Below are 72089 nucleotides of genomic sequence, written 5' to 3' on the forward strand. Positions count from 1 at the left end.
GTGCTGGGGACTTGGCGTGGGTCCGGCGCAGGGAGATGATGGGCACAGGCCTGTCCTTGCCGCCCGCAGGCAGATGACGTGACGTAAGTGCAGGGTGCACAGGGCTGCGGTAGAGACAAGAACAGGGTACGCAGGAGCGCAGGGAGTCCACCTTACCGGGATGGTCTGGAAGAAGTGATGAGATTGTGAATTGGGAACGAAGGCACACACTGAACACTCAACGGCAGGGCGGCATTTGCAAAGGGCAGGTCCCCGTGGGAAATTGTCCCTGGTCTCGTACGTCTGGGGTGTGGAGTTGAGAACAGGGAGGAAGAGGGCTTGAAAGAAGGTGGATGGCTCTGGGCGCTTTCTCAGTGGTTAGAGTATTGGCTGGAGGACCAAAGAGTTGCCGGTTTGATTCCCAGTCAAGGGACATACTTCGGTTGTGGGTTTGATCCTTGGCTCTATTAAGGTCATGAGGGAGGCAAACAATTGAGGTGTCTCTCTCACATTCACATTCCTCTTTTGCTGTTCCCCCCTCCCCCCAACGCTACTTAAAAAAATAATAATCAGGAAACCGAACCTAGGACTCTCTGGTCTGCAGGCTGATGCTCTAACTGCTGAGATAAACTGGCCAGGGTGAAATTTTCATTTTTTTTTTTTTTTTTTAGTTTTTTTTTATTTTTTTTTTTTTTTTTTGGTAAAGATATTTTACCTTTTTACCCCATTGGCACCCCCCACCCCACCCCCCCTCCACCCTGTCCCCGGCTTAGTTGTCCATGTCCATTGGTCATGCATACATGCATATAAGTTCTGTGGTTTATCTCTTCCCACCCCCCCCACCCCCCATCCCCTCTTCTGAGGGATGTCAGTCTGTGCCCTACTTCCATGTTTCTGGGTCTACTGTATTCCTCAGACTGTTATGTTCATTATATTCTGTATATAAGTGAGATCATGTGGTATTTGTCTTTTTCTGCTTGGCTTCTTTCACTTAGGATAATACTTTCCAGGTCCCTCCATGTCGTCTCAAAGGATAAGAGATCTTTCTTTCTTACCGCTGCATAGTACTCCATTGTGTATATGTACCAGAGCTTTTTTATCCATTCGTCTACTGGTGGACACTTGGGCTGTTTCCAGATCTTAGCTATTGTAAATAGTGCTGCTATGCACATGGGGGTACATATATTCTTCCTGATTGGTGTTTCAGGCTTCTTAGGGTATATTCCTAGCAGTGGGGTCACTGGGTCAAATGGCAGTTTCATTTTTAACTTTTTGAGGTAACACCATAGTGTTTCCACAGTGGCTGCACCAGTCTGCATTTCCACCAGCAGTGTATTAGAGTCCCCTTTTCTCCACACCCTCGCCAACACTTGTTGTTTGATGATTTGTTGATGGCGGCCATACTGACAGGTGTGAGGTGATACCTCATTGTTGTTTTAATTTGCATCTCTCTGATGATTAGTGATGTTGAGCATTTCTTCATATGTCTCTTGGCCATTTGTATGTCCTGTTTGGAGAGGTGTCTATTCAGCTCCTCTGCCCATTTTTTAATTGGGTTCTTTGTCTTCCTTTTGTGGAGTTGTATGAGCACTCTATATTTATTGGAAATTAACCCCTTATCTGATACATCATTGGCAATGATGTTCTCCCATACAGTGGGTTGCCTTTCCATTTTGATGATTGTTTCTTTTGCTGTGCAGAAGCTTTTTAGTTTGATGTAGTCCCATGTGTTCATTTTCTCCTTTATTTCTGTTGCCTTAGGTGATGTATCAGTGAAAATTCTGCTCCGTATGATGTCCGAAATTTTGTTGCCTACATTTTCTTCTAGAATTTTTATGGATTCACGGGTCACATTTAAGTCTTTTATCCATTTTGAGTTTATTTTTGTGTATGGTGTAAGTTGATGGTCTAGTTTTATTTTTTTGTATGTAGCTGTCTAATTTTCCCAACACCATTTATTAAAGAGGCTGTCTTTACTCCACTGTATGCTCTTGCCACCTTTGTCAAATATTAATTGAGCGTATTGCCTTGGGTCCATTTCTGGGTTTTCAGTTCTGTTCCACTGGTCTATATGCCTGTTCTTGTGCCAGTACCAGGCTGTTTTGGTTACAGACGCTTTGTAGTATAACCTGATATCTGGTATTGTGATCCCACCTACTTTGTTCTTCTTTTTCAAGATTGCTGTGGCTATTCGGGGTCTTTTTTGGTTCCATATGAACTTTTGAAGTATTTGTTCTAGTTCTATGAAATATGTCGTTGGTATTTTGATGGGGATTGCATTGAATCTATAGGTTGCTTTGGGTAGTATGGACATTTTAATGATGTTAATTCTTCCAATCCATGAACAGGGTATGTGCTTCCACTTTTTTATATCTTCCTCTATTTCTTTTTTCAATGACCTGTAGTTTTCTGCAAATAGGTCCTTTACTTCTTTGGTTAAGTTTATTCCTAGGTATCGTAATTTTTTTGGAGCGATGGTAAATGGGATTGTTTTTGCAGTTTCTCTTTCTGTGAGTTCATCATTGATGTACAAGAATGCCGTCGATTTCTTGACATTAATTTTGTATCCTGCTACTTTGCCAAATTCATTTATTAAGTCTAATAGATTTTTGATGGAGTCTTTAGGGTTTTCTATGTACAATATTATGTCATCTGCAAATAATGACAGTTTCACTTCCTCCTTTTTAATTTGGATCCCTTTTATTTTTTCTTCATGTCTGATTGCTGTGGCTAAGACTTCCAGTACAATGTTAAATAAGAGTGGCGAAAGTGAACATCCCTGTCTTGTTCCTGTTCTTAATGGAAATGTTTTTAGTTTCTGACCATTGAGTATGATGTTGGCTGTAGGTCTTTCATATATGGCCTTTATTATGTCGAGATATGATCCCTCTATTCCTACATTGCTGAGCATTTTTATCAGAAATGGATGCTGGATTTTGTCAAATGCTTTTTCAGCATCTATTGATATGATCATGTGGTTTTTATTCTTCATTTTGTTGATGTGGTGTATCACGTTTATTGATTTGCGAATATTGTACCAGTCTTGCATCCCTGGAATGAATCCCACTTGGTCATGGTGAATAATTTTTTTGATGTATTTCTGGATCCGATTTGCTAATATTTTGTTCAGGATTTTGGCGTCTATGTTCATCAGGGATATTGGCCTGTAGTTTTCTTTCTTCGTAGTGTCTTTTTCTGGTTTTGGAATTAGAATTATGTTGGCCTCATAGAATGTGTTTGGAAGTCTTCCTTCTTCTTGAATTTTTTGAAATAGTTTGAGGAGAATGGGTATTAGTTCTTTTTTGAATGTTCGGTAAAACTCCCCCGTGAAACCATCTGGGCCTGGGCTTTTGTTTGCTGGGAGAGTCTTGATTACCTCTTCAATTTCCTTAGTTGTTATTGGTCTGTTCAAGTTTTCTATCTCTTCCGAGGATAGTTTTGGGAGACTGTGTGTTTCTAGAAATTTGTCCATTTCGCTTAGATTGTCGAATTTGTTGCCATATAGTTGTTCATAGTAGTTGTTAATGATCTTTTGTATTTCCGTGGTGTTGGTTGTTGCTTCTCCTCTTTCATTTCTGATTTTGTGTATTTGGGTTCTCTCTCTTTGTTTCTTGGTGAGTCTAGCTAAGGGTCCATCAATCTTGTTTATCTTTTCGAAAAACCAGCTCTTTGTTTCATTGATCCTTTGAATTGTTTTTTTTGGTCTCTATGTCATTTATTTCTGCTCTGATCTTTACTATTTCCTTCCTTCTACTTGCTCTGGGGTTTTCTTCTTGTTTGCTTTCTAATTCTTTAAGTTGTGAGGTTAGACAGTCAATTAGAAATTTTTCTTGTTTTTTGAGGTGGGCCTGTAGTGCTATGAACTTCCCTCTCAGAACTTCTTTTGTTGCATCCCATAGATTTTGTGTTGTTGTGTGTTCATTTTCATTGGTTTCCAGGAAGTTTTTAATTTCTTCCTTGATCTCCTCGGTGACCCATTCATTGTTTAATAACATGCTATTTAGCCTCCATGTGTTGAAATGTCTTTGCATGTTCTTGTTGCAATTGATTTCTAGTTTCATGCCATTGTGATCTGAGAAGATGCTTGATATGATTTCAATCTTCTTGAACTTGTAGAGATTTAGTTTGTGTCCTATCATGTGGTCTATCTTTGAGAATGTCCCATGTGCACTTGAGAAGAATGTGTATTCTGTAGTTTTGGAGTGTAATTCTCTGTAGATATCTATTAAATCCATTTGGTCTAGTGTTTCATTTAGAGTCTCTGTTTCCTTGCTAATTTTTTGCCTAGAGGATCTATCCAGTGCTGTCAACAGGGTGTTAATGTCCCCTGCTATGATTGTATTGTTGTCGATTTCTCCTTGGAAGTCCTCCAGAAGATTTTTAATATATTTTGGTGCTCCTATATTGGGTGCATATATGTTTATCAAGGTTATATCTTCCTTTTGGATAGATCCTTTCAATATTATGTAGTGGCCGTCTTTGTCTCTAGTTATGGTCTTCATTTTGAAATCTATTTTATCAGATATGAGAATTGCTACCCCAGCCTTTTTTTGCTTTCCATTTGCTTGGAAAATTTTTTTCCATCCCTTCACTTTCAACCTATGTGAGTCTTTTGTTGAGAGGTGGGTCTCTTGTAAACAACATATAGATGAGTCATGCTTTCTTATCCAATCAGCTACTCTGTGTCTCTTTATGGGAGCATTCAATCCATTTACGTTTAAGGTGATTATTGATATGTACTTATTTATTGCCATTTTTGTTTAGTGTGGTTCTATTTTTCTTCCCATTTCTATTGCTAATTACAACAGTCCTTTTAACATTTCTTGCAGTGCTGGTTTGGTGCTAATGTATTCCCTTAGCCTTTTTTTGTCTGGGAAGCTCTTTATTTGATCTTCTATTTTGAATGATAGCCTTGTTGGGTAGAGTAGTCTTGGATTCAGATTCTTGTTTTTCATGACTTTGATTACTTCATGCCATTCCCTTCTGGCCTGTAGTGTTTCTTGTGAGAAGTCAGCTGAGAGCCTTATGGGGTTCCCTTTGTAGGTAACCTGTTGCTTATCTCTTGCTGCTTTTAGGATTCTCTCTTTGTCTTTAATTTGTGGCATTTTAATTACTATGTGTCTTGGTGTGGGCCTGAAATTTGTTTTTTAATGAAGTTACAATTACATGTTCGAAGGAGGGAGAGACTGAGGATCTCAGAAAAACCATTCTTGATATTTCACTGAGGACTGATAATGTGTGGTAGATAAGCTACATTTGTGGTTCTAGACGAGGTCAGCTGGGACCTAGATGAAATCACAGACTCCTTGAGCCCATGGTTTCTTATCTGAACAATGGATGTAATGCGTCATAAAATGCAGCACATCAGACAATGTAGGCCTGATCTATTATTATTATTTTTTAAATGAGGCGAGAGACCAGCTCTTTATTTAAAAAAAATTTTTTTATCCTCACCTGAGGACATTTTTTTTTTTTTTGCATTTATCTTTAGATAGAGTGGGAGGGAGAGAGGGAAGAAGAGAGAGAGAGGAACATTGATGTGAGAGAGATACATCAACTGGTTTCCACCCACACAACCCCAAACAGGGCCAGGGACAAACTGCAACCAAGGTACATGCTGTTAGCAGGAACTGAACCCAGGACTCCCTGGTCCGCGGGCCGATGCTCTAACTGCTGAGCCAAACTTGCCAGGGCTATGCCTAATTTATAAATGACCCAATTGGTCAGATTTTTATGGAATATAAACATTCATTTTTCATCAAGTTAAGAAAATGTCAGAGGTTTAAGTTATACATCCGTGAGAGAAGCAAAGAGTAGTTTATGAATGTCAGTGTTCCCTGTGGGCTCCGGGTCCCTGCCGCCCTGCAGGTGGTCTGGCTGGATTCTAGCCGGTGAGTGTGAGAGGCAGCACTGCCGCCACCCCGGTTCTGATCCTGAGGCCTGTGCTTGGTCTTCCTCATTTCCTTCCCCTTCAGTCTGGTCGGGGATGGAGGCAGCAGGGCACCTCGGACCCGAGTCCCTGAATTATTCCACCGATGAGACTTGCTCCCCCTCCACATTCGCCGTCCAGTAATGTGCGTGAAGAACAGTCAGCTACGTGGTTGGGACTATTTGGGGATACATTCGTCACAACAGCTACTGTTTCCCTAATTTGTACAGTTCAGCAGGGTGAACGTTCTCTCTTAATGGTACTATATAATGTTCTTATTAGGAATAATGAACATTCAAATTCGAGCAATTCCAAGATGAACAGAAGTATTCTGTGTCAGAGGGGACACGATGTGTGATCCAAATCCAATGAGTCAAAGCTAAGAAAGAAACAACCCAAAAGAGTCTGTCGGTCAGGGGAAAGGTTTCGGGGAAGGATATTTGTGTTTGTTTAAGGACAAACACAGTGATCAAGTACCAGTCCTGAGTAGAGCATTCCATGGATGATGGTTTGTGTCGCTGGGGACCTCACTCCTGTCCTCAACTGTGTGGGACGCAGAGGTAAGCAAGGTTGACTTAGGACTTGCTAAATAACTATCAGGGAAACCGAGGATTTATACGTACTTGAGGCAGTAGGAGCCACGGGCTATTTCCATGGCTCACCAACAATGTCCGAAATTCTACTTTAATGCTGAGAGACACATACATACCTTTACAATGGTCCACAGTCCATTAGAAATAATCAGTCCACAGTTAACCCACGGAGAGGCAAGAGGTTCGCGTGCCGGCCATAGGACGGGGACTGTTTGGGTTTCCAGTTCGATTCTGGCCTGCCGACGGCGCATTGACCATCGTCCCTCACTGCTATGCTCGACAAGGATTTTCTTTCACCTTGAAAAGCTGTCCATGGTGGGGGGCTTCTTTGCTGCAGTCCTGCAGCCTGAACACTCCCTGCCGCGGAAGGCACATTGCTTTCGATTCTGCATTCTGGCATGTCTTTCAAAAATGGTCTTCAAGCCACAGATTTGATTCCCCTCTTGGTACCAAAAGACCATAAGCACATATATTTTCACGTTGTTTTCCTTTGGTAAGCGCTATGATGTGATCCCCAGCACTGGACTAATTCAGTGAGCAGCAGCCCATACGGCAGGAAATGGATGTGCTATTAATTTTTATTGGTAAAGTTCCTTTTATGTACTGTTTGAGATACAGATGTTACTCACATTTTTAGGGTGAGCCTGGCAGACCTGGCAAGCCTGGCTCCAGAAAGCATGTTGGTGCGGCCAGGACAGCCTTCGCCAGCAGCAGCCCCGGGACGGGCCCCGACCTGGAGCTCAGCCACAGGCCAGTAAGCGGAGTGGTGAGTCAGAAGGGTTGGCCAAGCAGGTGGGTGGTGGCTGAGTTGTGATCAACAGGACACAGTCGGGAAGGTTTCAGGCCAGGACTCATATCCATCCTATGAGAACCTGCTGGATGGTCCATCCTGCCCTTCACCCACCTTCAGAACGAGCAGGATAGGCCTGGATGGCTCCAGGAGAGCTTAAAATCCTTTGGTTCTGTGGCTGCGCAGCATGGGAACCGAAGCGGGATGGTCAACAGGTTGCTCCTCGCCCCGGTGAACGGGCACGCCACGGACCTCACTCCGAGCCTGGCTGCCGTGCCGCTGTGCCCCTCCTAGTCCCACAGTGGCTAACCCAGTCCTGCATTGCTGTCCCCTCGCCTTTGAGATATGCGTCCTCTGCGGGACCTGGAAGAACGCTGGCTGCCACATAAAACACGCATGGCCGCCAGAGGACGAGCCTTTCCAGGACCCCGAGATATCTGTTTGACCAACATTTGGTGAGGGCTTATGTGAAAACGTCATGGAAACACAGATCAGGGCAGGCCAGGCCCACGGGAGCTTAATCAGAGGCACAGGATCCTGTCATTAAAGAAACACAAGCTGTAATGGATCATCATGCCAACGCCGTTTGAAATCCGATCAGGGCCACATGCTGGTGTGGGCAGTTGGAGGCGGGGGAGCCGTCTGTGCTGGGGCGGTCTGGGAGGCCCATGAGCATGTGTTTTCCTGTGCAGGCCGTTTGGTATAAAGCAATAAGAGCACATGGGATGATCGTATTTGCATCCATGAGCAGACAGTGAACACCAAGGGCATTCAGAGGGAGACACTACTCAATGCTAGTCCTCTGAAAACTCTTTATGGAAGATAGGAGTTGGGCATCTCCCCAAATTTATGGCAAACATAATACATGATAAAGGGTGAGAGACTTGCCCTTGCAATGAGGCATGAGACAACTGTGACCACCAGGGTGGTTTCTCTTCACCACTGGGCTAGTGATCCCCCAAAACATATTGAGATAACGAAAGGCCGTAGAGGAATGGGAATGATGTACACAATGGCTGGCCAGGTTGCTGCACGCAGGTCCACAGCACACACTGTTCGGAACAAGTGCAGTGAGGTGGAACTCACAAGTGTGGTGATGGTGTCTGGAGGCTCCTGTGGACACGCTGCGCCGGCTTGAGAGAGTTTCCCTCGCTTCCTAGTTTGTGGAATTTTTTTTTTTTTTTTTTTTTTTTATCATGGAAGAGTGTGAGATTTTGTGAGATTCTTTGTCTGTGTCTGTTGAGACTATCGTTCGTTTCTGTCCTTTTTTCTATTTATATGGTGAGTTCTACTGAGAGGTTTTCAGAGGCTGAATCGAGCTTGGGTTCCTGGGACACATCGCACTTGGTCACGATGTGTAACCCTTTTCACATGGTCTTCATGAACGGGGTTGGGGTTCGGTGGGCTAGGGACTTGTTTGGGGTGTTTGCGTGTGTGCACAAGAAGTGCCCCTGTGCGCTCTGCTGCGGTCTCCTTCTGGGATCAGCATAAAACTGGCCTCAGACAATGAACTACCAGCACTTCCCTCTTGTTCTATCATTTTTTGGTAGAATTTATGACGAATTGCAATGAATTCTTATCTCAGTATTCGGTACAATGTACTGACAACGCTTTCGATTATTTGTTCCATCTCTAGATTTTATTGGATATTCTGATTTTCTGTGTTTGCTTGGGTCAGGTTGGGTAGTAGTTTTCACGTCGTCGGTCCTTCCCATGAGATCCTCTGGTCTGCTGGCAGACAGGTGCATTGAGCCACTCACAGTCTGTTTTACTCGCGTGCGGGTTGTGAGCTCAGCCTTGTATTTTTCCTTCTCGGTAGGTTCACGGCTTCCAACGTCCTGATATTCCCCATTTCTTCAATCCCTGTTCCTTCAGCTATTGTAGCGAAGTGCTAGTGTACGCCACTCGTCCTTCGCACTTCTATGTCAGTGACCCCTCTTCACCCCTCTGGTGGGGGCTGTAATGGCCCCGTGTCACGTGGGAGGAAATCGAGGACAGACGCGGAGTAACACGCGCAAGGTCACAGGGGGTGCTTGGCCCCGCCGGTCGGATCGCGGGCCTGGCCGGAGTCCCTGCCCCGACCAGCCCACACCGTGTAGAAGGGCCGGGATCGCCCCGTCCTGCTCCCGACCAGCCCACACCGTGTAGAAGGGCCGGGATCACCCGTCCTGCTCCCGACCAGCCCACACCGTGTAGAAGGGCCGGGATCGCCCCGTCCTGCTCCTGACCAGCCCACACCGTGTAGAAGGGCCGGGATCGCCCCGTCCTCTCCCGACCAGCCCACACCGTGTAGAAGGGCCGGGATCGCCCCGTCCTCTCCCGACCAGCCCACACCGTGTAGAAGGGCCGGGATCACCCCGTCCTCTCCCGACCAGCCCACACCGTGTAGAAGGGCCGGGATCGCCCCGTCCTCTCCCGACCAGCCCACACCGTGTAGAAGGGCCGGGATCGCCCGTCCTGCTCCCGACCAGCCCACACCGTGTAGAAGGGCCGGGATCGCCCCGTCCTCTCCCGACCAGCCCACACCGTGTAGAAGGGCCGGGATCGCCCCGTCCTCTCCCGACCAGCCCACACCGTGTAGAAGGGCCGGGATCGCCCCGTCCTGCTCCCGACCAGCCCACACCGTGTAGAAGGGCCGGGATCGCCCGTCCTGCTCCCGAGCAGCCCACACCGTGTAGAAGGGCCGGGATCGCCCGTCCTGCTCCCGACCAGCCCACACCGTGTAGAAGGGCCGGGATCGCCCCGTCCTGCTCCCGACCAGCCCACACCGTGTAGAAGGGCCGGGATCACCCCGTCCTCTCCCGACCAGCCCACACCGTGTAGAAGGGCCGGGTCGGCCCCGTTTCTGACACTGACCACAGCGTTAAATGGAGCCTTGCAGAATCACATGTATTTGACATGGAAAGAGCTATGCCTGAACGAATGCACCTGCAAAAATGCACGTTGTGTATGTAATAAAGGAGCTTGGTGAGATGATCTTTAACGTAGTCTTATTCTGTGTCAAACAAAATAAATCCGTTTATTTCTAATTGCATAGACAAAGTTCTGAAAGAATACTTCACGGACATTTTAACCAAGGTGTTTTTTTCTTCCTCTTTAAGGTGGTGATTATAGGAAATCTTTACTATTTACGTTTATATTTTATAATTTTTACAGAGAGTTGTTATTCTCTTTATAATGAAAAATATAAACACATGTGTCTTAGACTGATTCCTTCAGCACGGGGTTGGAATGAGGGAATGGCACCGGATGTGGAGAGGCAGGTACTGGTTGCCCACGAAGGTGTTTCTGCGCGTCCTGCGCGTCCTCCCCACGGGCGACGATCCTGGGCGAGCACGCTCCCACCGCGGAGCACACACGGGGCGGAGAATCACTTGAATAATTAAATCAGTACTCACACTTATTTATTTTCGATAAGCGTAATAATGTTTAGGATTATCAGCAGGAATCAGTGTGGGTTCCTGTGACGGAGGGTGTGGGCGGTGCTCGCGGCATCAGCCTCAGATACGAGGCTGTGGGGCCCGCCGGAGCCGATGTGCAGCAGGAACGCAGGACCGGGCTGTTGCAGAGGGAGCCCTGAGACTAAGGGAGGACGCCCCCAAATTGCGATGATGGGACAGGTGCTGACATCCAGGCCGTCTCCCCTGAATAATGAGCACTGCACTGAAGTGGGGACAGTGTGGTTGGCGGTTTAAGTCAGCTGCGTTTGACATAACTGAACACGTGTGTGTCACGTGCTGGGGACCCCCGCAAGCACTGGGGCACTGCAAGGTTACCCGCTCACGCCCTGGCTGGTTTGACCCAGCAGTTAGAGCATCGGACCGTGGACCAGAGAGTCCTGGGTTCGGTTCCCACTAAGGGCATGTACCTCGGTTGCAGTTTGTCCCTGGCCCTGGTTGGGGTCATGTGGGTGGCAACTAGTCGATGTGTCTCTCTCACATCGATGTTTCTCTCTCTCTCTTCCTCCCTCTCTCTCCCCCGCTATATCTGAAGATAAATGCAAAAATGTCCTCGGGTGAGGATTAAAAAAAGAAAAAAAAGGTTACCAGGTCCAGAGACAGCCCCTCTGTGGTTGATGGCGCTCAGTCCTCTGTCTTCCCACAGTCACACAGTCTATTTCATTTTCACTAATCAATGAATCAGTGAAGAGCCCTTCAGTAAGCATCCACTCTGGCAAAACAAACAGAAAACCTAGCATGAACTTGAGAAGCAGAATCTTGATTGAGCACATCAGATCTGATGCTCAGGGCTGGCAGCGCTGTTCTGCCGATCATGGTCATGTTCCGTGAGCACAGGCGTGTGCACGGTGCCCAGACGCCATCTGTGTGAGGACATCGGTGCGTTGTGGATGACAGCCAGCCTCGGCCTGACACCTGCTCGTGGGGTGACGGAACTGCAGGGTCGAAGGGAGGCACCCCGGGGACCCCAGGATTCAAATAGGCTCGGCTCACTTTATTGGGGCCAAATTTCCCAAATTTGTCTTTTCAGTGACTGGTTCAGTCCCCAGTGTGTGCCTCCCTCTGCCCGATCGTGGTCAAGTGGTGGCCACACGGATGGCAGGGACTCGGACATGCGGGGTGCGGTGTTTACATGTGTGTGGAGCCTGCAGAGGGCATGACAGGCTGGGTGGGGAGGGACGCTGGCGAGGAGCCCGCAGGGGGTCTGCCCTGAACTCTGCAGAGATCGGGAGGGAGGCTGTCGTCACTCCTGAGACAGGCCCTGTACTCTCAAACCTCACGGCCTGCTCACACGCCGCTCTCCCGGCCTCCATCCTTCTTCCTCCCCTCGGTGTCTCCGTTCCCCGTCACCAGCCTTTCCGTGAACTTCTACTCGTCCTCTGCTTCCCACTGATGCCGTCAGGGGTGTCTCCGGGCGCGTCTGTGCCCGTCCTTCTGGAACAAGCCGCAGCCCCCGCTCTTCCTCCAGAGCACGTGTGCAAGTGTGGCTGCAGCTGCTGCCCACCCTGTGCCGGCCTCTGCACCCGAGTCCTGTGCTGGTGGGCGTGAGGCCTGCCTCATCGAGCGCCGTTTCCTCGCCCCCTGGTAGAGGGCTGCCTGTCCACAGTGAACATTTGAGGGGTGATGGGTTAGTGAGCACACGGACAGACAGGTGAGTGAGACCCGCGTCTTTCCCACCCAGCTCTCCGCAGTCTGCAGGTCCCGGGTGGGAGGCCCTTCGCTCTGCGTGCAGCGAAGGTGCTCTTTCTCAGTTGGGATTTGGGGAGTGGGCCAGCCACTGATAATTCTGAATATGCAGTTCTTTGGTGGGTGGAGCAATGAATGGCTCCCCAGAGATGTCCACGCCAAAACCTCACTACCTGGGCATATGTTACCTTACCTGGCAGCTGTGATTAAGGCCATGGGCCTGGACGTGGGGAGGGTCTCCTAGATCTTCCACGTTATCAGGAGTTCTCTGTCGAACACCTGCCAGAGAACCTTCCCTGGCGAGAGGAGGGCTTACCGCCTCAGTGCTGGTGCGGACGGCGTGGGCTCGCTGCCAGGCCTGGGAGAGGCCTCCAGGGGCTCGGGGTCGCCCAGGATGCCGAGCACCATCAGGGCGCAAAGCACATGGACTGCGTTCTGCCAGCAGTAGAGGGAGCAGGAAACAGAATCGCCCACGGGCCTGCAGAAAGGAAGGCAGCCTTGCGGACCCCTTGATTTCAGCCCCGGGATCCGGGTCAGTCTTCCGGCCGACAGGACTGTAAGATCAAAATTTGTGTGCATGTGTTTTCTTTATTGATTTTAGAGAGAGGGGAAGGGAGAAGCAGAGAGAGATAGAAACATTGATGAGAAAGAACATGGATCGGCCTCCTGCACGCCCCCCACTGGGAATCGGGCCCACAACCTGGGGAGGTGCCCTGACCGGGAATCGAAATAGCGACCTCTTGGTGCAGGGTCAACGCTCAACCACTGAGCCACACCGGCCGGGCAAAATTTATGGTGTTTTAAGCCATTAAATCTGAGGTTACTGCAACAGAAAACTAGTATAGACTCTTATCCAGTTCTGAGCTGTCATGCGATCTTTAAAATTGTCCTTAGGTTCAGGGACACGCACTCGGTGTTTTGCTTCATGTGATGGATTTAGTGTTCCTCATTTCTGTATGTTTCTCAGGCTCATACTACATGCAAGAGTTTGCAGAAATGTATACCCCATGCTTCAAGATCCTCCTTGTGCCATCGGGAAATGATTAAAAAGATTTTATACCTGATGGTTATCATTTTCGCTGTTAATTGAATACATATCGTGTACATTTGAACAATTTAAATTTGTGTTTTTTGATAGAAGAAAAATGAAGGTTTTGTGGTGAAGCCCTGGGAGGAAGACGAGGTCTCAGATGATGGTCAGAGCCGGTGCCGCAGCTGCAGCGCGTGCTCTGGACCCACGGGCCCCAGAGCAGGAACTGACTTTAGTCTCTAGCCTGGACAGTAGGAAGGTGATGGCAGAAAACATAAAATGTGAGTGACTATGGTGGGCCAGAACCAGGACTCTGTGTGATGTGGTCCAGTTGAGATGGGCTCCCACTAAGTATTTCATTCTTTAAGAAAGAGGGTAGAGCCCAGCAGGTGTGGCTCAGTGGTGAGAGTCGACCCTGCACCAAGAGGTCACCAGTTCGATTCCCGGTCAGGGCACATGCCCAGGTTGTCGGCCGATCCCCAGTGGGGGCGTGCAGGAGGCGGCCAGTCGATGTTTTCTCATCGATGTTTCTATCTCTCTCTCCCTCTCCCTTCTTCTCTCTAAAATCAATAAAGAAAAAAAAGACTATGAAAGAAAGAGGGTAGAGGTTATATGTTTATACATAGAGTAATATATAAATATATATGTAATATATATATAATGTGTGTGTAGAACATTAACACTTATACATACAACTTTTGTATATGTAAAATTTATTTGTAAACTGGATTCCATAAACCAAGCATTTAATGAAAGGGAACTATATTAAGCCTTTGGATTGGTAGGATCCAGTTTAAATCCTATATTATAATGTATAGTAGAAAATATGGTACCAAGTTAATTACTTCACACTTTGGAGTTTATTTATTTATTTATTTATTTATCCTCACCCAAGGACATTTTTTTATTTTTTGTTCAGATAGAGTGGGGAGGGAGAGAGAGAGAGAGAGAAACATTGACATAAAAGGGACACATCGAGTGGCTGCCACCCGCACGACCCAACCAGGGCCGGGGACAAACTGTAACTGAAGTAGGTGCCCTTAGTGGGAACCGAACCCGGGTCTCTCTGGACCACAGGCTGACGCTCCAGCCACTGAGCCAAACCGGCCAGGGCTGGAGTTTATTTATTTTTTATAAGAAAATATAGCTTCACAAGACATTCTGAGGTTGGTGAATGCCAGTCACTTTATGTAGTAGATAAACTGTGTGTTCATTTTCTCACGCTTGTGTGTGTTTGAAAGTCCCTCCCTGAAGGGAAGGATGTGCTATGGTTCCCAAGGTCAATCTGCCAGAGGCACGGAACATTTCCCGAGGCTGGAATTCTGAAATTACCAAGAGGCTGTGGAACTTTGCTTTTACTATGTCATCTACCCTGACTCCTTTTCCTCTGGTGGGCGTGTTCTCTGCATGTCCTTCAGTCCAAGTAACCATGTCAAGAGGTTTCCTACAGAAACGCTGAAAGTGGGCGTTGGGACTGCCCGGCAGGGAAGATGGAATGCATCGAATGCGGCCAGACGAGAGCGGTTCACCACGGACAGTACATGCAGGTCTAGCTATTTCCAGGCCTGGCTACTTCTTTTCTAAATTAAATACTTTTCTCCTTTGTGTTTCATTAGAGAAAAAACAAGGATGGCCACTTTGGCAAACTGACACCTTTTTATTTTTGCATTTTAAAAAGTCTTCAATATTGATTCGGATTATAAATGGAAGAATAACTAAGTTACGCTCCTGCAAATTTAAGGGAAACGATCAGAATAATGGATGTTTATATTGCAATTGAATGGTGTTTCCATCAGCAACCTCCTTGTCTCCAAGCAGATGCCCCTGGGGGAGCAGAGCAGGTAGAAGGCTCACGTGTGTGGACAAGCTCTGGTCCTGTTTCGGGAGCTTCATTAACACTCTGAGGCGGCTCCCTGAACGATCGGAATCAGGAGGTTCCTCCTCTCACCCTCTGATCCGCCTCTGTGAGGAAATCCCAACAGCAGTCCCATTTTAACTAGAATAAGAGATGTGTCATTTAGAGTTACACTTTTATTTTCCCCAAAGTGGAGGAATAATGACACATGAAAGTGCCTGTGTTACCCCATAAAACCTTTTGATGATATGCAGGAGCCAAGTCCAGCCTCATGCCTGACATGGCCAGGAACCATGGGTCCTAGAGTTCAACCCAGCTCTGTGCATGTCTGCTGGAGACGTTCTAGCCTCTGCCCAGCCAGTGTGCTCAGTGGTGAGCGTCGACCCTGCACCAAGAGGCGCCAGTTTGATTCCCGGTCAGGGCACAGGCCCAGGGTGTGGGCCGATCCCCAGTGGGGGGCGTGCAGGAGGCGGCCAGTCAATGTTCTCTCATCGATGTTTCCATCTCTCTCCCTCTCACTTCCTCTCTTTCTAAAATCAATAAAGAAAAAAGAAAACAGGTCTTGGCCTCTACTTTTATTTCATGGGACACCTCTTTAAAATACAGAGACAATAATTAGAATTAAAATCATATGTAGTCTTAAAGCTTCTTCTACAAGTGGATCTCGGGGTAGTTTCCTTGATTTCCGGAACAGGAGCCGCCCGCGGGAGCCCGGGAATGGCAGCTGTGAGGGTTACTTCTGCGTGTGAGACACGGCTGGCTTTTCACAGGGACACTTTCATTTCAGGCTCTCCAATAACTCATCTTTTTTGTTTTTAATTATTTTTTCTTTATTGCATTTTAGAGAGAGAGGAAGGGAGAGGGAGAGAGAGATAGAAACATTGATGAGAGAGAACATCGACTGGCCGCCTCCTGCACGCCCCCCACTGGGGATCGGACCCACAACCTGACCAGGAATCAAACCGGCGACCTCTCGCAGGGTCAACATTCCACAACTGAGCCACACTGGTCGGGCCAATAATTTATCTTTTAAATGCAATTAAGAATAACCGTGTTTGGATATGAAATTTCAAATTACCATCAGATTATTAAAAAATATGGAAATTTTGTTGAAAGACCCAGTATTTCAAAATATTACCTCACAAAGACTCTAGCTAGCAATGTGGTTTTGAGGTACTTTTCTTCTGTAGACTCTTGTTTGTCAAAAATGATGACCTTCCATATCTCAAGTCATAGGAGTCCCTGTCCTCTTCTGTACCAAAAAGCATACCCCCAAATTCCTCATGGGCTCTTTATTTAAAACATTTTTATTTTATTTTTATTATTATTTTTTTACTGTTGACAGCACTGTAAACGTCCCCCATTCCCCGCCCCTTACCCACCGCGGAGCCCGCCCCGCCCCCTGGCCCCGCACGCTGCTGTCTGTGGCAGGCGGTGCATGCATGTTCCCGCTAATCTCAGCTCGTCCTTCATTCGGGTAAACACCGGCTGCTGCACTGGCCCTGCCCTGTGTGTTCCTTTGTTCAGTGAGCCGTCAGCTCAGCATGATGGTTGCACTTTTCCCCATTCCAATGCTTTTTTTGTCTCTTAGGTTTTCAAGCAGCACGATATTGAACATAGGTCCAGGGTCTCCCCCTCCCCATGACTACAGAACACAGGAGACAGCGACAGGTTCAACAGAAGCATGAAGGTTTGGTGGCCAAACAGATCCCAGTTTCATCTGATATAGTCCTTGAGAAGATACCTGTAGCAATTAATACACGTAATACTGCGAAGACCAACCAACAACGGACGTTACCTCCTCGCTCCTGATCTCTGGCCTCCATTTCTTCCGTAACCTTTTATTTTGTACATTTCTGGTTTTAATTAGCAAGTAAAGTATCTGGCAGAGTGTCAGTCATGTAGCATCACTCAACCATATTAATCATTGTTAAAAGTATTTCCCTTATATTTCCACCTCAACTTTTCCTGACCCTGCTTCCCATGGAGTTGTTTGTGCTCTCAATGGAAAATATGTTCATTGCTGTTCCTTTTACCCCCGTTTACCCCCTGCTCCCCGCTCCACCCTTCTCCTACATTCTCACACCATTGTCTATGTCCATTTGTTGTGGATATATACATATAAGTTCTAGGTTTATACCTTCCCTCATCCACCCCCCATCCCTCTGAGGTTTGTCTGTCTGTGCCCTACTTCCTTGTCTCTGGATCTATTTCAATCATCATCTTATTATCTTCATTATATTCCATAAATAAGTGAGGTCATGTGGTGCTTGTCTTTCTCTGACTGGCTTAGTTCGCTCAGCACGATACTCTCCAGGTCCCTCCATGTCGTCTCAAAGGGTAAGAGATCTTTCTTACAGCTGCATACTACTCCACTGTGTAAATGTGCCACAGCTTTTTAATCCATTCGTCTACTGATGGACACTTGGGCTGTTTCCAGATCTTAGCTATTGTAAATAGTGCTGCTATGAACATAGGGGTACATATATTCTTTCTGATTGGTGTTTCAGGCTTCTTAGGATATATTCCTAGAAGTGGGACCACAGTTTCAGGGCAGTTACATTTGAAATTGTTTTGGGAAACACCATATTGTTTTCCATAGTGGCTGCACCACTCTGCATTCCCACCAGCAGTGCACTAGAGTCCCCTTTTCTCCACACCCTCGCCAACACTCGTTTGATGACTTGTTGGTGGCGGCCATTCTGACAGGTGTGAGATGATACCTCATAGTTGTTTTAATTTGCATATCTCTGATGATTAGTGATGTTGAGCATTTTTTCACATGTCTCTTGGCCATTTGTATGTCCTGTCTGGACAGGTGTCTATTTAGTTCCTCTGCCCATTTTTTAATTGGGTTCTTTTTCTTTTGTTGAGTTGTATGAGTCCTCCATATATTTTGTATATTAACCCCTTTTCTGAGTATTGTTGGTAATTATGTTCTTCCATATAGTAGGTTCCCTTTTCATTTTGGTGCTGGTTTCTTTTGCTGTGCAGAAGCTTTTTAATTTGATGTAGTCCCATGTGTTAATTTTTTCCTTTGTTTCTCTTGCCTTAGGCAATGTATTGATGAAAATTCTGCTATGTGTCATGTGTACGATTTTGCTGCCTACATTTTCTTCTGGAATTTTTAGGTTTTCATGAGTGACATTTAAGTCTTTTATTAATTTTGAGTTTTTTTCTTGTGTATGGTGTAAGTTAGTGATCTAATGTCATTTTTTTCCATGTAGCTGTCCAATTTTCCCAACACCATTTGTTGAAGAGATTGTCCTTTTTTTTTAAATTGTGTGCTCTTGCCTCCTTTGTCAAATACTAATTGCACATAATGTCTTGGGTCAATTTCTGGGTTCTCTGTACTGTTCCATTGATCTATATGCCTGTTCTTGTACCAGTACCAGGCTGCTTTGATTATGATGGTTTTGTAGTATAACCTGATATCCAGTATTGTGATCCCTCCTACTTTGTTCTTCTTTTTCAAGATTGCTGTGGCTATTTGGGGTCCTTTTTGGCTCCATATAAACTTTGGAGTATTTATTCTAGATCTGTGAAATATATCATTGGTACTTTAATAGAGATTGCATTGAATCTATAGATTGCTTTGGGTAGTATGGACATTTTAATGATGGTGATTCTTCCAATCTATGAACATGGTATATGCTTCTACTTTTTTATATCTTCCTCTACTTCTTTTTTCAATGTCCTGTAGTTTTCTGAAAACAGGTCCTTTTACTTCCTTGGTTAAGTTTATTCCTAGATATGTTAATATTTTGTTGTAATGGTAAATGGGATTGTTTTTTTTAGTTTCCCTTTCTGAGCATTTGTTATTAGTGTATAAGAATCCCATGGATTTCTGGATGTTAGTTTTGTATCCTGCTACTTTGCATTTAAGATTTCCTATGTTCAATATCACATCATCTGCAAATAATGACAGTTTCACTTCCTCCTTTCCAATTTGGATGCCTTTTATTGTTTCTTCTTGTCTAATTGCTGTGGCTAAAACTTCCAGTACTATGTTAAATAAGAGTGGTGAAAGTGGGCATCCCTGTCTTGTTCCTGTTCTTAAGAGAAATGCTTTAAGTTTTTTCCCATTGAGTATGATATTGGCTGTAGGTTTTTCATATGTGGCCTTTGTTATGTTGAGATATGATTCCTCTATTCCTGCTTTGCTGAGCAGTTTTATCAGAAATGGGTGCTGGATTTTGTTGAATGCTTTTTCAGCATCTATTGATATGATTTTATCTTTCATTTTGTTTATGTGGTGTATTGCATTAATTGACTTGTAAATGTACCAACCTTGTATCCCTTGGATAAATCTCACTTGGTTGTGGTGAATAATTTTTTTAGTATATTGCTGGATTCGATTTGCTAATATTTTATTGAAGATGCTGACATTTATGTTCATCAGGGATATTGGCCTGTAATTTTCTTTCTTTGTAGTGTCTTTATCTGGTCTTGGAATTAGAATTATGCTGGCTTCATAAAAGAGTTTGGAAGTTTTCTTTCCTCTTCAATTTTTTTGGAATAGTTTGAGAATAGCTGTTAATTCTTCTTTGAATGTTTGGTAAAACTCCCCTGTGAAGCCTTCTGGACCTGGGCTTTGTTTGCTGGGAGTTTATTGATTACTGTTTCAATTTCCTTAGTTGTTATTTGTCTGTTCAAGTATTCTGACTCTTTCCGGATGAGTTTGGAAAACTGTATGATTCCAGGAATTTGTTCATTTTGCCTGTGTTGTCTAATTTGTTGGTGTATAAATTGTTCATAGTATTTTCTTACATTCTTTTGTATTTCTGTGGTAGCAGTGTTACTTCACATCTTTTGTTTCTGATTTTGTTTATTTGGGTCCTTTCTCTTTGTGTCTTGGTAAATCTGGCTAAAGGTTCATCAATCTTATTTATCTTTTCAAAGAACAAGCTCCTGGTTTCATTGATCTTTTGTAATGAGTTTTTTTTTTTTGGTCTCTATGTTATTTATTTCTGCTCTGACATTTATTATTTCTTTCTTCTACTAACTCTGGATTTTTCTTTTTGCTCACCTTTTAGTTCTTTAAGTTGTGGGGTTAGATAGTCTGTTAGAATTTTTTCTTGTTTCTTGAGGTAAGATTGTAATGCTATGAACTTCCCTCTCAGGACTGCTTTCTCTGTGTCCCATAGATTTTGTGTTGTTGTGTGTTCATTGTCATTAATTTCCCCGGAGGTTTTTTATCTCCTCTTTGATCTCATTGGTAACCCATTCATTGTCTAATAACATGCTATTTATCCTCCATGTGTTTGAATGTTTTTGTGTGTTTTCATTGTAATTAATTTCTAGTTTTATGCCATTGTTATCTGAGAAGATGCTTGTTATGATTTCAATCTTCTTGTACTTGTAGAGACTTAGTTTGTGCCCTAACATGTAATCTATCTTTAAGAATGTCCCATGTGCTCTTGAGAAGAATGTATATTCTGTAGTTTTGGGGTGTAGTCTCTGTAAAGCAATTAAATCCATCTGATCTAGTGCATCGTATAGAGTCTCTGTTTCTTTGTTATTTTTTTGTCTGAAGATCTATCCAGTCATGTCAGTGGGGTTTTGAAGGCCCTACTGTGATTATATTGCTGTTGAGCTCTCCCTTGAAACTCCCTTTAAAACTTCTTCTAGAAGTTTTAAAATATATTTTGGTGCTCCTATATTGGGTGCATATATGTTTACCAAGGTTATATCCTCTTGTTTGATAGATCCTTTCAATATTATGTAGTGGCCTTTTATGTTTCTTGTTATGGTCTTCATTTTGAAGTCTATTTTTTTTTTCTTCTAAATCAGATACAAGTATTGCTTCCCTAGCTTTTTATTTATTTATTTTTCCATTTTCATTTGCTTGGAAAAATTTTTCTATTCCTTCACTTTCATCCTGTATGTATCTTTTGTTCTGATGAGGGTCTCTGGTAGATAGCATATATAAGGGTCATGCTTTCTTATCCATTCAGCTACTCTGTGTCTTTTGATTAGAACATTTAATTCATTTATATTTATTATTGATATGTACTTATTTATTGCCATTTAAAAAATATGCCTATGTTTCTCTCTCTATTTCTTCTGCTTATTACAGCAGTCCTTTTAGGATTCCTTGCAATGTTGATTTGCTGGTGATATATTCCTTTAGCTTCTTTTTCTTCTTTCTGGGAAGCTCTTTATTTCACTTTTATTGTGAATGATAACCTTACTGGATAGAATAGTCTTGATTTCAGATCCTTGTTTTTTATTACCTTGAATACTTCATGCCATTCCTTTCTGACCTGTAGTATTTCTTTTGAGAAATCAGCTGACAGCCTTAAAGGGGCTTCTTTATAGGTAACCTGTTGCTTTTCTCTTGCTGCCTCTAAAATTCTCTCTTCTTTTTTTTCCTCTAATTTTTGGCATTTTAATTATGATGTGTCTTTGTGTGGGCCTCTTTGGGTTCTTCTTGCATGGAGTTTTCTAAACTTGTATGGGAAGTTAGCTTCACCAAGTTAGGGAATTTTTCTGTCACTAGTTTTTCAAATAGATTCTCTAACCTGTGCTTACCTTCTTCTTCTTTTGGAACTCCTATGATGCTGATGTTGTTACGTTTCCTGTTGTTCCACAGTTCTCTTAAACTGTCCTCCTGTTTTTAAATTGTTTTTTCTTTTTGGTTATCTGACTGAGTAATTTTTTTCTATCCTGTCTTTTAATTCACTGATCCAATCATCTGCTTTTTCTAACCTGCTGTGTATTTCTTCCAATGTGTTCCTTATTTCTGCTATGTCATTTTTCATTTCAGCTTGTATTTTTTTTTATTTAATTAATTTATTTTTGTTACAGATGTTTCTCCTCTTCCCCCCTTTGATACACCCCTCCTCCTCCCCGCCCTGTCCTCAGCTTTGTTGTCCATGTCTATTGTTCATGCATACATGCATATAAGTTCTGTGGTTTATCTCTCCCCCACCACCCCCTCTTCAGGGGATTGTCAGTCTGAACTCCACTTCCACATCTCTGGGACTACCCCATTCCTCACATTGTTATATTCATTATACTCCACAAATAAGTGAGATCATGTGATATTCGTCTTTCTCTGCTCGGCTTGTTTTGTTTAGGATAATATTCTCCAGGTCCCTCCTTGTCATTTCTAAGGATAAGAGATCTTTCTTTCTTATAGCTGCATAGTATACTCCATTGTGTATATGTACCACAGCTTTTCTATCCATTCATCTACTGATGGACATTTGGGCTGTTTCCAGATCTTAGCTATTGTAAATAGTGCTGCTATGAACATGGGGGTGCATATATTCTTTCTGATTGGTGTTTCAGGCTTCTTAGGATATATTCCTAGAAGTGGGATCACTAGGTCAAATGGAAGTTCAATTTTTAATATTTTGAGGTAATACCATATTGTTTTCCATAGTGGCTGCACCAGTCTGCATTCCCACCAGCAGTGTACTCGAGTCCCCTTTTTCTCCGCAACCTTGCCAACACTTGTTGTTTGATGATTTATTAATAGCGGCCATTCTGGTAGGTGTGAGCTGATACCTCATAGTTGTTTTAATTTGCATCTCTCCGATGATTAGTGATTTTGAGCATTTCTTCACATGTCTCAGCCATTTGTATGTCCTGTTTGAAGAGGTGTCTATTTAGTTCCTCTGCCCATTTTTTAATTGGGTTCTTTGTCTTTCTTTTGTTGAGCTGTATGAGCACTCTCTCTATATTGGAAATCAACCCCTCATCTGATATATCGTTGGTAATTATGCTCTCTTATACAGTGGATTGCCTTTTTTTGGTGGTTGTTTCTTTTGCTGTGCAGAAGCTTTTGAGTTTGATGTAGTCCCATGTGTTCATTTTCTCCTTTGTTTCTGTTGTCTTAGGTGTTGTATCAGTGAAAATTCTGTTGCATATGATGTCTAAAAATTTTTGCCTACATTTTCTTTTAGGATTTTTATGAATTCATGAGTCACATTTAAGTCTTTTATCCATTTTGAGTTTATTCTTGTGTATGGTGTAAGTTGATGGCCTAGTTTCATTTTTTTGCATGTAGCTGTCCAATTTTCCCAACAACGTTTATTAAAGAGGCTGTCTTTACTCCACTGTATGCTCTTGCCCCCTTTGTCAAATATTAATTGAGCATATTGTCTTGGATCCATTTCTGGGATCTCTATTCTGTTCCATTGATCTCTCTGCCTATCCTTGTGCGAGTACAAGGCTGATTTGATTACAGTGGCTTTGGAGTATAACCTGAAATCTGTTAATATGATCCCTCCAACATTGTTCTTGTAAACAATATGTCAGCTACTCTGTGTCTTTTTATCAGAGCATTCAAACCATTCATATTTAAGGTGATAATTGACATGTACTTATTTATTGCCATTTTTGTTTAGTGTGGTTCTATTTTTCTTCCTAGTCCTCCTACTAATTATAGCTTGCAGTGCTGGTTTGGTGTTAATATATTTATTTAGCCTTTTTTTTGTCTGTGAAGCTCTTGATTTGACCTTCTATTTTGAATGATAGCCTCGTTGGGTAGAGTAGTCTTGGATTCAGATCCTTGCTTTTCATGACCTTGATTACTTCATGCCATTCCCTTCTGGCCTGTAGTGTTTCTGTTGAGAAGTCAGCTGAGAGCCTTATGGGGTTTTCTTTGTAGGTAACCTTTTGCTTATCTCTCTTTATTTTAAATAATGGAAGACAGTTTATTATTTTTTAAATCATCCCTCAACATCTCAACTCTTCGTAGAAATCAAATGCAAAACACTTACATTTTTAAATTAGCATATATTTAACTTTCTCACTCACAGCAATCTCATACAGAGACACACACCGAGGAGGAGCATGGTCAGTGCATTTCCTAGTCCAGTCCATGAACACAGTATTTCTGTGATGACACAAACATAGGACTTTCTCTCCAAGACAGAGTTAGCCATCCCTGCTTTCGTCCACTGCATGAGTTACATGGCATCAGTTGGTACAAAGAGTTACTGTAGTGCTGGGGTGATCGGGAAATGGAAAACTAGAAAACTAGAGCTCTCAGGAGAGGGACAGGCATCGACACTTCTGAAACGTGGAAAGGAAGAACATCAAAGATGAATGAATGCCCCAGAACGGGGTGGTCTAAGTAATAAATTTGGTTGAAATTCAGCTTTATATACATGTTGAATATCTACATGTAATCTACTAGATATATATAAAAAAGCCATAGATTTGAAAAACCTTAAAATCACTTAACTGAGTTGGAAGAACACCAGCAAATTCACAGTGGCCTCAGGATTCAGCCAGATTTAAATTTGTTCAAGAGCTGAATACCTCCTTCCACCAGAAAACCCACTGCATGTAAATTCCTATAACATTCTGTACATCACAAACACTTATGGCTAGAATATATTATTATTTCATGAGGAAGTAGTTTTATTTTCAAACTCTTGCCCCACTCCTGCTCTGCACCCCAAAAGGAAAACCCAGGGGTCAGTCATTCACATGAGGAGTCTAAGGGGCCTTCGGGTTTGGAAGCGCTTGGGCTCAGCTGAGACTCTCAGGAGACACTGTCTGATGCGGGCACATGCCAACTCCTCCCCACTTTTAGTGCAAAAAGATCGCAAATGTTGCAGAGTCCTGGAAACGGGTGAAGAGAAGAGGACTGAGATGGAGGGGTGATGGGACTCCCATACGAGTTTCCTCCTGAAGCGAGACTCGGGACATGTGGAGTGTGAGGTTCACACTTGGCAAGTGGCAAAGACCAGGCTGTAGATCTGCAGGCAAGGTTCCTGACTTGTCGCGAGGTTGTCAGTCTGCAGGTGCACAGACCTCCCGGCCTGCACCAACCCCGAGGTGCACACTGGAGGTAGGTGTGTATTTCTTGTAGGGAAGACAGTGGCTTTCCACCAACTCAGGAGCAGCCTCCATTCCTCCTCTTCCCCCACACTCTCCGCTCTACCTTCGGGCCAGAGTGCGTGGAGGACACGACATGGAAGGCCTGAGGCCCTCCCTTGGAAGACTAAAGAACCCAGGGCATTTTTATAAATAGCTACACAACTAATGTTTTAACCACTTTAAAACACATAGCAAGTTGAATATTTATTTAAAAATAAACTTCAAAAATTATCTATTTACAGTACAGTAAGAAGGGCATGTGCAAACAACAGAAAGGGGGAATCAGTCCTGCTGTGGAAGGTCCACACTTCAATGTGCTGGAGCAAAGTTCACAAACACCATTGGCTGAACTGAGCTGTGGTGGCAACAGGATGACATTCAGCTAATACTGTATTGGAGGGGAGGGGGCAGCAAAGGGATGAGCCGTTGGAAGAGGCCCTGTGTGGCAGGAGGGCTCATTTCACAAGCCAACAGGCCTCTAGCTCGCCATTCCAGGTGGGCATTTGGAGGTGACCTGGAGGTCCCTTCCCAGTCCAAGTTGGCTTTGTGGGGGGAAGGGCAGATGTGGCAAGAGTCCCAGAGATAGAAATCCTCTTAAAAAAAAATAGGGAGTGGAGAGATTAGCAAAAATGAATCTCAATGGAAATGCCACCCTCTCCCTTATTAGGTGAAAAGCAGCCATCAACTGAAATAGGTCAGTCACTAAGTGAATGCCCACATGGTGCAGCCAACCCACATCCCCGGCACCTACATGGCCAAGTGCAGGTCTCTGCTTCCCAGGTCAACGCTTTGACACTTCTTCCCCAGGACACCAGAAAGGTCAGCGGTGTAGCCCTTGGAGCAGGGAGGTGCAGGGTCCAGTTTATCTACACACGAGATGGGAGAACTGGGTGCACTTGTAGTCCAGCTGGTTGTTGGGCATGAACTTGTGCAGCTCACTCTTTGCAGCAGGGGTCGTAAGGGTAGGCGCTGAGGCAGGCATCGCAGGAAAATTTGAACATTGGGTGCAGGTGTTGGTGGCACCCGAGCGGTTACAGAAGCTGCAGCGGGAGGTGGCAGTGGTGGAGGACTTGGACTTGGAGTGGAGGTGCGCCAGCTGAGTCTGGCCTGCATACTTTTCCCTCAGAGATGACCCATGGGCCAGGCTGTCGTGGGTGGAGGACTTGCCGGGGAAGGGACTGGGCTTGGAGGCTGGGGGACAGGGGAGCAGACTGTCGCAGCGCTGGCAGAGGGAGGAGCTGCGGGACAGGCCGCAGTTTTGGCACTTGGATAGGGCAGACTCTTTGGCGGGGGCCAGCGCTTGTGGTAGATGGAGTGGGCATCGTTTCTGACCAGCCACACATCGGGTCGCAGGGCGTCCTGCCTCCGGTAGGTGGCCCTAGGTTCTGAGTCTGTGTACAGATCCACGTCATCCTGAGCAGAGAAGTACGTGCCACGCAGCAGGCCAAGGCCAGTGCTGGGGGAGGAGGATGGAAGGTCATCAGGGCTGCCATGCGGGGAGCTGGACATGGCCAGGAGAGAGGGGGATGGGTGGATGATCTCGTCCTTGAGGTCATCTGCCACCGCGGGCTGCTTCCGCAGGCTCAAGGAGGTCTTCAGGGGCGGCTTCCGGCTCTGGCTCTCCCAGTAACTGTCGTAGGCGTCCACCGACCTTGAGAGTTTGGTCACACAGGGCTTGTAGTAGTCCTGGAGGGCCACTCGGGCCATCGAGGCTGGTAGGTGCTCTCGGCCCTCGACCCATCGCCGCAGGGCGTCCGAGCAGCCCCGCACGCCCTCCGCCCTGCTCTGGGCTCGCTCGCCACGTCCAGCTCGGAGTAGCCCTTGTCCTTGACTTGTGAGTGAATTTCCAGCATCTGCTCACACTCCACCTTGGCCAGAAAGAGTTCAAAGGAGACCATCTTCACCTGCAGGGTCTCCACCAGCTCCGTGAGCTTGTCTGCCGTCCCCAGCTCAGGCACGTAGCGGTAATTCAGGATGGTTCGGATGTCCTCTTCCAGTAACGCGGACTTGACGTACCAAACGAAGGGGCCCGTGTAGGTCTTGATGCTTCTGAGTTCCTTCTTCCATGGGTAGAGGAAGAGGCTGACACCCACCGTTTGCAGCACTGACGGCGATGCAGAGCCCGCAGGCTGGAGGAGCTCAGGGCAAGGGGCTCTCCAGCCCGCACAGAGCTGTGTCAGCTGAAGTCCACGAAAGGGGTCCAGCTTGTGCAGGCTGAGCAGAGTCGAGGCGGCCACCGCAGGATCCATCACGGCCAGGCCATTGCTTGCTGGGGGTGGTGTCCACGTTGCCTCATGGAACTGCACGTACTTCCGAAATAAGTCATCCTTATGTTTTGTATCCATTGAACTGGGTTCCCCCATGCGATCCAGGGACAAGGGGCTACCTTATCTCCTCCATGGCCTCTGGGTTAGAGGCAGGGACATGGCTAGAAGCACTAACATGTTGCCCACCTGGACCAGCGGAGTGCTCCTGTGCCTGCCGCCGAAGATGCCCAGCCGAAGGAAGCAAGAAGGAGCCGCTGCTGCAGCCGGAGCCGTCCTGGGTGGGCTCTCGCCGCTCCGCCGCCTGCAGGAGATGGAGCCCCATGCCCCCATCTCTTGCTGCCTGTAGGATTCTCTTTGTTTTTAATTTTTGGCATTTTAATTACTATGTGTCTTAGTGTGGGCCTGTTTGGTTCTTCTTACTTGGGGCTCTCTGTGCTTCTTGAACTTGAATGCCTTCTTCCTTCACCAAGTTAGAAAAGTTTTCTGTCACTATTTCTTCAAATATATTCTCTAACCCTTGCCCATTTTCTTCCTCTTCGGGGACTCCTATGATGTGAATGTTGTTATGTTTCCAGTTGTCCCACAGTTCTCTTAAGCTATCTTCCTGTTTTTTAATTGCTTTTTCTTTTTTGTTTTCTGATTGGTTGATTTTTTCTACCCTGTCTTCTAATTCACTGATCCAGTCCTCAGCTTCCTCGACTCTGATGGTTAATCCTTCCAATGTGTTCTTCATTTCTGCTGTGTCATTCTTCATTTCCACTTGGTTGGTTTTCACTGTTTCTGTATCTTTACTCATGGTGCTGATGTCCTTACTTATGCCGTTGAGCTTCCTCAAAATCATGGCTCTGAACTCTACCTCTGATAATTTTCTTAGCTGCATTTCATTGATCTCATCTTCAATAGAGTTCTCTTGTTTCATTTGGGATTTGTTACTTTGTTTCACCATTTTGGCTATCTCAGTGGGTTTTGAAGCCTGCCAAATTTTCCCTGTGGGTGTTGGTGGCTCCCTCTACTGGGTTTGGATGAGCCTGGGTGGGCCCACGTTAAACACCACTGTCAAGTCTTACTTTCCTTGGTAGATTTGCAAACCCAGGAAAGGTTCAGTTATCCTCTAGCTTTTTCCTGGTGGCTACTAGTCTTAGTTACTCAGTGCCTTGGACTGTAGCCCTGCTGTTCTGCATAAGAGGATTTCCAGAGGTGGGATAGATGCTGGTTGTTAATGAGCCTCAATTTGCATTTATTTGCCTCACCTGGGAAAGACTGAATCTTGCCGGGGGTGGGGGTGCTGCTATTCCCCACAGCTTGGGGAATGAGCACACTGGCCACCATCCTTTGTGGCCGCAGCTCCACAAAAACTCTGCATGCCCTCCAAATCTTGGGTGTCCCCAGAGTTCCAGCCCAGTCTGCCCTCCCTCTGCCGTAGCCCCCAGGAGAGTGGCTGTGGCTACTTTAGAGCTCTGTCCCAGCTCTCTGTGCTGTGGAGTGGGCTTGGTCTTTATTCCCCAAGGGCACTGCTCACAGCTAAGACTGCTGCTGTCTTTGGGCTCCCAGCCCGCCACCCTCTTGAGCCTCCACAGATCCTACCAGTGTCCCTGGTTATATGGTTCTGTCCTGCTGCTTTTCTGTTGCTTGTTTCCGAGGATTTGTCTTTATTTCAGTTGTAATTCCTGTTTGGTCCTGGGAGATTGTCTGTGTAGCTTCCACTCACTCCACCTCCCTTTTCACATCCTCTATGCCTATCTTGGGCACAGCTGGGTCACACAGGCCTCTCTGGTGCCCCCGAACCATGCAGGTCCCATGGGTAACTGGATGGCACAGTCCCTACTGGGTCACGCAGGCCTCCTTGGTGCTTCAGCACCTCACAGGTCCCGTGGGTAACTGGGTGGCACAGTTCCTGCTGGGTCGCACAGGCCTGTCTGGTGCTCCTGCACCCTGGAGGTCCCAGGGGCCGGCAGCTGGATTGCACCAGTCTCTCTAGGCCTCAGGCTTCCCACTGCTCTTGTGAGCTATTAGACCACACAGACCCCTGTGGAGCCCCAGGTCCCACTGCTGGCAGCTGGGGACTGCTGCTTTTCCATGGGGCTCAATTCCTGCTCAGCTTTTTGCTGTAGTTTTTGGGGATGGGTCTCAGCTACTGGTCTGTGCTTCTGTTGCCTGAGGATGGATGTCTGCTCCCCAGCCTCTGTTGCTGGGGGTATATCTGAATTCTGATTGGGCTGCTACTATGGGGGATGGTGCTGGGCTCCAGGCTGTCTGTGGCTTCTGCAACCTGCACCTGGGCAGCTCCACTACTGTGCACTGCTCTGTGTTGACACAGAGTGTCCACTGGTCTGATGGTGCCAGGTGCACTGGTGGGCTCAGGTTGCTGGGCCCTGGCCGCTCCCACTGCCTCCTCTCAGGGAAGACCCGGGATCTTTTATTTTTATTTTTTAATCCTCACCCAAGGACATTTTTTCATTTTTTATTCAGATAGAGCGGGAGGGAGAGAGAGGAAGTGAGAGAGGGAGAAACATCGATGTGAAAGGGACACATCGAGTGACTGCCACCCGCAAGACCCAACCAGGGCCAGGGACAAACTGCAACCAAAGTACATGCCCTTAATGGGAACCAAACCTGGGTCTCTCTGGACTGCAGGCCGATGCTCTAACTGCTGAGTCAAACCGGCCAGGGCAGACCCGGGATCTTTTAAAATGGTGGGACCTCCCCGCAGCTCAGGGAGAAGCGCCCTGAAGGGCCGCTCACCGTGGTAGCCGGTGCTCCGTCCACAGCACAGGGACCTTCTGCTGCATGTCTCTGCACTGCTCGGGTTTGGTTGTCCACCTTCACGTCCACTCACACTCTCTCACACACTCACCCTCCCTCCGGTCCTGCCTGCTGCCATCTCTCATGGGGTTTTGTTTTGTTCTTCTTTCTTTTCATTTTCAATTGGTTGATTTTCATTGTTTTTATATCTTTACTTATGTTGTTGAGCATTCTTATAATCATTACTTTGAACTCTGCACCTTACACCTTACTTGTGTTCTTTCCATTTAGCCCTTCTTCTGGAGAATTCTCTTGTTCTTTCATTTGGGATTTTTTTCTTTGTTTCATCATTTTGGCTGTCTGAGCAGGGTTTTGAGCCTGCCAAAATCTCCCTGTGAGTATCAATATTCCACAGATTGTAGCTCCCTTTGCTGGATTTGGATGAGTATGGAAGGGACCCAGCTGAATGCCAATGTCTAGTAGACTAGTAGACATTCCTGAGTAGAGTTGCAAGCCTGGCAAAAATCCAATTATCACAGAGCCTCTGCCTGCAGGCTAGCCTGTTAGTCTCAGTAACTTAGTGAGCCTCAGGTAGTAGCCCTCAGCTGAATGAGAACTCTCCCAGGTGGGTAGGGTAAGAAGTTTTACAGTGGGTGAGGCAATTGCCCTCCCCTCCACCCCCTCACTGCCACACTAAAGCTGCTTTGAGCAGGAAACTGCCTGAGAAAGATGTTTTCTGCAGTGTGGGAATGACTCACACAGAGACCTAGGCAGCTGTCTTCCCAGCTAGGTCCCCAGAGCCATGAAACCCATCAACTGCAAGCCAGGCCCAAGGCTCTAAGTACCCAGAGACCCATCAGTGCCTGCAGGCTGGCTGGTGGTCTCTGACAGTTAAATAGCCTCAGGTTGCAGCTCTGTGCTAGGTGTGTAGGCTTTCAGGCAGCAGAATGAAATTCCAATGGGTGGGGAAGTTGCTTTCCCCAACCCTCTGGGTTAAAGCCATTTTGATGGGAAGAGTCTGCATGACAAAAATGGTTTCTGTAATGTGGGGGGATAAATCAGGATGAGGCTCCGATAGCCTCCTTTCCAGCTCTTTCCCAAGCGCCACAAACCCCCGATTCTCCTTCTGCAGTTCCAGTCCAATCCGCCCTCCCACTGCTGCTGCCCAAGTTGAGTGGCTGTAGCTGCAATTTAGTGCACTGGCCTGTCAGGTGGGTGCCTGTGTTCCCAGAGCCTCTCCCTGCCAGACAGGACCTCTGCTCTGGTGGTTTTCACAGCCAGGTCTTATGTGGGTGCCTTTCCCTGTTCTGTGCTGGGGAGCCCTGTGCTGAGGAGCCCAACCTGTCATGGGAAACTTCTCACAGCTAAGATGGTCTTCACCTGCTGCCTGTGGGAGCCCAGCCAGCCCTCTCATGCCTCTGCAGCTCCTACAGAGTAGAGAGGGCTTGACTTGGGCTCCTCCGTACATCCCTGGTTCTAAGAGTTCTCTCCAGCTGGTCTTCAGTTGATCATTCTGGATGACTTTTCTTTTTAGTTTTAATTCCAGTTTGGTTCTGGGAGATGGTCAGTGTTGCTTCCATTCACTCTGCCACCATTTTTCCAGTCCCAGACCAGTCATTTCTATCATGTCATGCCTGAGCCGAGAGCATGTAAATAGCTCCCTCTGCCCTACAATTGGAGTTAAAGCCCCTGATGTGGGCCACAGCTTCTATTTCCATCTTGTTCCAGTTGCTGCTTGAGCCTCACCTCTCTCTCTCTTGCCCTCGGCATCCCTGGTGCCAGCTCCATGGAAGCTCTTCCAGAGTCTGGAATCAAGAGCTTTCTCACCATCCTGCTTGAGAGACCTTTCCTGCATTTTTCTTAGCCTGAGACACCTATCTCTACTCCACTTTATTGTCCGTCTTTGTGTTAGGGCTCTCCTGAGAAACAGAATCCATAGGATGCACAAGTGTGTGTTACATATGATCATTATTATAAGGGACAGCCTCCCATAATCATGGAGGCTGAGAAGTCCCCAAGCCTGCAGGTAAACAGAGGCCCAGGAGAGCTGATAGTGTCAATTCCAGTCTGAGCCCAAAGGCAGGAGAAGACAGATGCCCCAGCTCAAAGGCCATCGGACAGAGAAAGTGAATTCTCCTTTGCTCTGCCTTTGTGTTCTGTTCAGGCCTTCACTGGATTGGATGAGGTCCACCCACATGATTGGATGCAGGCCACACACATGATTGGATGAGGCCCACCCACATGGGGGAGGCATCTGCTTTGTTCAGTCTAGGTTCAGATGTTACTTCATCTAGAAACATCCTCACAGACACACACTCAGAGTAATATTGAACCCAGTATCTGGCCCCCGTAGGCCATGTTGAACCATTTCATTCTGGTTGCCTTGTACTGGAGACCAATGGCCACGCCCCAGGTCTTGATGAGATAGATCTTACATTTTCACCTGTGTCCACAGAGCCTGTTTCCTCCCCTGGAGCACCTGCAGCGCTGGGTCCTCACTGCCCATTTCCTCCCCCGGAGCACCTGCAGCGCTGGGTCCTCACTGCCCGTTTCCTCCCCCGGAGCACCTGCAGCGCTGGGTCCTCACTGCCCGTTTCCTCCCCCGGAGCACCTGCAGCGCTGGGTCCTCCCTGCCCGTTTCCTCCCCCGGAGCACCTGCAGCGCTGGGTCCTCCCTGCCCGTTTCCTCCCTCGGAGCACCTGCAGCGCTGGGTCCTCCCTGCCCGTTTCCTCCCCCGGAGCACCTGCAGCGCTGGGTCCTCACTGCCCATTTCCTCCCTCAGAGCACCTGCAGCGCTGGGTCCTCCCTGCCCATTTCCTCCCTCAGAGCACCTGCAGCGCTGGGTCCTCCCTGCCCGTTCCTCCCTCCGAGCACCTGCAGCGCTGGGTCCTCCCTGCCCGTTTCCTCCCTCGGAGCACCTGCAGCGCTGGGTCCTCACTGCCCGTTTCCTCCCCCGGAGCACCTGCAGCGCTGGGTCCTCACTGCCCATTTCCTCCCTCAGAGCACCTGCAGCGCTGGGTCCTCCCTGCCCGTTTCCTCCCTCGGAGCACCTGCAGCGCTGGGTCCTCACTGCCCGTTTCCTCCCCCGGAGCACCTGCAGCGCTGGGTCCTCACTGCCCGTTTCCTCCCCCGGAGCACCTGCAGCGCTGGGTCCTCACTGCCCATTTCCTCCCCCGGAGCACCTGCAGCGCTGGGTCCTCCCTGCCCATTTCCTCCCCCGGAGCACCTGCAGCGCTGGGTCCTCACTGCCCATTTCCTCCCCCGGAGCACCTGCAGCGCTGGGTCCTCCCTGCCCGTTTCCTCCCCCGGAGCACCTGCAGCGCTGGGTCCTCACTGCCCATTTCCTCCCTCAGAGCACCTGCAGCGCTGGGTCCTCACTGCCCATTTCCTCCCCCGGAGCACCTGCAGCGCTGGGTCCTCACTGCCCGTTTCCTCCCTCAGAGCACCTGCAGCGCTGGGTCCTCCCTGCCCATTTCCTCCCTCAGAGCACCTGCAGCGCTGGGTCCACAGAGCCCGTTTCCTCCCCCGGAGCACCTGCAGCGCTGGGTCCTCCCTGCCCGTTTCCTCCCCCGGAGCACCTGCAGCGCTGGGTCCTCCCTGCCCGTTTCCTCCCCCGGAGCACCTGCAGCGCTGGGTCCTCCCTGCCCGTTTCCTCCCCCGGAGCACCTGTAGCGCTGGGTCCTCCCTGCCCGTTTCCTCCCCCGGAGCACCTGCAGCGCTGGGTCCTCTCTGCCCGTTTCCTCCCCCGGAGCACCTGTAGCGCTGGGTCCTCACTGCCCGTTTCCTCCCCCGGAGCACCTGTAGCGCTGGGTCCTCCCTGCCCGTTTCCTCCCCCGGAGCACCTGCAGCGCTGGGTCCTCCCTGCCCGTTTCCTCCCCCGGAGCACCTGTAGCGCTGGGTCCTCACTGCCCGTTTCCTCCCCCGGAGCACCTGTAGCGCTGGGTCCTCACTGCCGCTGGCTCAGGCCCTGCACAAGTCCACCTGTACCCCTCCCACCCTGCCTCTGTTGTTTCTACTTAGGGGCTCCAGTTTCATACTTAGGACATGTTTCATAAATATCCGTTGAATGCCTGTGCTATTCTATTAACCTTTAACTTGAGTCCTCACTGGTCTCAAAGCAGTGTAATTATTTTAGCTTGGTTGCTTGCACAAAACCAACATCCACTCCTGGCCAATTATGACTGAATATATATGTAAGAATACTCCACATTTTGGTTTCATTAACTTCCCCTGGGATTTAGACACTAGCGGCACTCAGTCCGTGGCTTAGATATTTTATGCTGATTAGAACTGGGCTCCCTTGTTAGCATTCTCCGTGTGCTCTCCACCAGGGAGAGGGCGTTTGGTTTGCTGTTTCCAATTAGAAAGCAGCACAGGGAAGGGTCTGAGCCTCATGCTGGCCTGCAGCCTCTGTTCTGTCTCCGTGACTGACTTCCAAAGACTCAGCATCTGGAAAATGACCCGGCACAAAATTACTGCTAAAAATTGCCAGATGAGTCAACATGAATAAGTCCAAAAATTATTTTGGTCACAGGTTTCTTTGACAGTAATTATATTTACTTCTGAAAGGTTTTTAAGACTATAAATGAGTCAACAAACTCAAATTGAGTGGAGTTGACATTGACTGAAAGTCTCCTGTACTTCTTACTGATAGAGCATCAGTGTATCTGGGAGCAAGTTTATCAGAGCTTGTTCCTTCCTGCAGCCTCACTTCCTCCTTGTTTCACAAGCACTTACCATGTGCCAGGCACTGTCCTGAGTGTTTGACATGCACCATTTCATTCCATTTTAACAAGATACAGCCAGCTCTTCACTTTTGACAAGAAAAAATCTGTCTGATGCATATTCCGTACCGTGTCCAAGCCCACAGAGCTCAGTGGGTGCACAGCCTGCCCTGGCCTCTGGGTTTCTCTGATGTGAAAACCCAGTGATCCTGTTCAGCTTTAAAGTGCCTGGGATAAAGTCAGTGTCCACTAAAGGTGATTTCTTTCCACTTCTTGTCCTACAGAGTTTCAGATTTGCACACCACAGAGGGTACGAGGGTTAGGGGTGCATGGCAGGGTGATAATCACCCGCCCATTCTGTCAACTGTGTCTTTTCCTTCATGTTACTATGATTCTTATTCTTCTTTTCCATCTTTGAGAATATTTTTATTTTCATTCTATAATAAAAGTAACAACAGACATGCCGACTCAATTCTGGTTTTTCTTTTAGTTGTCATTCCTTCTTTTTGCATTTGATACAAATCTCTTAGCAGATATGGTCATGTGTGCTCCCATTGAAACGTTGGTAAAAGAGCTCTGATAAAACATTTTACTGAGTTAGAAACCATCCATTGAATAACATTCACAAGTTTATACATTAACTGAATATACAAATTGATTTTATTGTTTTTAAACAGATGCTTTATATATTAAAATAAACATTTACAATCATTTATCTTTGGAGAATCTATGTTTTTCTTTGCAATTAATAGGGGCCATTTTTCTTTTTAAAAAATGTTTTTATTGATTTTTTAGAGAGAGAGGAACAGAGAGAAAGATGAAAACATTGATGTGAGAGAGAAACACCCATTGGCTGCCTCCTGCACGCCCCCTACTGGAGATCAAGCCTGCCACCCGGGCATGTGCCCTGACCAGGAATCAAACCAGGACCTCTCAGTCTGTGGGACACGCTCCATCCACTGAGCCACACCGGCCAGGCATTAGGGGCCACACTTCAATATTGCAAACACTTAGCCCATTTACAAATGGGTCTTTATTTTTACGCAGGGTTTAAAAATTGATTTGTACAATAAATTTGTTCAATTGTTGGAAGAAGATATCCTTAGTGATAGAATTTATACTTAAAAAATTAAATATACAAGCACCCAGTTAGTTTCTTCCTAATTACTACACATACACACACACACACAATTTTTTTCCTACTTCAACCCATACAAAACTTTAGTTTGACTAACATGATGAAAAGTATTCTATTTATAATTGCTTAAATCTTTTGAAAGAGCTTTGAACACTTGGTTCCTACAAGTGGACATTAACATTTTAAAGGTACAATGTTGCCAGAGTTCACAAAGCATTTTATTATTTTCTAGCCTCAGGAAGTGGGGGAATTGCACTTATTTAAATGTCACTGTTTTTCAGAGACTCTTACTTTCTCTCTTCTTTGTCTCTTTATCTCACATTTTTGGAGTGCTTCCATAATATATCCAGTGATTGTATTTTTTGGAAGTATAACTATTTTTAACAGATGTGATCATTTTTATTTCTCGATATTTGCATTCGAGATTAATGTTTGCTTGAACTCTGGGCAGATGCACACGTCTTTATTTAGCCTTATGGTTTTGTTTTCAGCACTGGCCGAGTCAGATTGACACACTGATGTAATGTCAATAATCTTATTTTTCAGGATTTTTTGTGACCTTCAGATTTTGGACAAACATGCATGCATATCACCAAGACAATAAAGGTAGACACTAAGACTTCCATTGTAAGAGTCACTTGGTGTACTAGATGAGAAAATGCACACTATTACTCCAATTCTTTAATTTCTGCCCTAAGAAAATCAACTTATTAAATTGTTGACAGTTAAAATTAAATTCCACTCCAATTATATATATATAATTTTTACCTAGGAACCTTAAGAGTCTGTAAGTATATAATTAACTCAGTTGTATAAGGGTTAACCATCTGAAATATATCCAGGTCACCTAAGCCTTACAATTGTCAGATGGTTGCTAGGTAACAAATCTCAGATTAGAAGGAGGCAGGTTTCCTGGCAACACTGCTAGTGTGAAAAAAAAAAGCAAATTGCATGATACCTGCATTTGTGTTGTTCTGCTTTCTGCAAATAAAGTTGTGTTTGGAGAAAAAGAAAAGCCTTGACATTTCTTATGCACATGGTCTTTCTTCCAAATGTCAGAACAATATCATTTGACAGTTAAGTGATATGGGAAAATAAATTAGAATGGCAGGTGACATTTTCTCTCGCATGGGATTTCAGAGATGGGCCTTTTGCCTAATCCTGTTTTTCTATCTTGTCATCAAGTTAATTAATTCTCTAAATTCACGGTGATTGAAAAGAAACTGCGGATCAGAAGTAGTGAAGTATAATTGATGTAAAACACATACATTCCCCTGTTCCTAAGGACAGGAAATGAAGATGACTTGTATTCCACGGTTCTGCACACAACATGGAGGAATGTCACCAGTGATGAAACTGATGTTGAGAGACCGTACTTTAGAAATCTACAGCTTTAGAGACTCTAAGATCTGCAAATGACTTAAAACGAGTGTGATTACATATTACGTGGTTTATTTTTATTTTCTGCATTATATACTTGTGAAGCATTAAGTATGGTAAGAAATAGACAGTGTCCAGCATGACGCCCACCTTCTGGGATAAACTCCGATGATGTTCCCTTCTCCATCTTTTTATGTTGATCAAAGATGGTTCAAGTTCAACAGGCCTAAAAGGAAACAACCCAAATTCTCTATTAGACGTCTGGTAAACAAAAATACAGTGTTTGATCGATTGTTTTCAAACATATGATATTTATTAAAGTGTACATATGAGAGATCTGATTTTTATTCCTTAAATGAGTTGTGGCAAACATTAATGAATTTCCTTTTGATTAGTCTCATGTTTCCTTGGGAAAATTTAATTCAAAATGTAACAAAATCCAATATTGTGTGTATGTATAATTGGATATAGTCTTTTACAAATGAACAGATCTTTCCAGTGAATTTTCAGTTTTTGGTAAAACATAGGAGACATATATTCAAATTCAACCTTCCTGCAAAAGAGGTTTTTGTCAAATTTCTATCTAAAATGACTGTGGTGCCTCTGTCTGATTTCTACTGTGAGACAATGGGACTGAGGGGACTCAATTAAAACAAAGCATGTCTGGCCCTGGCTGGTTTTGCTCAGTGGTTAGAGCATTGGCCCGCACACCAAGGAGTCATTGGTTTGATTCCGGTCAAGGGCACATACCTTGGTTGTGGTGTCCCCAGCCCTGGTTGGGTCATGAGGGAGGCAACCAGTCAATGTGGCTCTATCACATCAATGTTTTCTGTCTCCCTCCCTCCCTCCCACTCTATCTGATGATAAATAGAAAAGTATCCTCGGGTGAAGAGTAAAAATAAATGAATAAATAAAGAAATAAATGAAGTATGTCGGGTAGATGAATCAGGTTGAGGTGTACTGTGATGATGATAATGACGTAACAAGTCAACTGAAAAATACCATATTTGTTTTCTAATTCAGACCAAACTTTGTTTATATTTCTAAATTCTGTATTCAGTTCACATAGCAGGAACATGCTCAGTTATTAGAGACAAGAAAACGAAGACCAGGCTTCAGTTTATTTCTTGGGAAAACTATCCAAAGAGTATATCTTTATACTCTTCATGTAAAAAGTGAGGGTTCAGAACCCACATACATTGTTGGTGACAACATATAACAAAAATAAAAATAAAATGAAAGAATTTTAAATTATAAATCACTAAGCCCAGCAGATGTGGCTCAGTGGTTGAGCATTGACCTTGCACCAAGAGGTCGCCAGTTCAATTCCCAGTCAGGACACATGCCCAGGTTGTGGGCCCCATTCCCAGTGGGGGGCATGCAGGAGGCGGGCAATCGATGATCTTTCTTGTTGATGTTTCTATCTCTCTTTCCCTCTCCCTTTGTCTCTCTAAAATCAATAAAGTTACAAAAAAATTATAAAGCATTAAAGTATTTGTGACTCTATCAACATAAAGAGAAATTGCAGTTATTCTGTGTATTCTCTATACAATGGCTTTAAAAATATGTGACCTTGTTCAAGTGTCAACCGCATAACACTTTCTAAAATAAAGAATATGCTCAAATACTGTTACCAGGTTTGAGAAGTGTTTCAACATGTTATGAAATACGCACACTGAGAAAATCAAGGTTGTGATGACTTTAGGACTAGATTGCTCACAGGTAATGCTGCTTCAAAGTCATGTCTCTTCCAACTATTATGCTCAATTTCCTCTTCCTCTTTGCCATCCAGAATCAGAGGCATGCCTGGATAAAAAGAGTTTTATTTAAAAGGCAAGAGAAAAATGTAAAGAGTTAGTCGTGATGCGTGGTGCATGAGTGTGACTTTCTGGAGGTGTTTGGGGACGTTGGTCATCTCTTCTGGACATCTTCCATGCTGAGGAGCGTGTGAAGTTAGTCAACCAGAGGTTCAGAAGAGGGTCAAGCTGCATAAATCCACCTCCCTGAAATTGCTAAGTATGGTTATCTATGCTGAACTAATATGTGCCCTGCCCGGTTTGGCTCAATGGTTAGAGTGTCAGCCTGCGGACCAGAGGGTCCTGGGTTCAGTTCCTGCTAATGGCACTACCTTGGTTGCAGTTTGTCCCCAGCCCAGTTGGGGTCCTGTGGGTGGCAACAAGTCAGTGTGTCTCTCACATGGATGTTTCTCTCTCTCTCCTCCTTCCTCTCTCCCTCCCACTCTATCTAAGATGAATACAAAAAAATATGTCCTCAGGTGAGGATAAAAGAAAATAATATTAATGAGACGTTTGTTAGCACTGGAAAGCTTCTAGTCTTATAACTTTCGTTGAGTTCTGAAATCTTGAATTGCTGTCTTCTTCCCGTTTCATTTCTTTGTCCGATTATCTGTGTAGAATCTCATGAACATTCTAAGGAATGATGGTGGTGGACTTGATAGTCCTGAACTGAGGTGGAATAAAGTAGTACATTTCATTGGGTCAGCCTCTTCATGACATTTGCTTGGTTACTTCCTAAAGCCTGTTTCGGGGTAGGCAGCATAGGGTCTGCCTTGGAGACATACTTTGTGTTCCCTCAGCCGACAGACATCATCTGCGGGACACTGACAGCCTTCCCACGCCCAGCAGCAAGCAGTCCCCCTGAGGGGACAGATGCCGCATCTGAACTTGACTCGGAATTGGGAGTGTGGATCCCAGGATTCCCCAGAGAGACTGCTCCAGATCGTGGCTTGCTCAGCTAGGAAGAGGAAAGTAGGAGAAAATATAAAGAAGATAGAAAAAACAATAAGAAAAGCTTCGTGATGCTATTGGTTTGGCGTATCTTGTCCTTGAACTGGGTTTGATGACATTATGCTCATGTTAGAATAGAACGTGTGAACTGTGTTAAGGAAGCCTTTTGGCGACCAGCCAGAAGGAAGGGATGGAGACAGGAAGGCAACCACAGTCTGTAAAATGCCTCCATGTGACAGACACGGTTCCGAGCTCTTTTCTCCACTAACAGTCGCGGCGCAGAGCAGCAGGGGCATCTCCACCTGGCACGTCGAGGAGGCGCTGGTAACAGTCTCCAGGGGTGGCCAGCAGAGGTGGCATTGCGGCCAGGCCCGTGGTTGTTTTCAGGGGCTGCTGAACCTGAGGTCTGCAGGGTGCAAGGTCCATCCTGACAGTCCCATCACGGTTGCACCATCAGCGCCAGGAAAGGAGCCCTCGGTGATGCAGGCTTGACGTTGGAAAGTGATCTGTTATTTAGAGGGGTTTCTGTTCAGACGCACTGTGTAAGGAAGGCTGTCCTCGCTTGCTGTATTTCCTACATGGTCTGGAAGACGGACACTAACATTGCAGGTGTTCAAGGAACAGCTGGAGGGATTCACTTCACTAAAGACCAGTGTTGTGCAAGCCCATAAGTGGTGACCCCTTAGAACAATGGTTTTTAAACTTAATTTCAAATGTGACTCACAGTAAGAAAAAGATACTTTCTTTTATCACAACCCTTCCCCCCATACACACAAATTTATAAAAATACTTCACTTTAATGGCATGTCATGTCTTATTACCCCAATCGACATGGCATTAACATTCCACAGCTTTGAAAGTCTGCTGACCAGAGATGCACCATGCTGACTCCGTAGCCCACTGAGGGCCACGACTTACAGCTTGGAAACTGCTGATGGGAAAGCAGCGTGAAGCTTCCTGAAGAATATAAACTGTACATTTAGACAGAGAAAATTGGTAACCGGTCGACAGGAAACAGCAGCACGAGGGAGTTAGTTTTGTGTTCGGCAGAGGACTGGAGAGGACCCTGGTGGGAGGCGTCCCTGAGACAAGATGGCAGCTGGATACGTTGACAATGGGAGCCTGACTCGTGGCTGTTTGTGTGCAGGATGCAGCGCCAGGCGAAGCGTTTGATCCTGGAATATTGTGCAGGCTGCGTTGCAGGAGGGAGTGGTGCTGACCTCATCACCTTGGCTTTGGGAAGAAGTCAACTGGAAGGCGAGGTAGGGAAACATCTGAAGAGGGCAAGGGTTACCATCATAACAGTTAGAGGCTGCCAGAGGTCCAGGTGAGAGATGTCCTGGTCTAGGAAGGTCAGCGGAAGGATTGGAGGGACATAGCGGAAATAAAGATACGTTTAGGGAATAAAAATGAGAGGATTTGGTGATGGATTGGTGATGAACAGGGACGGAAGGGTGAGTTAAAGAGCATAGTTACAATAACTGCTAATAGTTTAGAATAGTTACTATGTAACAGATACTTTTCTAAGCAACACACCTGTTAAATTTAGCTTTCAAATGTTTTCCTGAATGCAATCCACCTTGATAAATCTATTTTGTGTTATTATATACACACATGTATTTTTAAAACTGCGTCTCTCAGATTTCTGGCTTAACAAGTAGGTAAAGGCCAGTTCTATAAACTAAAGTAAGGAGAGTGGAGCGTCGACCCTGCACCAAGAGGTCGCTGGTTCAATTCTCGGTCAGGACACATGCCCAGGTTGTGGGCCTGATCCCCAGTGCGGGGCATGCAGGAGGCAGCCAATGGATTCAATGTTTCTTTCTCTCTCCCCCTCTCCCTTTCTCTGTCTCTTAAAGTCAATAAAAACATATTTAACAAAAAAAGAATAGTGGAGAAGATTTTTTGGGAGAAGAAATGGGGGATGATAAGATTAATATTGAATATTATGAACTTTTTCCCCCCTTTATTGATTTTAGAGAGGAAGGGAGAGGAAGAGAGAGATAGAAACATTGATGATAGAGAACATCAATTGGCTGCCTCCAGCATGCCCTCTACTGGGAATTGGGCCCACAACCTGGGCATGTGCCATGACCAGGAATCGAACAAGCAACTCTTGGTGCAGGGTCGATGCTCAACACTGAGCCACACCGGCTGGACTTGGATATCATGAACTTTAGCTGTCTCTCTGTGGATCTGAGCTCAGAAGAATTATTTGGGCCACAGATAAAACATTTGGGGTGATCCACGCATAGATAATAATTAAAGCCTATGAACTGAGTGAGATCATCGGTGCAGAAAGTATAGAAAAAGAAAATGAGGTTTAGTTTTGGAGCCTTGTTCAAATCAAATATTAATATTCCAACTGAGGAGGCTGAGAAAGAAGTATGAGAAGGTTTACCTAAGAGGGTCCACCTGAGAGAGGAGAAGGTCAGGAGACAAGGTGGCCATGTCGTCATGGAATTGAGGTGTTTTGTTTTGTTTGCTTATCTAATGATGACTATATAATAAAGGAGTAATGAACTGCGTCAAGTACCTGTGTAACATCAAGTAATAACATGTTTTTTCTGGACTTAGATACAAGCTTGTTGGTGGGGACCCCGGTAAGAATGGATCTCTGTGGTGGAACCTGTAAGGGCTGAAAATGGGTGACTTAATTGTATTTAATCTACAATGAGGTAAGATTCACACACTAGTAGCCTGGCCGCTGTGGCTCAGTTGATTGAGCATCGTCCTGTGTACAAAGAGGTCACCGGTTAGCTTCCGGGTCAGAACACATGCCTGGGTTTTGGGCTCGACCCCTAGTAGGAGACATGCAGGAGGCAGCTGATCAATGTTTCTCTCTCATCAATTTTTTTTTTTTTTTTTAATCTTCACCCGAGGACATTTTTGCATTATCTTCAGATAGAGCAGGAGAGAGAGAGAGGGAAACATCAATGTGAAAGAGACACATCGAGTGGTTGCCACCCACATGATCCCAACCAGGGCCGGGGACAAACTGCCACCGAGGTACATGCCCTTAGTGGGAACTGAACCCGGGTCTCTCAGGACCACAGGCCAACGCTCTAACCGCTGAGCCAAACCGGCCAGGGCAATACAAACATATTTTTTAAAAATTCACAAGCTAACATGTTTTTTAAGGTAATTCTCATTCAAGGTTAGTTAAAGTCCTGGCCAAAAGTATGGCTTGTCCTAGTAAATTTGAGGTTGAAGTTCTGTCAGATGTAAAGACATAATTAACTCTTCTGTGCTGGTTAGGACACGTGAGTGAATGAGCCCCTAGTCAGTGAACACGGCCTCAGGGCTGTCGCGACTGCGATGCCCGGAGCACGCCCAAGGGCTGTGGGTGTGTCAGCGGTCATCTCTGAGACCAGCTGACCATGAAGCCTGCTGGGTTTGGGCCGTCCACGCCGACTTGGCATCATCCAAGACAAGCCTAAGTGTCAGAGTGGAGATGGAGACCATGTTCCAAAGTCTTAGGTCCATGAGGCAAGTGCTCCGGAGGGCAACCACCTTTTAAATGTCATTTTCAGTAGAGACTTTCTGAGTTGAAGGCAGAAATAGAGTCTAGATGCTTTTTTAGAGGTAGTTTGCAAGGGGGAACTTATAACTAGAAATTGATCAAAAAAGAACAGTGTTGGCATCTGTTTGCCAAGGCTTCTCACAAAGATGCTTTCTGTTGCATTTTGGAAGTTTGTCACTGGTCCTTAAAGGTTGCTGTGGAGTAAATGTTCCCTCACTTGTGAGAGGAGAAGGGGTAGGAGATGCGTCAGGGAGCAGCTGGGTGACAGGGGCCACGATGCCCAGCCCCTCCGCCCGTCTGCCGTGTCTGCTCCTTGTTGATATTTTACAGAATATGGAAGTGAGAGCTGTGAGTAGTGGTCACTGCCGTTTTCTTGGATTTTGATAAAAAAGAACAAATTGAAGTATCTTTGGCCCATTGGACCTTGCATCCCACCTTGCTGCTTTGGATGGGACAGTCAAAAAAAGTGGTGGGAACTAAAGAGGCAGACCCAAGCCGATTCCTGAATAAATGTCAACTGGATGATGCTTTGTAATTTGCTATTTAGTTGTGATTAACTAGTTAAGCCATTGATGTAATTAGTAGTTGCTTTAATTAGAGGAGAATTTGAAGGGTAATTTTTTAAATTTCAAAGGCTTCATTGACTAGGCAGATTTCATCTCGTATAAAATTCATTTGCATGGAAACGGATTTCTTCAATTGCTTTTTCATAAAGAATTCTGCAATTGACACCAAATACAGTTCCATATTATGCAAAGCACTCTCTTTAAAAAAAAAACATAAACCAAAGTGTTCTGATGAATTCATGGAGCTATCATGTGGACTCTTTATTTACAATCATCGGAATTTACACCGTTCTCAGAAATTATGTCTTATTACAGGGTTTATTATTTTTTTTAATGCTAGAGGTGTTATCTAATTACACAACAATTAAATGTAATTTATCAGATAGAAATACAGACAACATCAGTAATCAGAGGCTCCTGCTCCAAGCACAGACTCTCAGGGGAGGTGTAGCACATAATTAGTTTACAGTGTTTACTCTGGAACAAGCAGCACCAAATTGTCATCACTTTCCATTCATCAGCCCAGGCACCCTCAGAGAGTGTCTGCAAAGCTGCACAATGGCCAACATTATCCTCATCACCACCCACCATTTTCTCCCAGAGTGGAGGAGGTAAAATGTACAGAGAGGGCAGAGATAAGAAAATGCATCTAGTATGGAAGAAAAGAGTTTCAAGTTTCTTTTCTTTGGGGACAGGGAGCAATGAATGTCAGGCCAACTCTTGAGATCCCAGGTTCGGCTGCATGTCCAAGAAGACTGACTCTGTCTACTCCCCACCCACAGCAGCGTGAGAAAGACACCAGAGATGTGACCTGGGGAGAGCTGGCTTGAGCCTGCGCTGGGACCTCACACTCATCTGCCCAAGGCAGGGCAGAGGGCAGAAGCTGTCTCAGGCTGGCGTGCCTGTGTTCCTGCCCCTCCCTGGGCGGAGAAGTGTGCCTGCCTGGGTGTGTGCCTGGGTGTGTCGGGGTGGTGGACTGTTTTCTCCTCGGCCTGAATCTGCTAGAGATGTTGCATGGAAACCTCATGCACACCCAGATGTGCAGGGCTGAGTTTGGAGGACCCGTATGCCAAGGCAGAACCTGACTGCCAGCAACTAAGTGAAAAGCATGTGTTTGAGAAGCACCCCACTCACACTGTGACTGTCCGGGAGTACATGTATAGCTGTACCTTCCACGAGGAGGCTTCCTTCACCTGCACCGTACACACAATGCGAGAGGGTTTGCTTCCCAGCTGGCAGCCACCTGCCTGGGTCAAGGTCATGACAAGGAAGCCTCACCTCCACTTCAGTCCCTCCCCCACCCTGCCATCTGGATGAATGGTTTCTCTTAATGCCTTTGCAGTGGCTAAAAGGGGGACACGGGCCAGACGCACCCACTGCAGAAGGTCTACGCCGTCATTTATGACACAGGAGAAGCACTTACTGTCCGTGGGACTCCTTCGGCTCCTGTTCTGTCATCTGGCAGAGGGGCGGGAACGCAGGGGCCACCATGGGTCAGCTGGGAAGTCAGAGCGTCACTCAGCGCCTGGCATTCGGGGCCAAATAGACGTCAGCTGTCGTAAAACAGGTATGAACATGGGTGTCCGCTTACAGTGTCCTTGTGTGACCAAGCCTGTTCTGAAATACAGAGTTAGAGTTGTCAGTCTTGTGATCCGAAAGCATGCAGGTGCTGGGAGATGTTGCCTCGGGCTGAGTGATTCAGGCGCGAGTCACCCGTCGATCACAAGGTGAGCGGCCAGAGGAGGACGAGACTCCGCATAAAGCCAGCAAAACATTTCTGCTGAGGAAGGGAGCTGGCAGGATTACCCTGTGGCTGCCTAGGCCTCATGAAAATGACCCACGCATGGCCAGCTGCATCTCTTCTGGGGGAGCATCCTGGGTCCCAGGCATGGGAGCAGTGTCCCTGAAGAAGTCTTTCCCCAGAGTCTTTCCCCACGACATTCTCTGGTCAGCCAGGCCCTCTGACACCCCTTTTAGAAATGGCTCTCCAGACGCTGGGTCCTGGCACCTTTAACATCCCTCCTTCACCCATTAAAGCTCAATTTCCTTCTCTTCTTTTTCTTTCCATAATGGAATTTAGTGAGTCATTGAGAAAGGCCAGATGTTAGCAAGGACAACGTGTTTGTCTTCCTGGAGGACAGACAGAGCCAGCTTGGGAGGCCCAGGCTTCTAAACCACAGCTCGCATACCGCTCAAGGGAAAAGGAGATTCCTTCACACAGCACCTTTCTCTTTGGGGCCAGGTAACTTTGCCTGCTGCAGAGAAGGTGAGGGAGGGTGGAAGTAAGGAAGAAAGAGGCAGTTCTTTTACTGCCGATTGCATCTGTGTGCACGTGGACACGTATACATGTACGACATGTACACAGACTGGGCCGTTGCCACCCATGGTGCTGCGCGAGGTCCGTTCTCCTCGGTCGGTCTTTCCTGTGATCCTGAAAGGATGGGGTCATGACCTCAGGCCGGGCCAGGAGATGGTGGTTCAGAGGAGTTAGATACCTGCTGAAGTCGGCCGAGCAAAGTCAGGGCAGGGACATATCACCCCAAACCCAAGCTCTCGCCATCTCACTGAGACACCTCATCACCAAGTTCAGGGGCTTTTTTATTCCTTAAGTGGAGAGAACTGAAAAATGGGCATTCTCTGGAGAAAGTTACAGAGTGATTGCACATGGTTCTCATGGTTTGTCCTGAAAGAATTTCCCAAAGGAGGAGAGGAAGGTCTATCTAAACACACAGAAAGAGAACTTTAAGTCCGGTTCACTTCGTATGATAAGTATATGTATTGGTATATGTATTTAGTATTCAAACACATGGAATACAGTATTATTACATATGGGAGCCCCAATATTCCCGCATTTGGAAAATGAAAAATAAATATGTTATCTCCTGTCATTAATCTGCTATGTTCAAAGGTAATCTGATAACAAATGAAACAGCCCGATGAAACCTTTTAAACTCCCAATTTGCTTTTGTTTTTATTGTACTTTTTCTAACAAAATACTATCCCCCAATTGCGGTGTACTGAAATGTTTCAAAGTTTCATTTTGGGGACATGGTATTATCATGGACTAGAAGTCATTCCTCACCACCGTCCTTTGACGCTGTTCTGTGCAACCTGAACCACGTTTCCGTCTTGAAGGGGCAGGTAACCCTCATGAGGTTGCACCTCTTTGCCTGGCTGGTGCTCATAGCAAATGGACATGTCTTATATGTCATTATTGGATTTTGTTTTTTCCCAGAAGGAACATTCATTAATGGATTCTTAGCCTATGTTTTGAAACCACGGCTCAATAACTAGTTGCTGGGTTTGGACTGGGTGATCTGTGTGATACCCCACTTTGCCAGGGGGGTATCAATCGCCTGTACTTTTATAAATATAATTAAGTTTTCTTGTGAGTTTATTTAAATGTCAGAAATATGTAGTATAAGAATATAACAAAAATACGCATATATAAATCACCTCATATCAACTGTTATTTCTAACCTGTATTTTCCTTCTACCTAAATTACATAGGAATTCAAAAGTAGTCCCGTGTGAAAGTCTGTGGAGTAAACTCAGGCTAAAATCTAGGTGACCTATTCCCGACGTGTATGTTCAATGTATTATGTTAGACAAATACCTATCGCATTCATCCTTATCTTTTAAAATTTAAATGTCCTTAATATAGCACTATCTGTATTGTATTTTGAAAATCTCTTTATTTCTCATCTTTATTAAAATTTAACATGATTATTATATTACCATTTACCATAAATAAGGAAACCTATAAAGAAAAAAAGCTTAGTGTTTTTATTGGTATCAGTATATGCTCATATTATGTCTAGTGGAATTCTTGAATCGTGATTTACTTTTATTATTTTGCCATAACTAAATATCGAAGTAATTTTCTGTACTTTGCATTTAATTTTGCAATTCTTAAAAAAAATTTTTTTTCTTGATTGGTTTTAGAGAGAGGAAGGGAGAGGGAGAGATAGAAACATCGATGAGAGAGAACATGGACTGGCTGCTTCCTGCGTGCCACCCCCCTCCCCCAGGGATCGGGCCCACGACCTGGGCACGTGCCCTGACCGGGAATCACACCAGGACCTCTTGGTGCAGGGTCGATGCTCAGCCCCTGGGCCGCCCCGGCTGGGCAGGTTACTGTTGTGTGTCGTTGATGTGATCAGTGTCGTCAGACACGGCTGAAGCGCGGGTCGCAGGCAATGAGAACGTGAAGGGACAATGGGAGAGCTCGCTGTTCTATAATATGAATATCGTTGCATATAACGTGTGTGTAACATTTTGTGCTATGATGGGGATGAGATTTTTCTTTAGGGAAATAGTTCCAATTTTATAATGGCTAATAAAATGTTTGATTAACAGAAATCATTTCAATCATATATTCTGAGCTTTTATGGTTTTTTATGTGTAAATAAGTATATTTCCTATTTATATAGTGTGCTTAAAGGAAACACTACTGAACTTGATATATATCTGAAATATAATGTATATATATGAAATATATATCTGAAATATAAAAATTTTAGCTTATATAATTCTGTTTTAGTATATATATTTAAATATTCAAATACATAAATATATTCTAATATGTGTTATATTTTTAAATATGTAGATAAATATAAATATTTATATATATATTGTGAGCAAAAGGCCTGTTAATCATCATATCTCTGCTGTCTTATTCTGACAAAAATTAATTCTAGTTAATGGGATGCTGGAGATGATTGGTGTGGGGGGAGAAGAACCTGCCTTCACTTTACAGTTTTAGGTTATCGCAGGGCCGGTGTGGCTCAGTGGTTGAGCGTCGACCCTGCACCAAGAGGTCGCCGGTTTGATTCCGGTCAGGGCACGTGCCCAGGTCGTGGGCCGGTCCCCAGTGGGGGCGTGCAGGAGGCGGCCAGTCGATGTTCTCTCTCATCGATGTTTCCATCTCTCTCTCCATCTCCCTTCCTCTCTGTCTAAAATCAATAAAGAAAAAATTAAAACCCAATCATCTTTTATATGTTTGTTTACTCAAATAGACCGGGTTTATTCAGGTCGGACTGAGATGCTCTTCCCTGCTGCCAGCGCCTCGGTCAGCGCCGCTGTGCTCGGGTCTGACAGGGTTTGGGGAGTGGAGCGTGAGTGACGGAGACGAAGGACAAAGCACGCGCTGCTCAATCCCAGCTCCGCTTGTCCTGTGAGACTTGCTCCCGCTGCGGAGCAGAGGTTAAGAGCGATTTCAGGGACATGGCTTTCTGGGCTCTGGAGCAAGTGCCCGTATCTTACACTCCATACAAAGAGCTAAAAAAGTGCTTCTCAACTTGTGCACTTGATGCTTTCACAATTTTAAGATTTGAGGCTTGGAGGGGACATGCAGAGTGGGTTTGAAGGGTGTCTCAGTCGTCACTTATAAATAAGAACGTTCTGTTTATCTCCCTCTGGCTCACTGAGGAAAAAACAGCCGCCAGCACCGGGGAAAATAGATCCCCTGTTCTAAGTCACAACACACAAAAGTAATAAACAGCAGAGCAGAGCCCTGTCAGCAGGAAGGAAGGAGTGGCATGCATTTTATAAACTTGCTCGCGTTCTGCCGTCTGACGGGGAGCAAGGCGCGGCGCGTTCTGAAGACACCTCTGCCCCGCTGCAGAAGTGTCGAGTGCAACACTGGGAGCCGTGCTGATTGGAAGTCAGGGCCGCGGGGCTATGGGGCCACGTTTCCAACGTTAACCATCTGTGACACATTTCCTCTGAAATCGGAGAGTGATCTGCGCATCAGTGATGTTAACCCCTTTCTACAGCAGAACATTCGAGGAGGTGTTACAAAAGATTCCTCTCCTAATGATGAAGAGTCGGGTACAGTGACTGAAATGGTAAGATACGTGTCATTGTCTTCATATCAGTGGCTTAGCCCTCTGGGAGAACAGAAGGAAGTCACGGATCTGAAAACATGAGAATTATTGACGTTACACAGACGGACGGGATGATCATGCAGCGTCTCAGAAATGCTTCGAATGTATCACAGTAACCACCAGATTAAACACGGAGTGTCACGGGTCCTTGTCACAGTTCGCGCTCCCAGAGCAGAGCCTCCCATTTCGCTGATATGTCTTCGGAAGGTGATCCCAGGTGCCGGATGGAGCACAGGTGTGGCAGGTGACACCAGGTGGGAGGGAAAGCCAGTGAGAAGCGGAGCCTGAGCTGTTATTTCTCTTGGGCTAGGCTTGGTCCTGCTGGGGAGCCTTGGGACACCGCGTAGAACGAACCTCAGAATTGTCCCTCCAGAGAATGTGGGGCCGGGGCGCCCACCCATTGACACCACCTCTCACAGACTGAAGGTCACTCTGGGAGATGCACACCGACCGCCGGAGGGCCTGAACTTTAGCGTGAGGTGCCGGGGGCATGAGGACAGCTGGGCCTCCAGAGAGCGGGGGACTGTCCAGCGCAGCCGCCTCTGAGGTGGAGAGAGCTGGCCGGGGCAGCCGTGGGCTCAGCGGTGTCCCGGTCTCAATGCCACTTACACGTTCTCCAGCAACGACTTCAATATAAAGATGTATGTTTTTGTGATTCAGTTGCATCAAGAGAGAGGAAATAACCTGGAGTCAATGACCCACTAATAAAAAATTGCATAATTTAAAACAAATTTGGAAGAGTCATAGTTGCTAGTCATGATCCATGTGTGGTCGGTACATCCTGTTCCTTCTGTTGTTGCTGGTAGTAAGAAGCCAAGAGAATCCCACTCTGCCATTGTGAAGGCATCCTCCTCCCGTCAGCCTCCGGTCTTTCCTGCGCGTGGGTCATGTAATATGACAGACAGACTCTGGCATCTGAACCTCATCCTTCGGTTACAGGAGAGCAGACCTCCTCTGGTGCACTGGAACAGTAACTAATTTTCCTTTTTGCTACTAAGCTATGTCTTAAATCCTGTATAAATTATATCATTAAACTTTCAGCTTACAATAGCTATCAGTTTTTTAACAAATAATCTGTTTTGTTCTGAGTAAAGTTGGAGCAAAATGTGTATGAGCAGAAAGTGCTCGTCATGTTCCAGGCACCGTTCTAAGGAAATTATTGTCTCAATGAACAGATGTCACCTGAATCCACACACCTCGATGGGGAGCACTGTGTTCTGTATTATATAGGTGGGGAAACTGCATGGCGAGATGAAGTAGCTTTCTGAGGGTCGAGGCAACGGGAGGTGTTTGAACTAATCTCAGACCCTAGAGTCTGTGCTGGGAAAAAAGAAGAGTGGACTGGAGTCAGAGCATCAGTCCAACCAGGGTTGGTTCGGTCCCACCGTGTTTTAATGGTTATTCACGTCATGCTGTTTCAGAATCACCACTTCACCCCTCTTCTGTGCGTCCAACAGTCTGATGTTCAAAATGCAAACAGGGTTGTATCTCACTTCGTCATCCGTCCAACAGAAGCCCTTTGCCGGCTCCCCGTCTGTCGAAGCGTCAGGCCCTTGTATCCCCTTCTTACTTGAGCTCCACCTCTGCTGTCCCCTGGGTGCCACACTCCAGTCAGGTCGATCTTCTTGCGGTTACTTACTTCATACTTTCATACCTTTCTGTCTGGAACACCGTTCTCTGAAGTCACTTGCTAGCACCCTATTTTCCTTTACAGGGTCAGCTATGAGCTATGACCACTGTATGCATATCACCTTGCCTCTGAGCCAGGACCCTTTCAAAAAGAGAAGTGAGACACTGTCAAGAGCTACTGTCAAGACAGCAGCATAAACAAGCGCTTCTGAGGCAAGCGGAGACTTGTGCTGTGTCATTGACAAAGCTCTCATGTTGTGTCATCGATGAAGGTCTCATGTTGTGTCATTGATGAAGGTCTCATACTGTGTCATTGATGAAAGTTTCATGCTGAGTCATTGATGAAAGTTTCATGCTGTGTCACTGATGAAGGTCTCATGCTGAGTCATCAATGAAAGTCTCATGCTGAGTCATTGATGAAGGTCTCATGCTGAGTCATCAATGAAAGTCTCATGCAGTGTCATCGATGAAGGTCTCACGTTGCCTCATTGAAGGTCTCATGCTGAGTCATCAATGAAAGTCTCATGCTGAGTCATAGACAAAGGTCTCATGCTGAGTCATCAATGAAGGTCTCATGCCGTGTCATCGATGAAGGTCTCATGTTGTGTCATTGACAAAGGTCTCTTGCTGTGTCATCGATGAAGGTCTCAAGATGAGTCATCAATGAAGGTCTCATGCTGTGTCATCGATGAAGGTCTCATGCTGAGTCATCAATGAAGGTCTCATGTTGTGTCATTGACGAAGCTCTCATGCTGTGTCATCGATGAAGGTCTCAAGCTGAGTCATAGATGAAGCTCTCATGTTGAGTCATCAATAAAGGTCTTCCTGCCTCCCGACCTCTTCTCATTGGTTAGATCCTCCACTCTGTCCCTGTGTCTCATAAACGTGATGTGCTTTCAGTGATCTACTAAAGTGAACAGTTTTTGAGAATCTGTTTCAAAAAATGTAAAACTTCATGGTGGCTTTGTTTGGGTCACCTCTGTCCCACTTCCCAAGCTCCGGTCATGGCAGGTGCTCCACAAGTATTTGTTCAATGAATGGATGCACCCGCATGTCCAGGAAGCTAACCGTGGCGGGGAAGACGGTGCATGGGACCTTGGTCAGTAGTAGGAGCGGGTTGCTGGGTGCTGGTGGACCCTCACTAAGGAAACGGCCAAAGGAGTGGAGGGCAGGATGGATTCATTTTGGCCTGGCTGAGGCTTTGGGTTTGGTCTGAGGGAGGATTATCTGTTTGAAGTGTAATCCTATTTTGACATCAGAACTAGATTAATGTGAAGGACTCCCTGAGGTCACAGTGAGGAGCAGAGGTGGGAATGAGAAGCAGGCAGGCCAGGGGATCGGGCGAGGTCTGGACTGGTGTTCGGTCTCGCTCACAGTGGATTTAAACATTTCTGAATGATGGTATCTTAAAGAAATGATCATTTTCTTTTCTGTGCTCCAATTGCTTGCTTATATGTTCAGAAAATAGAGATGTGTATAAAGGAATATCTCTGCATCTTTGTGTGCATATGCATTGCTTTCTATTTGGTTATATCCCCATTTTCCTACAAAGCCTGCTTTTTGACTTAAAAATTTTTTTTATTGATTTTTAGAGAGAGAGATGGAAACATAGATTGGCTACCTCCCACATGCCCCCCACTGGGGATCGGGCCCACAACTTGGGCATGTGTTCTGACTGGGAATTGAACCTGTGACCTCTTGGTACAGGGTCAGCACTCAACCACTGAGCCACCCTGGCTGGGCTAAGCCTGCTCTTTGAAGGGCTAGGTACTATGTTTCCTTTTTCCTGATTATAACTTTTTTAAAATTGAGATATACTTGACATATAATATTGTGTTAGTTTCAGGCACACAATATAATGCTCTGCTATTTGCATATATTGGAAAATGCTCACCACAATGTCTAGTTAACATTCATCACCACACTTCAGATTCAGACAACTAATTTTTACATTTTGCAAGTTTTATGCAGTGGGGTATTTATTCCTAGTATTGTCTCATCATGACTTCCTGGGACTTTTTTTATCATCACTTACACCATTACCCTAAAATCCCAGGTCAAGTGACTAGTTTCCTCGCTCTTTCTCCTGCTCCTCACCTGCTCTCTCTGAGGAATAGTGAACTTTATTTTGGGGGATTGGCACATTGATTCTCACGGCCACAGAGAGGGCGGGCCTGGGAAACAAGCCTCAGGCTGTCATTAGAGCCAGACTTACTGCTTTATCTGCTCTACGTGTGTATTGGATAAAGGCATGAACCCCCTACACGAGGCCAAGGTCAGCGAGGAGGACTGTCTCAGGTGGCGTTTATGAAGCGGTGTTCAGGGCTGAGCCCGGTTTTGCTGAAGTTTTAGATCTCTAATCTGCTGTTGCTTGGTTTCTGATGGGCAACACTTCTTACTTTTTAAGAGACTACTTTCTTCTCTGAATGTTCAAAAACTATAGAATTGATCTTAAACATCACACCCGGATTTCTTCCTAACGGTCGTTGGATCGAGGCACCGAGCTGCTGTCGATGCTGGTCTGACCGGGCAGAGCCTCGCCTCCCTGGCCTCCTCCGTCATTTTTGGGTCACTGTATGAGGCCCACCACTGTACCACATTTTGCATAGGGGAGAAGATATACAAACCCATCAAGAAAAGATGTATTTAGATAGTCAACACTTAGTCCGGACCATAACATCGTTCCATTCTGCAGGACAGAGTGCGTCGCTGCCTCATCCGTCACCCTCAGCGAGCGTCTGTGGCCTCTGTGTGGCCATGCTGGGTGCTGGCTTGTGCCGAGCTGACCAACCCTGAGGAACGTGGTCTGTGGGGGACATGGATACAGTGGAACTGCTGCTAATGGGAAGGACGTGATGCTTTTCTCTTTTGGGAGAGATCGCAGGTGTGACATGTTCAAGATATAAAAAGACGTATAATTATCTAATTCAGAGGAAGCAGCCCAAAAATGAAGTAGAAAAATGTGTGCTGTGTGTGACAAACTGTGAGAAAGGCTGAGCAGCCGGAGAGTGAGGGTGTGGGCCCTCGGGAGCACAGTGAGTGGATTTGGGGTTAAAAGGTCACGTGGACAGTGACAAAATGAAGAGGGAGGATCCGCCGCTGGAGAGACGGAGCAGGTCGGTACCTGTCAGCACTCTGACTGGAGAGTGACGAGCATCTGAAGTGGGGCTCGGCCCTGGACAGAGACGGGGGGTGTGGGTCTGTTGAAGAGAAAACGCATTTCTTGTGTGTGCTGAGGACACTGGAAATTTCAGGCCGGCCCCTCCTCGTCCTCTGCCGCTCTTCACGCATCATGCTCTTTTCAGACGGGACACTCAGGGGTCGGGCTTTCCATGCTGACACAGTTCTTTCCTTTAATTTTTATCCTCACCTGAGGACATTTTCCCATTTTTTGTTCAGATAGAGTGGGAGAGGGGGAGAGAGAGAGAGAGAGAGAGAGAGAGAGAGAGAGAGAGAGAGAGAAACATCGACGTGAAAGGGACACATCGAGTGGCTGCCACCCGCACAACCCAACCAGGGCCGGGGACAAACTGCAACCGAGGTACCTGCCCTTAGTGGGAACCAAACCCGGGTCTCTCTGGACCGCAGGCCAATGCTCTAACCACTGAACCAAACCAGCCAGGACTTGACACAGGTCTTGTATTTACTTTTTCTTAAAATGCACATCTTGCGAGAATATATAGCCCTGTTAAAACACTCTGCAAGGATGGCTGCACCCAAGGGAAAGCGTGGTCATTCAGCTGTGCTGGCACTTCAGTGAGACAGTCACCCTGGAAACCAAATCTCCCTCACGACTCTCCTGTGTAAGTAAAAGTCACTAATAGTCAACGATGTTTTGTGTTCTCATCTTTGTCACACTAATTGGCAAACAAAACTCTATATATTTTTAGAAGTCTAACTATAAATTCTATTAGTTTTTGGTTGATAATGGTAACTTCCACTGGGAAAGATCAACTATTTTATTATATATATGCTCTCTACTTCCCTAAGTAAATATATATAAATAAATGTAGTTACATAGGTAGACAGGTATCTACGTAGAGCCTGTACTCTCTACAAAAGGGCATTTAACTCAGAGTGAGGCCTTGAGTTCTTCCTCTGCTTAGAAATAGTTATGAAAACCTAGGCAAGTTATCTGAGTGGTCTGAGTTGTAGATCACACACACACACACACACACACACACACACATACACACTCTACAGCATGCAAGGTGGTAAGTTATCTGAGTGGTGTAAGCTGTAGACCACACACACACACACACACACACACACACACTCTACAGCATGCAAGGTGGTAAGTTATCTGAGTGGTGTAAGCTGTAGACCACACACACACACACACACACACACACACACACACTCTACAGCATGCAAGGTGGTAAGTTATCTGAGTGATCTAAGCTCTCGATTACACACACACACACACACACACACACACTATAGCATGCAAGGTGGTAAGTTTTAAGTGAATAACTAAATGAAATTTAACAAAAAAGTCTTGGGATGAAGAATCCTCGGGTTATGTTCATAGAATTGTGAGCCATTCATTGCCTAGAGTAACCAGTTCATCTAAACACTAGGAACAAGCTGTGGAAACACATGGACTCTAAAACCATGATTTCGAAGCATGTTATTCATTTAAATGACTCTACTTACAATAATAAAAATGTAGTAGAGAGGCTGACTCGGTATTTCTCGTGGCCTCGGCAGTGTGTTCTCACGTTGCTTCATGCCCCATGGGGAGTGGTGACTGCTGTGTTTTAGGGAAAATGAAATGAGTTTCAGGGAGACATGGCAACATGAAGTCACAAATGGTGGGCTTGGGGATCAAGTGTGTCTGGGGTCATATACCTTCACACACAAGCATACACACACATGCATAAATGCACATTTATACACACACATGGACACACGCACACATGCACACACACAAACACAGACATGCACACGCACACATGCATGCACAGACATGTGCACACTCACATGCACACATGCGCACACACACACACACTGGGCTGTTTTTGCAGAACTTAAAGTAGAATGTTGTAAAATTATCTGATGAATTTTAAATGTCTTGATCATTATTTGAATAAATCTATTTGCCTGTTGTTAGGCAGTGGTCCTATTTATTGGTTTCTATATCTGTAACGACAGTTACATTTCCTGGAAATAGATACTTAAATAATATTAAGCAGAGTGAGTTAAGTGATCTGAGTATCAATACGTCGTATAGTCCTGGGAATTGTGGGTTAACGTCTGGGACCCCTGCAGACGGAGTGAATTTGAGTATTATCAGCTTTCCTAGTCCAGGATGGTGCTGACAGGGACAGTCCTGAGTGGAGGGAAAGGAGACAGACCTGACCACGGAGTGCAGCTCAGAGACCGTGCAGCATTGGTAAGTGCTGTGGACGGCTTCAGTCAGGTGGTGATGCGGACCAAGTATATTTCCATGCTGAGCCTTTAAGTTTGGTCATTTCCATGAAACATCACCCATTTTTTATTCATTCATTTTTAGTGCACTGAAATTCAGAGTTGAGAGCATGATTAGGTCCATATAAATAAGCAAGAATTGAGGTAAAAATAGCCCCCATGGGAACAATCAATGCATCTCACTTATTGACCTCCTCAGTCCCTGCTGCTCCTGCTGATAGAATACTCCTCTTTCAATATTACACCTAAAAGTCCTATTACAATTTTACTAAGATGGGTATTCCCAGGTGACATGAGGAAAAATGTTATTCTTCCTACTACTCATCCTCTTGGGAAAAATAGCAATTTAGGAATTTGTTTTGTGGTAGCTCCTGTCATAGTCTTCAATCCAGCTTTCTTCGACCCGTGTTATCCAAGGACTTCTGTGAGTGTCCAATGTCCTTTTGAAGCAACACTGAAAAGTCACATGTCTTTATGTGTTGCTTCCTAGTCTTTTATTTTCACGTTTTTCTTCTTTCTAAGGATCTGCCTTATTAGATTCCATTGCCTCAGACACTTCCAGGAGGCAGCTGGAATGCTTACTCTGTTTTTACTGAATGGCTTCCTGCTGTCTATTTTGGTGCTGGAAATACTTCCTTGGTACACAGCTGTCCCTCAAAGATCTGCGTGTTTGATTTGTTGATTGATGCATTTCTCTTAAATTTATTTAAAGAGGAGTATTGTATTTGCAGTAGCAGCAGGGACTGGGGTCAATAAGTGAGATGCTTACATTTATTTGATATGAATAACTGTGTTACCGTGATAGAGATTACATATGGTTTCCTTCTGCATTCTTTTGAATTTTTTTCTCAGAAATCATTTTTTTAAGCTGGGTCTAGTGTCTCAGAAGACATTCTTTCTTGTTTTTGCATTTAAATGAACTTCAACTGGACATTAACATTTTAGGTTCGAATATTCCTTCTTCAGACAGTCTTGTCCCCTGGTAACCTTGCACCAGGGTTAATGTCTGCTCCTTTATAGATAGTTGGCTCCTTTATAGATCATTGGCTTCTTTATAGATCATTGGTTTCCTTTGATCACTTTGCTGTCTCTTTGTTTCTGAATTTCTTAAAAATCTGATTTCATTTCTTATTTATTCTAATTGCTTTGTGATGAAACATTTATTCTGTAAGCCTACATTATCTTTTTCTTTGATAAATTCTAGGGCAGTCTTAACCATGATTTCCTCCCCTTCTCTTTAATTTTTTTTCCCACGCACTTCTGGACATGCGATATTTGTATGTCTTTCTACATCTTTACATGTTTTCCCTCGAAAATGTCCCTGCTCGTAGTCCTTGGCTGTCTCCTCATTTCCCGGGAGCACAGTTCCGGGCCTATCAGGTGACGCAGAGCTCCGTGTTTTCTGCTGTGTGTATTGTTTTATGCCCAGGTGTGCACATTATTTTTATAGTCATTTATAATAATACTGGCAGTTACTTGGTTGAAGAGATTATGAGCCATTATGGTGTCTTCAGATAGACCTGCATTTTTTTCAAATCTCCCAAATTCCTATTAAGGAATAGTTTCCTCTGGATAACTTAACTGAAGTAAATCTTAACATTACAGTTTCACCCTTGGGTTTTGTTGGTTTTAGTTTATTGCTTTTTGTGGGTATTTCTAGGAATAAAAAACAAGTAATGGCCTCGGGGTGCTGAGAGCGAAATCTGTCCGGTTGTCAATAGAGATATTTTATACCCGAGAGAAGCAAAATACCTGAACTTTGACATCCAGACAAAGGTGTTATTCCCTAAAAGTCATGGATGCAGAGGGATGAGAACCTGTTCCGCAGCAAAGCTGGCCCGTCACAGGGACTGACTGGATCCAAGGAGTTCCCGCAGCACTGGGTACACGCTGTCGGAAGACCGCGCTAAGGAAAGCCGGCGTCGGCTGACATGCTTCAGAAAACCAGAGCCCAGTGATCCTGCTCTCGAGGGAAGGTCCTGGCCACTGACCGCCGCACACTGCAGCGTGGGAGCCGCAGGCTGATCTGGGGCTCCCTTCCCTCCCCCTCCAGCTTTCCCCCTTATTGCCGTAGCTCCAAGTGTGACCCAGGCAGAGGCCTGGCTGCGCTCGGCCAGCTCGGAGCGGTACCTTTCCCGTGGCTCCTCTGTAGGAGCGGCTGGCGGACAGCCTTCGGGAATCAGTGCTCCGGGATTTTCAGGACCTGCGTGGACATGGGTGTTTCTAGTGCTCAGCGACGCCGCTGGCACCCCTTTCTCTCACGTGTGCACCTCCGTGCATTCTGCACACGTGTGCTCGCCTCGATGTATTCCGCTTAGAATGCACGTTTCTAGGGGACAGGGCCTGAGCCCCGCTTTTCTCGGGGTGCAGCGGCGTGCTCAGTGTCACCTACTAAGATCCACGCCAAACGCCTACACTGGACTGTGACCACGTTGAGTTGAATGGAGGGAGGGTGCTGGGCGTCTCCTGTCCACGGAGAACCTCCTCACGAGGGGGCTGGGCGGGGAGGTGACCCTGGGCTCTGAAGGTGGAGGCGATTGTGCCGCTCAGACAAGGGGAGGGGGCGACGGGCGTTTTGGGAAAAGAATGTGAACGACAGCGTCAGGGTAGGTACGTCCAGGAAACACTCAGGATGGCCCCTGACAAAACATGGAGGTCAGAGAGATGCTTTAGTCCTCTCTGGGTAGCGCCAGCCCATTTATTTGAACAATGGTTAAAAAAAAAAAAAAAGGCACATATCTGTTCATATACTCCTTTAAAAAAAAAAAAAGATACATTTTCAAAGTAATACTGGTGGGGCAGGTGGTGTGGCTCAGTGGTTGAGCGTGGACCCTGCACCAAGAGGTCGCTGGTTTGATTCCCGGTCAGGGCACATGCCCAGGTTGTGGGCCCGATTCCCAGTGGGGGGCGTGCAGGAGGCGGCCAGTCCATGTTCTCTCTCATCGATGTTTCTGTCTCACTCTCTCTCCCCCTTCCTCTCTCTCTAAAATCAGTAAAGAAAAAAAATTAAATAAATAAATAAATGTAATACTGGTGGGACAATGGGAGCAATAGAATAAAGGCCATAGAGTAGACGATAGTGTTCTACCAATGTTAACTTCCTGACTTTGATACTTATACTACGGTTATGATCAAGAATGTCCTTAGGAAACACACACCAACGTATTTAGAGAAAGGGGTCATCATGAGTGCAACTTACTTTCAGTTGGTTAAAAAAAACAATATGTGTATATACAGACAGAAAAACATAAAGTACTAGTGGTAGATGCTAGTAATTGAAGAATCTGAGCGAAGGGCTTTGGAACCTTTTTGTACAAATCGCAGCTTTCTTGCAAGTCTGGGATAATTCAAAATAAAAATCATCCACCCCCACGACCCCAAGAAAAATAGAAAAGGAGGAAGCCAACTACCTGGAAGGGTTAATAATGTTCTAATAAAATTAAACCCCATTCTGACCAGATTCCTGCACGTAAACACCTGAGCAGTTTTCTAAAAGCCCTGGGACTGACGCCCAGAGGAACCGTGGAGATAAGGGGTTAATGGTGGCCTTGGGAGGCTCGGCGGGACCATAAAGAGGAAGGAGATTAATGGTGGCCCAGACCTCTGCTGGAGCAGATTCCTTACCTCTGAGACAGCTTGTATCAGCCCCGACACCAATCACGCGGTGCCAAGGGAGTGTGGGTTTTTTTAATGTAGTTTTGTTTAGTTTCTGTGGTTTGGGCCTATAAACCCAGAGAACACAGAGATTCTGACGCTGAGCTCAAAATTTACGACTCAGCCCGCCTGCACCCAGGCGTGTGCAATAAAGCGTGTGGACGTGACCCCCGCCGGTCAGACCTTTTACCCCCCGACAGCCATCATCAAACATGGAGTGACAGTTCTCTCATTCCCAGTCATTCATGTACACAGATTTACTGAGCATCTATCACGGGAAACGATAGTCACTTCACCTTCCTCACAATGCTATGAGTATTTTGAAACAATAAAGGTTATGATTTTTTTTTTTTTTACCATTATTAAAAGGTGTAGATGTGCCCTGGCCGGTTTGGTTCAGTGGTTAGAGCGTCAGCCAGCAGACCAGAGAGACCCAGGTTTGGTTCCCATAAGGAAATGTACCTCGCTTGCGGTTTGTCCCCAGCCCTGGTTGGGTCGTGCGAGTGGCAACCGTTGATGTGTCTCTCTCATATGGATGTTTCTCTTTCTCTCTTCCTCCCTCTCTCCCTCCTGCTCTACCTGAAGATAAATGCAAAAATGTCCTCGGGTGAGGATAATAAAATAAAATAAAATGTGTAGACGTGAAAATTCAACTACAATTATGATGTGTGTGGAGGTTTTCTATACCACCAAACAATTCTTCACAACTAGCTGGGGTCCTCTGTTCAACTTGATTCTGACACTGTCCACTTGGAGAGAGGGTCAGGTCCCACAGGGTAGGGCTCAGTCCTATAGTTCAGCTCGATTCTGACACTGTCCACCTGGAGAGAGGGTCAGGTCCCACAGGGTAGGGCTCAGTCCTATAGTTCAGCTCGATTCTGACACTGTCCACCTGGAGAGAGGGTCAGGTCCCACAGGGTAGGGCTCAGTCCTATAGTTCAGCTCGATTCTGACACTGTCCACCTGGAGAGAGGATCAGGTCCCACAGGGTAGGGCTCAGTCCTATAGTTCAGCTCGATTCTGACACTGTCCACCTGGAGAGAGGGTCAGGTCCCACAGGGTAGGGCTCAGTCCTATAGTTCAGCTCGATTCCGACACCTGTCCACCTGGAGGAGAGGGTCAGGTCCCACAGGGTAGGGCTCAGTCCTATAGTTCAGCTCGATTCCGACACTGTCCACCTGGAGAGAGGGTCAGGTCCCACAGGGTAGGGCTCAGTCCTATAGTTCAGCCCGATTCTGACACTGTCCACCTGGAGAGAGGGTCAGGTCCCACAGGGTAGGGCTCAGTCCTATAGTTCAGCCCGATTCTGACACTGTCCACCTGGAGAGAGGGTCAGGTCCCACAGGGTAGGGCTCAGTCCTATAGTTTCAGCCCGATTTGACACTGTCCACTGGAGAGAGGGTCAGGTCCCACAGGGTAGGGCTCAGTCCTATAGTTCAGCTCGATTCCGACACTGTCCACCTGGAGAGAGGGTCAGGTCCCACAGGGTAGGGCTCAGTCCTATAGTTCAGCTCGATTCTGACACTGTCCACCTGGAGAGAGGGTCAGGTCCCACAGGGTAGGGCTCAGTCCGACAGGATGGCCCTGCCCTCAGCTTTCAGCCACCCATTGTGAGCCCCTCGTTTGTGCTTCTGACGGACAAGCTACCGATGGCAGACCCCCAGACCTTCTCCGGGGTCCCGTACATGTGCTGGAAAGAACCAGAGAAACGCTTTACTTATGAGATCACGTTTATCGCCCCCAGACAGAAGAGATGCATAGGCTGCAGGAGAGAACACCCCCCTTTCACGCTTCCAGGTGGGCTCGGTGTTCACCAGCCCGGAGCCTCTCAGGCACCCCTCCGTTGGGGCTGCAAAGAGGTGTCATTACATAGGCTCAACTCATTCAATCACTGATGGTTGAACTCAGTCTCCAGCCCCTCTCCCTCCACCGGCAGCCAGCCCGTCCTCAGGTAGGGTCTGAAAGTCCCCTTCTCAACATGACAAACACATCTCTGTCACTCTTAGCCTTAGGAAGTCCCCAAAACATTCGGGGAAATGGGGACGAAGACCAAATACATTTTTCTTATTATACATCAACTATCACAAAGTGTAAGGTTATACGATTCATCATAATTGTTTTTAACACTATATAGCTCTCATGACAACAAAACAAATTACTGTTTTCCTGCTATAATCTACTGGAGATTATAAAACTATAAAGAAAGTCGAATTCTTAGAAACTGTATACAGTGAACACTCACCATGTATACCAAGCATTCCAGGCACATTATGAAATATCTCTGTCCCTTATTGAGCAGATAATCTCACTAAGACAATATATATAAGAATATGTTCGAGAAGACACTCACTGGCTGACCCAGGTCGGACCTTCCTACACTGCCCTTGAGTACTTCGTTGATGTGTCCATTACTTTGTCTTCAGGTGAGATAGCACCTGTCCAGTCTAAGTTGCAGGAAGGCTCCAAGGATCAAATGAAATTGGTGTGAAAAGATACTGAAAAGCCAAAAGCTTTAGATGGGTCACAGGTGTTAGTCGCTAACAGAATATACTCAGTGAAGTTATGAAATTTTCAGAGATAAGCTGCTAACTAAATATCAACTGTTTTAGAGGTCCAAGAAAGTGTTCCCTCGTTCCTGAACAGGTAACTCCTGGCTCCTGGGCCATGATGAATAGTCAGTAAAGCTACTGGAGGACACTTGTAATGATGCGACCGTGGACACGAGAAGGGCAGCCCGAGGCCAAGCAGGACTTCTTGCGGGTAAGGAGGAGATGGCTGTGTGTTTATTCCTGCTGAACGTGGGGCGTTTCTCTTCACTGCTGCCCACTTGGTAGCTTGATTACCTTTGCGGCCAGAGAGTTTCTGGGGCAGGGGAAGGGAGGGGCAGAAATAGATGGACCAAAGACCTCTGATATATTTCAGTAAATAAACGTCAGCAGATGCAGCCCCTTGTCCGAGGGCGTGAGAAGGTCAGTGACGAGCACACATCCTGGCCGTTCAGCTGCCGCTTGGAGGGTCCACCCCGGTGTTCTCAGGAGGTAGCGGTGAGCCTTCCTGGGAACCCAGCTACTTCCACGTTATTTCCCCTGAAGAAGAGTTTGATCGTTAGGAGGGACAGTAATGAGTCAATCATATGAAAAGAACAATGAGAGTCATCAATGAATAATAGCTCAGAACTTGATGTATATTTTCATTGAATCAGTGATCCAGAGCGGTATCATCATCTTCATTTTACACCCCAAGGGTCTGCGCACCTCACATCCACGGATCAGGATTGCACAGCTAATAGGTCATGGGTTAAAATTAAAACTTAGATTATTGGAATTCTAGACATCATTTTTTTTAGAGGAAGGGAGAGGGAGAGAAAGAGAAACATTGATTGGCTGCCTCCTGCCCAGCCCTGCTTGGGGTCAGCCTGCAGCCCAGGCCTGGGAATTGAACCAGTAACCTGTCCGTGGACGGGACGAGGCCCCCCCACTGAGCCACATGGGTAGGGGTGGACACCACGTTCTCGCCTACGCTCTTGATTTCCACGCACTGGTCCTGAACCACTGTGTCTCACATCAAAATGTCCACTGGTTGCCTGAGCGTCTTTCAGACGATCCATGATTATGTGCTGGATAATCCTCCTGACAAAATGCAAAGTGGGACAGTCTGTGCTGCTCTCATCATATTGCAAAATTCTGATTCATGACGTAAAGACATCGCTTTTGAATTTTAATTAATTGATTATTCATTTTTAATCCTCACTCGAGGGAGAGAGGAAAGAAGCATCATTGTGAAAGAAAAACATCAGTCAGATGCCCCATACGTGCTCTGACTGGGCTGGAACTTGTAGAATCTACAACCGCGGTGTGCGCCCTGACCGGGACTCAGACCCTCGATGACTGGCGTCTAAGACAGCCCTCCAAACAACTGACCCGCGGCCAGGGCAGACGTCCGCTCATGAAACTGGTTTTAGACAGAGAGAGGAATGGGGAGAGCAAGGAACACCGATGTGCGTTCGTGGTCGATTCTCGCTGTGACCGGGGATCGAACCACAACCTTCGCTGTTCGAGATGATGCTCTAACCAACTGAGCTCCCTGGCCAGGCAGATGTTCAGACATCTTTACACCATATCGACTATATTAATAAACAAATCCTAAAATTGCCTCTCTGAAAAATATCAGTTAGATTGAGGGGCCAAATTATTTTATATCCACATAGTTAAGTCATCTACACTCTTAAAGGTACTGAAACAAGCACTCTGCCCCAGGACAGGCGAAGCTGTGGGTGAAGCTTCAGTTAGTGATCACCGATGTCGAGAGCATCACTGTTCCGGGCGATTCGCTGCTCCGAAGACTGGGGCTCCCCAGCCCTCGGCAGATGCCCTTCGGGGAGCACCCGTTCCTCTCGGTGTGAGTGCCCATGGCATTTCCTAGGGCTCTTCCCATGAATTCTTCCCTATGTGGTGTCACCGGGCCCTTCATCCAGTCTGTTGCTGGCAACGTTAAAGCAGCTGCTTAGAAACTGCGGTGAGTTTCCCGGAGGCTGCAGGCAGCTGCAGGGCCGGCCTGGTGCCCAGCGCTCCGCGCCCCGCGCTCCGCCAGGGCGTGAGCTCGCATCACCCTCAGCACGACGCCGGGTTCGGGGAACAGTGCCACACCGGCTAAGGAGAAACCCAATGTGCTTTTTGGCTCCAATATTTATGACTAAAGTATCTGTTCATTAAAAAAATAATAATAATTAGAATGGTTTTGGAAATCTAAAACCGGAGGGTACTTTTTATCTAACGGAGAGAATTAAAGACTCATCATTTTGGCTGAAATACAAGGGAAGTAGGGATGTTACCCAGGCAGCACTGGAATGACGTTTGATGAGTTATGATCCTAGATGCTTATCAGAATCTAATAACTCTGTACTGAAAAAGAATACAAAACATTTAATAACACAGGAGGATCGAGGAAACTAGGAGGCAGAGTCCAGAGACAAATACAAGTAATAAATAAGGGATTGGAACCCTGGGGATGAGCAGATGTTAATTTCTGTTACCACATCCCCTTGTTCTTGAGGGGAGCAACACGAAGAGTTTCCATAAATAAACTGATCAGTTCATTCATTTTCTTATTTTAAAACTGTCCACCAACAGCCAGCTGTTCCAGGGGCCTTATTAGAGTAGAAGGATTAAAAGAAGAGAAAGTGTGGATTCTGCCCTCATAGAACCTATGGTTTTTTTTTTTTAATTTTTTTTCTTTATTGATTTTTAGAGAGAGAGGGAGAGGAAGAGAGAGATGGAAACATCCATGAGAGAGAACATTTCCTGGACGCCTCCTGCACGCCCCCCACTGGGGATCAGGCCCACAACCTGGGCATGTGCCCTGACCAGCAATCGAACTGGTGATCTCTTGGTGTAGGGTCGATGCTCAACCCTTGAGCCACACTGGCTGGACAAACCTACGGTTTTTAAGACACTGGTGTAAAGGCCAATAAAGGACCCACCACGGAAAGTGGATGATACGAATGTGCTGTGGGTGCTGGTGAAGCTGAGGGCATGCCTGTCGTCATGGGAAAGGGGGAGACTTCGGGGTAGGCTGAACACTGTACCAACTCCGAACCGCAGTGGATTAATGCAGAAGGACTTTCCTCCTGCTCGCGCACGTCTTGTACTTAGTGTATTTGTCAGAGACCGTTCGCTTGGAGCTACCGAGGGGCTGGCATCCCCTCCGGCCTCAGAGCCCCGTCCTGGACGCTGCCCACGAGGCAGGCAGCTGGGGGATATCTCTGGGCTGGAAGTGGGACATCATCTGCTGACCACATTTACCCTTGAGGGAAGCTGTGGACAGGGAGGAATAAAAATAAGGTGTGGACTGGCTATGTCCAATAGGACAACTCATGGGAGGGGATTCCATCTCAGCCGCGCCTTGAAGATGAGACCCAGCGTCCAGGTGAAGGAGGTTGGGCAGGGCCGGTCCAGAGGTGAGGAATACCATGATAGGAGACACAGATGTAAAACATGCTTGGGAAAATGGAAAGCCCAGGGTTGTTGAACTGTACATCACGGGTCATGATTAACGGGAGATGAAGCTCTAATTCTGAGTTTTTTTCTGAGCGATGCTTTCCAACAGACCCTGTTTTGTGTGGGACGTGTGTCCCCTGACGGCGCAAAGGCATGTCAGATTCGACCGGTTCAAAACCAGCTCCAGGGTTTTCCACTCCACCTCCTGCCACTGGGGCCCCTTCCAGCCCAGCCCTCCTTCATTCTGTCACAAATAAAAAAACCAGAAGGGACCCTTGACATCCTCTCTCCCTGACTTCACGAAACTAACCTATCACCCAGTCTTTGAGGTTCAAAGTTTCTTCTTGGATGTCTCCATTTCCCCCCATTCCCACTTCAGCCGTCCCCAGATGACCATCCTCTGTGGCTAGACTGGCCCAGCAGGCGCCAGCCCTGCTCTCCCCAACCCTTCTGCCTGTCTCCAGCCCGTGGTTACGCACAGTGCCGTCCGACACCAGGCCCCGCACCGGGGCACCTGCATGGACTGAGTGCCCGCAGTCACTGAGCATCCTTCTGCACTGATCACATTGTGTCTCATCGTGTCCACACAGCTCCATATGGTGGGGCCCCCATTTCATTTTAAAGTGAAGAAACAGTCTTGGAAGGTCAGTAGCTTGCCCAGCTTCACACAGCTATTAGGCAGAGTGACTTTTTTGTTTATTTTGTGTTATTTATTTATTTTTTTGCATTTATCTTCAGATAGAACAGGAGGGAGAGAGGGAGGGAGAGAGAGAGAAACATCGATGTGAGAGAGACACATTGAGTGGTTACCACCCACATGACCCCAACCAGGGCCAGGAACAAACTGCAACTGAGGTATATGCCCTTAGCGGGAACTGAACCCAGGACTCTCCGGTCCGCGGGCAGACGCTCTAACCGCTGAGCCAAACTGACCAGGGCGACAGTTACTTTTTAAACAACCAGGTGCATTGCTTCCCAAACCTGTTCTGAATCACTCTACACTGTCTGTCAGTGTAGACATTCGAACAGCGACGTGTTGTTTGAATTAATTAACAAAGAAAAAGTGGCAGATTGGCAAGTGCCCTGTATCATGGAGTCAGGTTAGCATTCCGTTTTGTCCCTGTGGTGGAAAGGAGTATGACGAGAACCTAAAGGCCGTGACCTAGCCCTGGAGATTTGAAAGGTATCCTCCTGATTTTTGGATTGATATTAATAAGTAAAACTGGTGTGGACTCAATTTTTTTGTTTAGAAATCAATGTTATTCTTGCTTCCTAAAAATATTTAAAGATGGTCCTTAATTTTCTATGTTCTGTAACAATTTGTGTAGCATTTAGAGGATCTGGTCTTTGAAGTTTTGATAGAATTTTATGTAGAATCATCTGGACCTGATGCTTTTTTGTTGGGTGGTTTTTATTTATTTATTTGTTTACCCTTACATTTATTTTATATTTATTTTCTTTTGTTATTTTACAATGACATGTTTTTTATTGTTGAAAGTATTAGAGACGTCCCTCTTTTTTCCCCATTGACCCCTTTCTTGCTGCTCCCACACCCTGCTGCTTCCCCAACCTAGTGTCTGTGTTGATTGGTTGTGCACACATGCATATACGTTCTCTGGTTTATCCCCTCCTTTCCCTCCCACCCCCTTTCCTCTGAGGTTTGTCAATCTGTTCCCTACTTCCATGACTCTGGGTCTCTTTTGGTCGACAGCTTATTTTTGTTTGTTATGATCCACAAATAAGTGAGATCATGTGGTACTTGTCTTTCTCAGACTGCATATTTTACAAACCATAATACTCTCCAGGTCCCTCCATGTTGTCTCAAAGGGTAAGAGATCTTTCTTTCTTATAGCTGCATAGTATTCCATTGTGTACATGTACCACAGCTTTTTTTTTTTTTTTTTTTTATCCTCACCCGAGAACATTTTTCCATTTTTTGTTCAGATAGAGCAGGAGGGAGAGAGAGAAACATTGATGTGAAGGGACACATCGAGTGACTGCCACCCGCACGACCAACCAGGGCCTGCGACAAACTGCAACCGAGTGTACCACAACTTTTTTATCCACTCATCTACTGATGGACACTTGGGCTGTTTCCAGATCTTAGTTATTGTAAATAGTGCTGCTATGAACATGGGGGTACATATATTCTTTCTGATGGGTGTTTCAGGCTTCTTAGGGTATATTTCTAGAAGTGGGATCACTGGGTCAAATGGCAGTTCCATTTTTTTATTGGGTAGTTTTTAAATAACTTCTACTGTCTCTCTCTTAGTCATATGGAAATCATCTATTTAAACTTTCTGTCTCATTGTAATCAAATTTGATGAGTTACATTCTCCCAAGATGTTACCTTTTGTGTCTAAGTCTTGGCATTCATTTGCAGAGTTGTGCGAAGTAGTCTCATCATATTTTGAGTCCTTCTGTTTCAATGGCTGTTTTATCCTGTTCTTTTATTGTTGTGGACCTTTTCATCTTAGATCTACAGCTAAATGCATTCAGGGCTCAATATCAGTCGTTTTGTTAAAGGTTTCCCAATCATCTCCTAACCGGATCAAGCTAGTCCAGTGCTCGGCTCTGAGTGGCTCTCATAACATTCCTAGTTCCTGGTCAGTGGGGTTCACTAATGAGTGTTCTATGGACTCCACACTCAACAACAGTTTTGCTGGATTAAAAATCCTGTGTTTGCCCAGCCAGTGTGGCTCAGTGGTTGAGCATCAACCTTGCACCAAGAGGTCGCTGGTTCGATTCCTGGTCAGGGCACATGCCCAGGTTGTGGGCCCGATCCCTGGTGAGGGGCATGCAGGAGGCGCCAATCCATGTTCTCTCTCATTGGTGTTTCTATCTCTCTCTGCCTCGCTCTTCCTCTCTCTCTCTAAAATCAATAAAGAAAAAAATTTTTAAAAAAATCCTTTGCTCACACTTTTTTTCTTGCTCACACTCAGCTTGACCCACCTTTGTCTTGATTTAGATATTCTTATCTAGACTTTTGATGCCTTCAGATTTTCTTAAATTGATATGAGACTCTCTCTTTTTGTGTGGATATTCCAGGATAATTGTCTTTCTGTTTAAAGAAAGATATTGAAGTTAAATATTAAAGGACAGATTTTTTTTTTATTATATGGTAATTTCTTCAATTATGTAGTTTCAGGATTCTTTATTGCTGAATTCTTTTTGAATTCTGCTTGAACATTTTCAATTATTTTAGTGTTTAACATCTGCAACTATGATTTTCTGTTATACTTTAAAATTTAAGCTTTTCTCTCTTGGACACTATGTACTTTAATATCATCTAACATGTTAATATTTGATATTAACACATGTTAAGGTTTATCCTAATATTGAAACATTATTTTATATTTAGTTTTATTTTTGGTACGTGCCCCTAGCGGGAACTGAACCCAGGACTCCGCAGGTCGATACACCAACTGCTGAGCCAAACCGGCCAGGGCTTAAAACATTATTTTCATGTTTTTGTTCTCAATTTTAGAATTTGTAACTCAAAGTGTTCTTTTTGTATTTTTTTGCAAGTTGTTGTTTAAGACTGTTTAATTTAGTTTGGAGTGTTGTGTTGAAGATTTTTCTTAATTAATGAATCTGCTTGTTGGCTTTCTTGTCGGAAAGAATTTTTATCGACTGAGATGTTTTGATTCCCTTTTTTTCTTGTTATATTAGGTCTGTCTGAAGTACTCTGCAGTTTTCTGTTGATTTGGTGTTTTTAAAAAAATTACTCTGGACTCGTAATAGCAAATGTCTACATATAAAATGAGACTTTCATGTGGCTAATTGGTTTTCTCTGTCTGAGTCCTTTCTGTTCCTTCACCAAACTGCCATTTACTCAACGGGTAGCACCCTTTCTGATTTGTCTTCTCCCTGTATCATGCCCTTTTTCTTTCTTTGAAAAAGAAATTTCTTTTTTCTTTTACATTCTTTCCCTTCACAACGAAGTCTCCAGCATGGGTCTCCCGTCCACATGTCCATTTTCACCCCGAGGAGCAGTGATACAAAATGAGGGGAGTAAAATAAAATACTATACAAGCAAAGAACAAAGATAAGAAAAACATGTAAACTACCTAAGAGAATTTACTGCTTGGATAAAATGGATCGAACGATGAGGTTTCATCACATAGGACCTAACACACCCAGCTCAAATACAAGCTGGATTTAGGATTTCTCTGCACAAAAAGGCCAGGCAGGGTTAATTCTGGGACCCTTTTCCAGGCCCGGCTTACTTTAAATTGCACATTGCCGTATTGGATTTTGTTTTCAGAGGTACCCCTTTGTAGTATAGAACCCTGGAGCAGGGTGTTCTTATGGAGAAAATGGTAAAAACAAGATGCCCTCTTCTTGAAGGAGTGAGATCCACTTTCTCAGAATGTTCACTTTCCTCCTCCCAGCCCTGAACCTGGGCTTTTCCTCTGCCTGATTTCGTAAAATCAGATCTAGGTTTACGAAGCTTCACTTTTATGATAACTCGGTGTTGTAGTACCCGGAGGAGCAGGGTCATAGAGGAAACGAGAGGACCGCCTGTCACCACCGAGCAGCCGGGCTGCCGTCATGGATGCCACTAAGATGGAAGTGCATTTAATTGGAGATAAAATAATGAGAACATCGCAAGACTCCAGAGGAGCATCATCTTGATTGAAAATATCTTAATGTGAAATAAGAGTCACAGAATGATTCAGAGCAGGTGTCGGAGCGATGGTAATCTTAACACAGTCCGTGGGTTCCTGGTGACTTTCCCAGGGGCCGCTGCAGCACGTCCTGGGAGAATGTCGCAGAGCAGAGAGCTCCGTCCTGTATTATTTCTGAGGACTCGACTCCTAGAACGTGGGCTCCCGCATCTGGGCAGCCGACATCGACGACCTTGAACAATGACCCTTGTGTTTCTACAGATGCAGAAAGCTGGTGCCAGACCCCCTGCTGTCACTCAGAATCCAAACCACTTAATTGTACCCTTACTTGGGATGATACATGAAGGGACTGGGTGGTGGAGCTAGGTTTTGATCCTTGTCTTGGTCTCGTAGGTAACAAATTGCCTTGTTCAGAGTAAGCACCCGTATTGACTTGAAGGTGACTGTCATGTGAATTGTGATCACAGTCTTCGATAGCGGGGCATGTACTTTCCTCCCCTTTACCTGTCCCACTTCACACACATACGGCGTCATATGTCACCCACAGAGACAGTGTTGGAAGCACAGGGTAAAAGACGAAATAAAATAAAAATATTTAAATAGGAGACTGGGAAGAA

At 45.8% G+C, this 72089-nt stretch overlaps 2 long non-coding RNA genes and 1 pseudogene across 2 annotated transcripts; all 3 read right to left on the reverse strand.

Moving 5' to 3' along the window:
- Positions 1–26022: 26022 nt before the first annotated feature.
- Positions 26023–27523, reverse strand: LOC118631818 (annotated as a pseudogene).
- A 10038-nt stretch (positions 27524–37561) lies between these two features.
- Positions 37562–46569, reverse strand: LOC118631624. The gene is made up of 2 exons (XR_004959867.1): positions 45668–46569; positions 37562–37637 (listed from the first exon to the last, which is right to left on the reverse strand). It is a non-coding gene; the product is annotated as an uncharacterized LOC118631624 (long non-coding RNA).
- On the reverse strand, positions 39685–42913 carry LOC118631625. The gene is made up of 3 exons (XR_004959868.1): positions 42692–42913; positions 40954–41432; positions 39685–40165 (listed from the first exon to the last, which is right to left on the reverse strand). It is a non-coding gene; the product is annotated as an uncharacterized LOC118631625 (long non-coding RNA).
- Positions 46570–72089: the final 25520 nt, after the last annotated feature.

The sequence above is a fragment of the Molossus molossus genome, unplaced genomic scaffold, assembly GCF_014108415.1.
Source record: "Molossus molossus isolate mMolMol1 unplaced genomic scaffold, mMolMol1.p scaffold_m16_p_16, whole genome shotgun sequence".
In the NCBI taxonomy this organism is placed as follows: Eukaryota; Metazoa; Chordata; class Mammalia; order Chiroptera; family Molossidae; genus Molossus; species Molossus molossus.